This window comes from Eutrigla gurnardus (genome assembly GCF_963514095.1).
Source record: "Eutrigla gurnardus genome assembly, chromosome: 1".
NCBI classification, from domain to species: Eukaryota; Metazoa; Chordata; class Actinopteri; order Perciformes; family Triglidae; genus Eutrigla; species Eutrigla gurnardus.
Genome location: NC_139915.1, coordinates 23,626,175 through 23,698,263, shown reverse-complemented (window position 1 = coordinate 23,698,263; position 72,089 = coordinate 23,626,175). Strand labels below are relative to the sequence as shown.

At 40.2% G+C, this 72,089-nt stretch overlaps 4 protein-coding genes across 6 annotated transcripts in view; 1 reads left to right on the top strand and 3 right to left on the bottom strand.

Moving 5' to 3' along the window:
* sppl2a (signal peptide peptidase like 2A) overlaps positions 1 to 8,430 on the bottom strand; it is an 11,995-nt gene extending 3,565 nt beyond the window's left edge. For 2 of the 3 annotated variants that reach the window (XM_084016073.1, XM_084016074.1), the window contains exons 1-12: positions 8,218 to 8,430; positions 6,337 to 6,447; positions 5,975 to 6,157; positions 5,462 to 5,551; positions 5,227 to 5,360; positions 3,285 to 3,439; positions 3,098 to 3,194; positions 2,670 to 2,771; positions 2,428 to 2,509; positions 2,056 to 2,130; positions 1,628 to 1,684; positions 1,055 to 1,108 (exon numbers count right to left, since the gene is read on the bottom strand). In XM_084016073.1, coding sequence (XP_083872199.1) covers positions 1,055 to 1,108; positions 1,628 to 1,684; positions 2,056 to 2,130; positions 2,428 to 2,509; positions 2,670 to 2,771; positions 3,098 to 3,194; positions 3,285 to 3,439; positions 5,227 to 5,360; positions 5,462 to 5,551; positions 5,975 to 6,157; positions 6,337 to 6,447; positions 8,218 to 8,271 — 1,194 coding nt within the window. In that variant the 5' untranslated portion in view covers positions 8,272 to 8,430. The remainder of the gene's footprint in view (positions 1 to 1,054; positions 1,109 to 1,627; positions 1,685 to 2,055; positions 2,131 to 2,427; positions 2,510 to 2,669; positions 2,772 to 3,097; positions 3,195 to 3,284; positions 3,440 to 5,226; positions 5,361 to 5,461; positions 5,552 to 5,974; positions 6,158 to 6,336; positions 6,448 to 8,217) is intronic. The other variant, XM_084016075.1, reaches the window with a different exon arrangement.
* Positions 8,431 to 15,354: 6,924 nt separating this feature from the next.
* Positions 15,355 to 18,523, top strand: LOC311019312 (putative gonadotropin-releasing hormone II receptor; the record flags this gene model as incomplete). The annotated part of the gene is given in 4 exon segments (XM_084018636.1): positions 15,355 to 15,384; positions 15,387 to 15,947; positions 17,001 to 17,205; positions 17,938 to 18,523. Coding segments are annotated over 4 exon segments (1,260 nt in total). The 3' UTR covers positions 18,402 to 18,523.
* A 1,462-nt stretch (positions 18,524 to 19,985) lies between these two features.
* On the bottom strand, positions 19,986 to 22,453 carry wdr93 (WD repeat domain 93; the record flags this gene model as incomplete). Its single annotated transcript, XM_084012215.1, has 4 exons — positions 19,986 to 20,028; positions 20,136 to 20,283; positions 20,559 to 20,629; positions 22,449 to 22,453. 4 exons carry the CDS (start codon positions 22,451 to 22,453, stop codon positions 19,986 to 19,988), a joined length of 267 nt encoding a protein of 88 aa, XP_083868341.1.
* Positions 22,454 to 23,459: 1,006 nt separating this feature from the next.
* Positions 23,460 to 48,642, bottom strand: LOC311018094 (RNA polymerase II elongation factor ELL2-like). The gene is made up of 12 exons (XM_084016871.1): positions 48,497 to 48,642; positions 47,839 to 47,886; positions 35,789 to 35,916; positions 34,515 to 34,678; positions 32,288 to 32,532; positions 30,996 to 31,120; positions 30,468 to 30,582; positions 28,740 to 29,223; positions 27,976 to 28,027; positions 27,426 to 27,597; positions 27,262 to 27,306; positions 23,460 to 26,198 (listed from the first exon to the last, which is right to left on the bottom strand). Exons 1-12 carry the CDS (start codon positions 48,632 to 48,634, stop codon positions 26,088 to 26,090), a joined length of 1,827 nt encoding a protein of 608 aa, XP_083872997.1. The 5' UTR covers positions 48,635 to 48,642; the 3' UTR covers positions 23,460 to 26,087.
* Positions 48,643 to 72,089: the final 23,447 nt, after the last annotated feature.

Here is a 72,089-nt window from a genome sequence, read left to right as displayed (position 1 = left end):
ATTGCTGTGCATTGCATTAAACAAAATAAATCTAACTTTTGGTTTATACTGCTGTAGAATCAGTAACAGTATTTTCTCTTTCCTCCCGGAGAAAACGTTGTAAAAGCCCAATTTTGGCTCTGGCACATCTAATGTCACTATTCTATCATATACACTGATGTTCATTTTTTGTTATTTTTTCTTTACAGGGGTATGCTTTTTGTTTAACTCACATCTAAAACATCAACAAACTACTGTTTCCACATTTGCTCACATGCAAAATGTGACAGTAACCCGCTGAAGACAAATTTCCTGTGAGTACACAGGTGTCTGCTTCAAGAGTAAATTTTCCCAAGGAAAAAAAAATCCAAGAAGATAAGCTCTGCTGCAGGAGGAATCGTGGGAGAAACGCTGCTTCGGGTACCCAGCATGGCTTAACATTCCTTACTGAAACCTCTAACCCAAAAACACTAGTCATGCTGAAACAATGTTTTACTTAAGTGGAATATAAATGCAGAGAATTTTCTATAAAACAAAAAAAAAAACATGAAAACACTGCTCACAAAGTGATTCAGCTTGATTCGGGAGCTGAATCACTGATTTGCTACAGTAAAACTGCTGTGTTTGAAATACAAACTTAAGTGACTTATCAATGTGTACCACCTGACAATCATGTGAGAGTCGACATGTGTGTTTCTTTCCCTTGCTTCACATTTCACTTCTGTGAAGGGCTTAGGTAAAAGCGTTATGCATATCCTTAGTACCTTGTTTTCATATGGGGGCTAAGGGCCATAGAAAAAAGAATGTACTTAATAATGGCTACATATTATTATGCTTGGGTGGTATCTATTTTTCATACCGACTCTTCGGGAGGCCGGCGATATACAAAACAAAAGAAAGGCGCGATACAAAGCTTTCCCCATCATAATCCCATCACATAGTTGGACCTACCTACATACCTTTATAAATGTGCGGCTCCTGGGACCAAACATCTACAACCCCAATCCCCTCCCACCCACCCACCTCAGGATGTAATATTAAAGAAGGAGTGGGTGGTTAACATGTCAAGCCTTACTTTCTCAGAGGGAGCCTGGGGTTCCGCGGGGACCTCCACCATGTTACCTTGGGTCTATGACAGAGCCCACCCAACCCCAACGCACAGTTAGTCAATCAGTCTATCATGCCCCTCAGGGTATAAACAAGAAGCAAGGCGGATCAGCCAGGATGTTAATAAAGCCAGTATAAAGTTGAAGGGGAATTCCACCAAGCTTAACTTTCAGATTGTTGTCCAGGACGGGTAATGAAACTCCTGCACACTGCTCTTATTTAACACAAATGTACCCATCCAATTAAATGTATTACAGTTTATTTAGTCTCTAAATTAAGTAAACAATGTTGGGCTATTACCATTATAAACAATCCTAGGACGGTATGAGGTGCCTGAGTTGGTTTAAGAAAATGGTCCTCAAATATAAAGCATAAATATCTTTCTGCTATCATTTGAGATATGAATACTAATGGGAAAAAATTGGCTGTTCATTTATGTTTGTTCTCGTCCTTTCAAAACATTAAAACTCATTAAGAGAATAAAGTAAAACAATTTGATGAAGTTCCCCTTCAAGGTAGGGACTAATGCAGGGGGATTTACCTTCTCTCCAGATGCATCCGGGCCCAGGGCAACCTGCACCATAATGCTGACTCCATTCTGTTGATACAGAAAGAGATGCCAAGCATTCATATGATGTTACTCGTCTATTTACAAACCAACCATGTACCATAAAGAAAGACCTGAGCTGCAAAAAGTCTCCTATTCAATTATATAAGGTGTCTGTATGTAGTTGTGTGAATGGTTCGCTTTACAAAGCAGCTTCTTCCCTTAAATATAGTGTTTGAGCATCAGTAAAAATATGTTAACTGGATGTCAAACACTTTGGGACAACAAAGGGCTAAACATAAAAGCAGGAAATACTGAGGAAAGCCACGGCAGCAAAAAAGTGAAATCAGTAGCAGTCAAGTATGTGAAAAAACCTACTCCTCCAGCCCTGCGAAAAACAAAATAAATACATATATTCATACCTTGGTGAAGAAGGGAGTGATGAAAACGAAGAAGACATCATACACGAGCAGGAGGCTCAGCAGAATCACACAGATCTATGTCATAATGGGGAAAATGTTTCAAAAATGTATTCAAGAGCTGATAAAAAAATGTTCAATATTATTTTAACAATTCAAAACTGCTTAATCAGGATTGCATTAATTACCATTCAAACTATGAGCGACTTCATTATGAATGGAATCCAGTGACAAATCTACAAACTGTCTAACTTTCTTCATATCAGTGCTCCAATGATGTGGGGAAGCTTCAACCAACCATTATGCTCAACAACATCCTAGATGAAGAACGATGACATAAGCGAGTGTGATTCATGTGATTCTGTTAAGCAGTACCTTGAAATTGGACAGTGAAATGGTCTTCATGAAGTTGAGGCAGAAAGCAATGCCAAGGAGGTCCTGCAAGATCCAGATCCATCTACAAAGGACACAAAGAGCTCTTTCAACTTGCATTTTAACCTTAGCGTTTAGGTTTTTAACTTTAAAAAGAACATTAAAGCTCTACTTCAGGAAACAATGCAAAAAGGAAATGCATATAGTCATACCTTATTACAAATGACAACATTGTGCACATGTACCTGTCTTCATTCCTGTAGACTCCCCAAACCACAGCAATGCTAATGCACACAGCAGCCAGTATGAGAGACCTCACTGAGAATTTCCAATTTCGGATTGAGAAGCTAGAAAAAGACACAGAAAAAACAAATACACAAAGAGTTTCAGCTGCTGAGAATGTCTGCCAGGGTGCTATTTAGAGAAAGACATGTTAAGACACACAATGTCTGTCTTGTTTAGTGGACATAAACGTTACTGTATTCATGGAGGAACCAGGGAAAGCAGTAGAACATTCACTTATACTTATACACATATTTTTGGGCTGCAATTGTTATTTCTAAGTAATTCACCGATGTGCCAGTCTTATATGATACATTTATCTATTTTATATGTTACCAATACTAGTGGAATGTGTGTGTATCATCTTTTTTTGAAACGGTGATGCTCATACCTCCCAGTTCCACAACCAATTATTTCCATCACTGCATCTAGACAGCTGAACAGTGCAGAGGCAGACGCCAGGCAGAATATAGCAATAATGACATAGACTGGGGAGAAAGGAAAAATCACATAAACACACCTCCAGATATAAGTACTCCTTCATAGTACACAAGAGCTATTTACCACCCCCCACTTACCAAGGATGTTGTAGAAGAAGTACATGAGGACTAGCATCCCACACATCAGTGCAACAAAGAAGACCACTTTGAGAGGAGAGTACAAGAAAAGCTCTCCACTGTCTGCTTTGCTCTCTGCCCCTCCTCCCCCTGCAACACAACCACTCAGCCGGTCTCTGCCACAAACAGAAAAACATTTGATATATTTACAATATTACAGGATTATTTTCTAAGAATGGGTTTCTTTGGGGGAAAAAGACCAGGCAGCATCCAATACTCACACACAGAAGGTGGACCGTACAATTGAATAAATAAATAAATATGATTTTGGGAAAATATATAGCTTTTTGACTATACCATCTACTTTATGTTCAACATTTCAGTATACAACACATTCACATTGACACTCAATTAGATTGTGACTCTATGCTAACCAGTGTTTCCCATACAGACTTGTTATGGGAATTTTGGATGTTTGTAATTTATAATCAGAATCTTAGTCAGGTCAAACATTGATCCGCATCTCCTCTTCTCAACTGTTATGCCATGACTAAAATGAATGCCTGTGTGTAGGTAATACGAGCATGAGTGCCACAGGACATAAGATAATTTCAGAGGACATTATGGCATCTGGGTCATTCCTTGTCATTTCATCAAATTTCTGAAAATCTTCCCACCTGACCATCTCAGAATGTCCTGAAAAAATCCAAGTACAAAGACACACTTGTTAATAGGACAAATCCAAAATATTAGGTCTCTACTGTCAACAGTTTTCTCATGAAACATCACTGAATGAAAACTATCCCACCTCGGCTAAATTTATCAGTAGCATTTAGTCACATGTAAGTCTTTGGTAAATGGTAAGAAACACAATTGAATTGCCCTGCTGTGATGTTTACTAGTAGGCTGTTAGGACATGCAGTACCAGAACCGGCCACAAAAACCCCACCAATATCAGGATTTTCAAACATCACTGCGACAAATTGAGGCAAAACACCCTCCCGATTTTTTAATATGATTTTAACAAGAATATGATCTTTCAAAAAAAGTAAGTTTGGTCCTGATACTTGTCAGTTTTTTGGAATATGACTCTGAAGTTGGGGAAAGATGTGTTTACTTCCATTTTTGAGCCTTAATATCTGTGAAACTAATCATCTGAGAGAAACCATATTTTGTAGAATGTTTAAGCTAACACCAGAGATAGAGGCAGACATGATAGAAGTCTTTTATCTGCAAAAATGGGAGCTCAGCCACTCTTCAAATGTACTACTTTATTTCAACAAGCCACATTTTAAGTATCTACCATACTAAGTTACCATTGAGCTACACCCCTGATATTTCATGTCTGGAGGCTATTAGTAACAGATATACACTGTAGAAATTTTGAAGGCCACAGGTGAGATAGTTTTCCAGATATTGCCGTTTAAAAATGGCTTTTCAGAGCATGATGCCAAAAACCGTCTAAACTACCCTTCATTCAATGATGTTTCATGAGAAAACTGTTGACAGTAGAGACCTAATATTTTGGATTTGTCCTATAAACAAGTGTGTCTTTGTAATTAAATTTTTTCAGGACATTCTGAGATGGTCAGGTGGGAGGCATTTGAATAAATGACACGGAATGACCCATCTGTGTTTTGTAAATCTTGTCTTTGTCTGTACATCTTGTCTTTGTAAGATAGGACATGAACCGTCTTTTGTCTACGGTATGATTCCTCCTCCTCCTGACACTGAACCTTTGCATCAGAAGGCAGGGGAGAACATTATTTTCCTCTGCAGACGAAAATAGTTTGTCCAATAAACCTCGGAGAAAAAGCTGATCCTGGTTGTTGATCTTAATTGGGCAGATTCATTATTCCACAACAGACTTCACTTGGGTTGGCCGCCCAAAGTAAATTTGGTGACCCATTTAAAAAATATATATTTTTAGTTGTTGTTGTTTCTTTAATCTGCAATGTCTTACCTCTCACATGCCCCGCTCCAAAAACCACCCAGGGCGACCGTGACAATGGCAATCAGTAACATGACTGCAATGCTTGCATCAATCTTTGAGTGAGGCGGAGCATAGAGCTTCACCTGCATTCCTTCACTAAACACCTGAGGACATACACAAAGATTACACTTAAAAGGAGACACTTAAAGAGAAACTTTGCCTCCAGTTTGTCCTTCTTCATCAATTCAGTAGCATTAAGACTGACCTGCTGTGCTTCAAGGAAGTCCCTGTATCTCATGAGAGCCAGAGGAATACGGATCTTTGCATATTCTGAGTTATTGGCTGATGGAGTGATCTGAAGAGTACAAAAGAGATTTTTATAAATGCAGTTGATCAGAGTTTCTTATCTAGCCTCTGCTGAGTCATTTAATGCACTGTATGTTGTCAAACAACATCAAGTATGGAAAAGATGACACAGTAAACCAATCATGATGCCAGGAAACAAGACACATTTGTTCTACATAGAGAATGGAAATCCCCAACTCCTCACCACTGGTATCATGTCACTTCCTTAAATCTGAATCACTTCTGCATGTCATTGTTACATTTGTACATTAGTTTTATAATCACATACAGACATGAGAAAGAACAAGATCATGGGTCCTCCAGTAAGTTTATAATTAAATCACCTGAAATCTTAAAGTAAATGTCAAATTGCATGACCATGCAATTAGTCCAGTGACAAAATACGAATTGATGTAATGTATTGATGTCCTACCAATACTTTGTTGCTGGCAATGAGCAAAGTTTTGGCTCCGAGGCTCTGAGCAACAAGAGCTTTCTGGCTGAAATCACAGTCCCCCCTCATCACCACCAAAGCCTTGTCCTTTACCACATCTGGACTGACCCCAGAGGCATTACACAGCACAGTGGAGGTCATATTCACCAGTGGATACTGCAACTGAAAAAGGTGAAGACAGGTAGTTATTTATCAATTTTGATAGGTGGAAAGTTTCCTATAATTTTCCAATATATTTTGAAAAAAAGACAAATAGAACAAATGGCTAAAGCAGTCAATAAAGGTGCTAATAGTAAAAACAAATAATAGAGTAGTGCTTTAAAAGTTTTGGAAAAACTTACAGCAGCATCAAGGGTTTCTGACAGCGGGGTCCAGGATTGATTGTAAACAATGCAGTACTCCCTATCTGTACTTCCTTCTGAAATGTGCAAGATTGCCTCCTGGCAATTTATCTGTTGGGAAAGAAATATCACACAAAATTAAAATATTCACGAAAAAAGTCAGTGGTGGAGAGTATATTTACTCAAGTACATATCCAGAGGATTTGTACTTAACTTGAGTGTTAGATTTCTTTTGTACTTATTACTCTTACTTGAATACATTTCCAAGACAAATCATTTTACTTTTACTCAAGTTAATTTCTAGAAAGGCTGAAAAGTACTTGTTACTTTCAGGTCTGGTCTTTTTTTTTTTTCCTTTCTTTTTTTTTTTTTAAGTACAATTGGACACAAGCTGTGTTTGTCAAAGAAGGAAACCTATCACAGTGCACGCTCTCCACTGGGATCTACGTAAAAGCGGAAATACGTAATCCCTCCCAATAAGAATACATGGGGAGACAGAGTTTGTTGTGTTCCTATATTGTCCTTCCTGTAAAGACAAGTGACTTCAACATTGAGTTATTGAAAGCAGAGATGTAGTTTTTTGTAAAACAGTGATTCTCAACCAGTGGTGTGGGGACAACATTGGTCTTTGAGGGGGTTCCAGTTCCCAATGATAGAGCATTAGTTGGACGGTGCAGGTTCATTTGGTTACAATTTCAATGATTGGTAATAAACATCTGCATCTGCAACATGTGCTGTAGTCCTGTGAGCCCATTCATTTTATTTGAAATTTACTCTTACTCTTACTTAAAGTAAATTTAAAAGCATGTACTTTTGGATACTTAAGTACCTTTAAAAGCAAGTACTTTTTTACTCTTACTCGAGCACCATGTGGACTGAGCTACTTTTACTTGTAACGGAGTAAATTTTGACCAGTAGTATTTGTACTCTTACTCAAGTACTGGGGTCGAGTACTCTGTCCATCTCTGAAAACAGTTATGTTTGCCTTCAAAAAGCAATCCATGTCTGTCCAAAATGTCATCATTTTTATACTATTAGACATTCGTGTGAAATTGTCATAATTAGCATGGGAATTCTTGAGTAAAAAATGTGATTTGTGAAGTCATATTGACCCAATTCTAATCAGGTCATCCTTGAGTGCAAGTGAGAGGTTAATGCCACATTTGAAGAAATTCCCTCACAGTGTCCCTGAGATGATAGCTGTGAGACATAAATACAAACATGAACAGCTTACAACTCCACAATGCCACAAGTGTGATGGTGTGTAACAAATGCACATTGCTTATATTTTAAAGGAGTTGGGAATCACATTTAATGTACAGTCAGGACCTGCCCCACAATGAAATAGTCAATAAATCCATGCCTACTAAAATGCAGTGACACGTCCATACAAGGTCACACAGATCCATTTATTGCCATTGAACTGTACTGTGATCATAAAGTGCCACGGTGATCAATACAGCTTCCTGGTTGGTGACGTTGGAGAGGAAGTCGTGTTAATCACTCCGTCAAACCCTCAAATTTTATCACGGTATTAATGAGACTTTAACGACGGGTCGTCTTTTCGTTTAGTTGCTTTAACTCTTGTTTTGGAAAATGTAACATACATTAATGTCTTCCCCATCACGTAACCTTAACGCACCACAACAACTCCCGTTTTCAACTAGCCGAGGCTAACTGACCGAAGCTAGCGCTGACGTTAGATCGTCGGTTGTTCGTCTCGTGTAATGTCACTGGACAACATGGTACCTCTGGTACACGTTAGCACGGTGCGTTGACTTATGGTTTAAACGGTCAACAGTCGTCGTAACCGACGATGTTTTTCGAAGATAGCTACGAGGCCCGTCAGTTGCTACATCCACGTTACTGTCACCAGCTTACCTTCGAGACCAAGAAAATGACCGACAAAACGATGAATCTGACAGCTCTTTCCATTTTGGCAACATCCGTTTTCTTTATGGAGTCCGGTGGGGGCCACAGCAATTCACTTATCGATGACACGGAGACACTTTTTAGTCGCTAAGTTACTCGTATCTTCATTGCGTTTGTTTAGCTTGCCAGCAAGCGGCCAGGTACTTCCTGTATCGGCTCGTGAGCGACATGTGACCACATGACACGCTAACCCACTGGTTTCTCTTTCACCTCAAAGCGTCTCGACAACAGACACCCACTCATGTATGAAAATAATAGTAAAAGCAGCAATACCACAAGTGATCCATTATAAGTTAGACAAAAATGTAAAAGTAGGCCATTTTTTTGGGATAGCCTTCTGTATTGTCAATTTGAAAAACCCTACTTTGATGGATTCATGTCTTTATTCCAAATATTAAACTATTACTTATTATTTATACTACAAGTACTATACTAAACTATTGACTTAGCATATCAAAATATTGAGTAAGTATCTCAAGTTTAGCATTATTTTGAGATAGTAAGTCAATATTTTAAGAACGTTTCTCATTATTTTCAGATACTAAGTCATTGGCTTCCATACTTTCCTGCTCTTATCTCATCCACATTCTCTTTGCTCGAAGCTAACAACATGCTATCTAACAACAAAGCTAAGCTAACTTTTGACATTTTTTTCCTGCTGGTTGGCCTACATATCATTTTCCTCTATTACATTACCAATGCTAGTTTCACTATAAAATAGTGTCTTTCCTGAAACAGCAAGCCAGGGAGCAAGAATAACATTTCAATTTGCGAGTTATTTTTGGTTTGTATGAGAGAGGCTCTGATGTGGAATATGATTGTATCATATGCATCACTTGATTGTTTGCATTATGGTGTATTTATTCTTAATCTTTGTATAACTTGTTATTCCCACTGTACACTTGTCACTTTTTATGTTCGCTTACTGAATATGCTTCTCCGTATTCTGCCCTTTGTCCTTGTAGCTCAGCGTATAGCCTTGACTCATGCAAATCACCCATTCAGTTTAACGTGGACCATGGGCGAGGATGCAACAAAGATTATATTGGTGATCCTCTGTCACCCCCTATACTCTTCAGTTACAGCCAGTCCGCTCGTTTGTCCAAGATGCTGTTATGGGAATTTTGGATATTTGTAATTTATAATCAGAATCTTTGTCAGGCCAGACGTTGATCCGCATCTCCTCTTCTCAACTGTTATGCTATGACTAAAATTAATGCCTGTGTGTAGGTGATACGAGCAGTGTTCTGTAAATCTTGTCTTTGTCTGTACATCTTGTCTTTGTAAGATAGGACATGAACCATCTTTTGTCTAGGGTATGATTCCTCCTCCTTAAAAGGGAGATTGCTGTTAGACTCAGGGTCGTTCCTGCTGACTCTGAACCTTTGCATCAGAAGGCAGGGGTGAACATTATTTTCCTCTGCAGACGAAAATACTTCGTCGAATAAACCTCGGAGAAAAAGCTGATCCTGGTTGTTGATCTTTATTGGGCAGAATAATTTTTCCACAACAATGCAATGACATGCTGAATATTTAAAATTCATCAGTTTTACAAAAAAAAAACAACAGAAAACAGTTTTCAATGATTGGCTCAATAGCAGATCATTTTGACCATTACTGGTAGTGCTGCAAGATTCTGTAAGAGGAGCCCATTTAGCTCAGGATATACATTGGGTTAAGTAGGAAGTAGTGTGTATGCTCCCATATTGTGTGTACTGCACAAAAAAAAAAAAAAAAAAACATATTCAGTGTTGATTACACACATTAATGGAAGCAATAAAATAATTAGTGAGCAATATGTCATCTGTAAAGGATTATTATTAATGTGTCACTGAATGGTTGCAATGCTAAAATTAACCATATGGTGATGGATTTTCAAGCATACGTGCACACTTCACCCCCGGAAGCACCACAGCACCAAGACTTGAGATAAACAGCAACACGGGGCTCTTGGATATGCCCTTGGGCTTTTTTGCTTTAAATGTGTCACTTTCAAAATTGCCGTCTCACTGAAGCTGTCAAGGCACACCCTAATGGCATGGCAACTGCTGCTTTGGATGATGACAGTCATGTTGCGCTTTCAATGCATTTCATATTTCATACTTAGTCACCAAACATGAATATTGACTGGTTTATGAATAGATATTTCACCGGAATCTATTATCGGTAAAGTCTGATGTAAATTGTGCATTTCACGTGTATACAAATCTGTGTTTTACAAATGATGGGCCTCCCTTTCAGAACAGGAATTCATACACTTAATGGATTGCTAAACCAAACCAAAGTATAGACGTCTCACACACACACACACAAACACACACACACACACACACACACACACACACACACACACACACACACACACACACACACACACACACACACACACACACACATATTCACAGATTGATTTATGCTAAATCCCTCTGGGTGCAGCTTCAGAGTGTCTAAAAATATATTCTACTGAAGAAAATGGGGATTTAAGTGCAATAACGAACACACCATCTTTTTCAACATATATTAAGCAGTGAAACGTAGTTACAAATGAAATTTACTTGACATTTCAGGAAATATACTTCTTTGCTGACAAGCTCACTACTGACACATTTGTTTAATCTCTACCAAAATCAGTGTAAAGGTTCAGTGATGAAGTCCACCCTTTTATAGGCTAACACACACAGAAAGTATTATGTCCCTAGTGGTCAAGAGTTAATGCCTGCTGAGCTTTCTCCTTTGTGTCAAACTCTGCTGAGAGAAAACTGAATAAATGGTCAAATCATTTCCTGCCATGTGCTTTTCCACTTAATAAGAAAGGACAGGAATTTCAAGCTGAGGGGACTGTGATGAAGGCTTTACCTCCAGTGAGAGAAATTACAGGTTGTCATTAAAACTGTTAAGCGTCAGCTTGCCAGTGCACAGCAGGGCGTTCGATACTGTGCACATGCAATGTGTTGATTGGCCCTTTAATGGCAAAATCAGTGAAATCGAGCTGTTTACATGCAACGGAGAGGACTCTATTTACCCTCTCATTTGTATGTATGTATAATCACGTTCATGATATCATTCTTTACACATTTTTGGTAAAATGTAATAAAATATAGAATAATAATCCTACGTAAAATGACAATGTATTCAGTCTTGAAATGCAGACCACAAGGGAGGCCTCTCAACAATGGTAATATGATCATATCAGAAAATATGCATCTTCTCGTGACAAATGACCATTTAACATCAGTTTATTGAATGCATATAACGATGCATGCATAATAAAGAGGTCAATGGCTCTCCCTGAAGCTTAATAACACAAGTGAATATGAAGTGATAGTGTTGACTTGTGTTGTGTGACACGACTTCCCTTCAAGGGCTTGGATGAATGAAGCCGGAAGACCGTGGTGACAAAATAACAATGTGTTTTGGGACACCGTGTTCCCTTCCTTCCTGGCTGTGAGTTGAACACTACATAACTAGCTTTTGTAAATTGAAACCAAGGAAATTAATTTATCTCAATAAGTCATAACAAACCCTTCTACATGCAAACAAGGACAACCCAAAGGAAGGGGACCATCTACTGATTTGCCAGTCCCTTGTTGGTAGATTAATTCATTCTTTGTTGTTTTCTATGCATCTATAAATTAATACATAAGGTTACATGTCATTAACTAGATTTAGTAGAAAAAATACATGCAATGCAATAAAAAAGGTAGGTTTATTTTCTCAATTCCTAACCTAATCTCTTAAGTGATCATAACAGCATTTGTAAACCTCATATTTAATCGCTTGATTGATTGATTGCATATCAATCAGTAATAACAACACAGACACTTATTTGCTTAAAGAAATGTGGTTTATTGCAATTTCATATTTTTTACAGATGTATAATTGCTATCATCAAATATACATTTTTATATGTAAAAAAAAAGAAAAAAACACTGTTCATTTTAAGGAAATCATCAAACCATACCAGAGAAGAGAGCTAATTTGTCACATTTGCAAGGCCATTAATTTCTCACACAGCACTGTGTCAGCACCTGGACCGAGTGTAATTAACGCCTGCATGGTGGTGGATTTCAAACCAGAATATAATGAGGAATCTGCTGTAGGAAGTTGTAAGACTGCTTTAATTAATCCCTGTCATCTCCCTTCCTTGCTTTGACCTGTGTTCAGCTTTCAGCAAGAGATTACCATGGGAAACAGAGCCAATTGTTATTGTTACCATTATCTTAGACGATAGTGGATAGCTCTCAGAGGGCAAACTGCTGTTAGCTGAACATACTTGTAAATACATGATCCATTAAGATATTACATTTTTGTACTTACAGTGAATTCCTTATTTATTGTTGTCAACTTGTTTTATATGAGGTTTAAATAATAATGTTACAATGAGCAGTGTCTATTAGCCTTCATGGCTGCCACTCCTACGCTCTACACCAAGAATAACTGAGCTACAGTCACCACATTCTTGACTGGACCAGATATGAGGAATGATTGTAATTTGTATAATTATACAAGTATGATTGAATGACTGATATATTGTACACATAAATGATATATCCAGTTAATGTTAAGAACAACAAGAAAAACAAAAGGTGTCATACAGAAAACAAAATATTACACTACTATAAACATAAAGATAAATGAAAACCTTTTTCTGTTTTTCTTTTTTTGACATGTCCAAAAAGGAGTGGGAAGAAGTATACACTTATTAAATCCCACCCCTTCTCCATAATTCATATCCTCAGTCATGTTTATTTTATTAACATTATTTTTTTCTAATTTTACTTAAAGCTCTAGTCTATGATTTGAAAGGTTTGAAAAAAGCATCCCCCCCCCCCCCCCCCCCCTCTGTGCTCCTCCGAGCTCGTATCGTTCTCCCCTCGCAGCCTCCCACCTCCCTCTTATTTTACGAAAATAGTTCACCGAAATGTGTTCCTGAAAACATTTTAGGCGAGAAATAAGCTATGCATTTGCTGAATCTGTCTTTGTTTTAGATCGACAATGGTCAGTTTAAAAGATCTTCGAGTGCTTGCAGGCGGCGGCGCCGCTGTAATAGTGTTTATTACGGCCAACGGCAACGGGTGCCGGTCGGATTTCTCTCACCCCGACTGTTCGCCACAATCCCCATCCCCCCCTCCCCGCTGACGCCGCAGCCTCAGCCATATGGACCGCAGCCATGTGGACCGCATGGCTACTATTGGCTAAATTTTGGCTCGTAGACTACAGCTTTAACAAGTATGTTACAATTTTTAAATATGTCATTAGGGTTGAGAGGAATGTATACAATAATGAAAAAAACATCATATGCGCATAATTCCTTCATAAAGAAACTAGCCACCTTCAGAATTCAGAAATGTATCATCACAATCATGCCAAGAAGCAGAATTTACCCACAGACGTGAGACTTGTTTCATTTAACTCTGGGAGTAAATTTCCCCAAATGTCAAACTCTTCTTTTAAATACAATCAGAGGCCTTGCCTCCTGACCAGTTTGAGAGGTAAATAAACCCCACTCACTTCTGATGGTGATTCTCACTTCTGTATGGTCTTTTTCCTGTTTCCATGGTCAAAGAGCCTGTGTATCGTGTGTAGCTTTTAATGACAACACATGCACATGATTTTATTCTTATTAATATGATGGTTATTATTTATTTTGATTTTTTTCCAATCATAGTTTATTCATACATTTACATGGAGTTGAATATGGAGTTGGGGTCAGGCCACGCCCCCATGAGCACTGCACGGTTGTGATTGGGTTAGATGGATGACGGTGGAGCGGCTGAAAGCGCACTGGACATGCTGGGCATACACTCCTGGTTAGCAGAGGAGCTGGACAGCTGCTGTTGGCACCGCTGCTTTGCAAAAAAAACTTCCAGCAGCCTCCGTCCTGCTGGGTTTTTAAGATACTGGGAGCTCCAGAGGTGCAAACAGACTGAAGCCACAGTTGCTGCACACGAACGTAAGTTTATCTTTTCGCATGCAAAGCTTCCTGAAGTTTGAGGTTACACATGATACTGCAGACACGTTCTACTTCTTTGTGTTTTGGGGGGTTTACTTAGTGTCAAATGTGGATAAAATCAAATACGGTGTCTTTTTTGTTGTTGTTGCTTTTTTGCTATGTGTGTAACTTATTTGAAATGATTGAAGGTAGGACTGTGGGAACCGGTTTACATGGTCGGGATATTCAGTATGATCTGGTTTTAATTTAGATTCCTGTCTGACATCAATTATCCACATTTATGATACCTGAAAGTCTGTATGAGTGGTACACTAATACGTTTACATGAACATTATTTACATGAGGGTGTGTGTAATTATACCACTTAAAGAAGGACTTCCCGAAAATGAACATCAGGGAAAAAATATAAAAATAGTAAACATCTGAGTGACACATTGCTGTGAAATCAAGGCAATCTGACTCGCGCGTGTGTGTGTGCGTGTGTGTGTGTATGTGTGTGTGTGTGTGTGTGTGTGTGTGTGTGTGTGTGTGTGTGTGTGTGTGTGTGTGTGTGTGTGTGTGTGCGTAAAATCACAAGTCAAATGCTTAAAGATGTTTTTACTGTTGCAGTTTAATGGGGAAAATGTGCAAAACAAGGATAAATTACACGTTGACCCCCATGTTTTACTCTTGGCATTTATGATTGACAAAACAAATGTTGTTGGTATATGAATAACCTTTATGTATTAGGCTACTATTCTTTTAATAAATCCCTGTTCCCATATTATTATTACTAAGTAATGAATCTAGAACAGCATGTCATTTGTATATTGTAGTTGCAAATGAGTAAAATCGCATGCAAGTTTATACTGTAATAATACCTAATCACTGTTTTCACAATTTCCATGTTGATCACAGCTTGTGAGTTTCATCTTTACACTTCATTTATTTGCAGTGCTATGCTAATGACGCGTATTACTTCTTCATGCTGAGAGATACATGTATTATTCATCTGTGCATGTATGTGTTTCTTTCTTAACACAAATGTGTTTGGATGACTTGCACCCACTTCATGGCCTGTGACTCACCCATCTTCAATGATCTCGTGCTGATATGCTCCTTTTGCTTTACTCTTGTTACCAGCACTTATCTTCATGGTGGATGAGCAGAATGCTGCCTCCTCTGCGAGCTTCAGAAAATGAACGCCACTCCGTTTGACTCTGCAGCGCCCATGTATCGTCTGACAGCAGAGCGTCACCTGAACGCCAGCTGCAACTGCTCCTTGTCCTCTCCCGACTGGACAGTGGGGAACGATGCCCTGCTACTCCCCACATTCACCACTGCAGCCAAAGTCAGAGTGATTATCACCTTCATCCTCTGTGGGGTGTCGGCCTTTTGCAACCTGGCTGTGCTGTGGGCGGCATGCAGCGACGGGAAGCGTAAATCTCACGTCAGGGTGCTGATAATCAACCTGACGGTGGCTGATCTGCTGGTGACCTTCATTGTGATGCCCGTGGACGCCGTGTGGAACATCACTGTCCAGTGGTTTGCCGGGGACTTTGCTTGCAGGCTACTGATGTTTCTTAAGCTGCAGGCGATGTACTCCTGCGCCTTTGTCACCATGGTGATCAGTCTGGATAGGCAGTCAGCTATCCTCAACCCTCTGGCTATCAGTAAAGCCAGGAGGAGGAACAGAGTCATGCTGATGGTGGCATGGGGCATGAGTGTCGTGCTGTCAGTCCCTCAGGTAAGGTCAGGGGTCGCAGCCGACGACACTGGTCACAGGTCAGGACTGGTTTCCATTCAACCTGTCCTTCACAGACAAACATGGGCACTTTCTATATTCTGATATATTTCTTTCTTTGGTTTAAGTCGTAGATTTTTATATCCAGTGAGTTACAATTTTCTCCATAAATAATCCTCAAACTATTGGAGACGTGTGCCTTTTGAAAATCCTTGAACGCTTTTATAGGAGGCAACTGGATTTGCTTTAGATTTTTGAAAACGTTTCGCCTCTCACCCAAGAGGCTTCTACCTGAACTTCAAAAACCCAAAGCAAGTCCAGGTGCCTAGAATTAAGCTTTCAAGGGTTATGTGGAAGAAAAACTCTTCAGGTCCAATTCTGTGGCTGGTTCAGATGAGGTTTAATCACTGACAGTGGAGAAAGGAAAATACCGCGTTGCGACACAGTCCATTCTCAATAGTGTGGGGCAAGGGAGAGCTTTATACACAGAACCAAAGGGGGGAGGTCTAAACAGTGGATTTGCATAGATTCAACACATGTATCTCCCAAGAGGAAGAAACGTCCTGAGACAACAGAAAGGTGGGTTCTTTCTACATAATGTCACAATAGGGGCCATTCATGAAGGCCTTGATCAAGTATGTGAGATAAAGGTGTTTCGGAGACGGTCCAGGAAGGGGGACAGATCAAAGCGTCTTTTCTTCAAGATGGCAAGGGTTAAGCACAATGAAAAAAGCTCATCAGGACATTTGATGTTCCGAGAGAAAGGAATATTAGTATGAGATACAAATAAGAATTGTAAGGTAACACATTTTCTTCTACAGTTACCATGACCTGAATGACTGAGAACCTTCACAGACAATCTCAAAAAGACAGAACTTGGGCACATAAAACTAAACTTTCAGCATGTGTATAAAGGACCTACCTAAGTGAGAAGATATGTTTGTCAACCCGGAACATAGGAAGTTACTGAATGACGATGTGGCTACCAAACACACGGGAGGAGCCACAGATCTCATCTTCATCCCTGTCTTCATTATCGCTCCTTTCCCTCCTCAGATGTTCCTTTTTCACAACGTGACCATCGTCCATCCCGAGGACTTCACTCAGTGTACCACGCGTGGAAGCTTCAGCACTCAATGGCACGAAACGGCCTACAACATGTTCACTTTTTCCTGCCTGTTCCTGCTGCCTCTGGTCATCATGATCACCTGCTACACCAGGATCTTCTGTGAAATCTCCAAACGACTGCAAAGGGACAACCGTGAGTTCAAATGGAATCTGAAAACTCTGTGCAGGCACGTGCACACATAGATACAATCAGGGCTTGAGCCCCCGCCCTTTGCTCTTGTGGAGAGTGCAAGTTCTTGTATCACATCACATCATCTGCTGAATTTAAGAACGGTCCCATGTCTTCAGCAGGGAAGATAAATGCCTTTTTTATTATGAATTTAAGCCTCTGCCCCTCCACCATCCTCTGCACGTGCCTGACTCTGTGGATCAGTTTGCTTCAGCGATACGCTCTTAGATTTTAGTGACACCTGTCGGGTGAATTTACATTACATTTGGTGCAGGTTCCCATGGTGGTCATATGGAGGGATTTTAATGACTGAGAGTGTGCTAGCATGCTGACATCAGCATTTTCTTTCTGAAAATGAAGCTAGTGTGACTGTAGAATTAAATGTAATTTTTCAGTACTGTGAGAAAAAAAATCAGCGACAGAAATGTGGCCAAATAAAACTAAAACTATCTGCATTTTAAGCTAGATATTTAGTATGTAACATAAAATAAATGACAAAGCTGTAATTTTGCTGTTCATACACCAAATGATTTAGCTGTACAAAAACCTTCCACTGTCTTTTCTCTACCATGTGCACCACTGCTAATCCTGAGAAATGTTAATCTCTTAGACTAAATATAATGTTAAATAATATAGGCTATGAAACGTTTGTTGCATTCACTCCTTTTATAATGTGTCCTATGTTGTGTATGCCAGTGCCCCCCAATGAAGCACGTTTGCGGTGTTCGAAGAATAACATCCCCAGAGCCCGGATGAGAACTCTAAAGATGAGTATTGTGATCGTCTCGTCTTTCATCATCTGCTGGACTCCCTACTACCTGCTGGGCCTGTGGTACTGGTTCCTCCCCACCAGCCTGGAGGGAAAGGTCTCCCGCTCACTGACCCACATCCTGTTCATCTTTGGGCTCGTCAACGCCTGCCTGGACCCCCTCATCTACGGCCTGTTCACCATACACTTCCGAAAGGGGCTGCGGAGGTTTTACTGCCGTGCCGCCGCCGCAGCAGCCGACCCGGACAACAACACGGTTTTAACTGGATCCTTCACTTGCGCTGCCAACTCTTTGCCACTGAAAAGAGAAGTGACCCCTGCCAGCAAGGAGGCGTTCATGCTGTGCAGTTATAACCATAGTAAAGCAGAGTCAAAATCAGAGGCTTTTTAACAGCAGACAATGATGCAGAGAGAGATCCACACCAGTCCAGTCCAGAGAGCATCATTGGGGGAGCGTACAGGGGGGAGTCTCCCGGACAACTGTCTTTCTGTGTTATTTATTCTTATTTATTCAATGTCTGACTTTCTAACGTTTCATTAAATGTGATCTGTCATTTTGGTTTACTTCACAAATCGTAAGATGCTGCTGTATAGCTCCTGTTAATTAGGAACGTTTAGTGCTCTGTACATTGAAACGTGTGGTCTTGAATTAAATGTATATGGAGTTTGCATCGTGAATCCATTGCTGTTGGAAATGTTGCATATTTTCAGAGATAAAATTACAACAAGCCATCTCAAATATGGCTGAAATTGTTAACACGCAAATTCCTTTTGCACAGCAATGCCATTGGGCCAATTTCTGAAAATCTCTTTTGCAAACACATGTGATGTGTAAAAGTATGCTCCCTGAGGGGACGGCTGACACTAATCTGTGATGAGTCTTATGCCAGTTGGAAAGGCCATTGTGTTCCTTAAATTGTGACAAATTGATACACAGCAGAATCCTGGGTGTTTAGAACATAGAATGATGTGGCACAAGGAGGTCCAGGTGCAGTGACTCACCTGACCTTATAAACACATAAATACAGTGTGCCACCAGGATCAGGAAAATGGTCGTAATTTTAAATATGACCTTTGAAACCTCATATATAGATACTTCATATACCCCAACAGCCTAACTCTCAGCACAAAGTCAAAAAACGCATTTTTCACAAGATGTCCAACTATTCCAATCAACTTCATTTCAGCATTTATGAAACTTTATGTAACAAAATAAGCTTTTGTCACTTTCAACTGTTCAATATGTTGTCATTTAGCTTCAAAGGTAGACAACTTTCTGACAAACGAATCCCTGCTACTGTCATTTATGCTGTATTGTAACTTAGCTTTTGCTAATGAGTGTTTTTGCCAGGGATACAATAAATGTATAAAAAGGCTATTGTAAGAGCCATTTTCCTGCTTTCCATTTATGTTGTAATGTCTCATTTTGTCCACTGAGTGCCACTGCCCTATTGTGGGCACAGGTATAAAGGGGTGTAATTTGGTGTTAGCTTTGTTGTTTGACCCTGGAAGGGCATACGTTTTTTGACCGCTGTAGTGTCAACCCCGAAGTGTAAACAGTTGTTATTAATGTCACAGAGGATCTATCTGGATGTACTCACATGTCATTGGTGTCATGATATCATGCAATAAACAGGTTGCAACAGGAGACGAGCACACGGATCAGTCGTTATTTAATACAGCTGTACGGACAAGTTTGGGTTAACATCGAGTCAAATCAAGGATCATTCGTATTGGACTTAGCTCCTATAGCTATTATTGAATTTACCTGGATACCTCTGGGAGATGAGAAACATTTTTAATCCTCATCCTATCAACTGGGGCCCCTGCAGACCCAAAGGTATAGGCTTTTTGTCAGCTTTTCAAACCGCTTTAATTAACCACTGCTTAAAAAAAAAAGACAACATGAATTTGTCTGTCATCTCCAACTATACCAATCTCCAACCTGTCTTTTATGGGTAACACATGTTTTTGATTACTTTCTCTTGCGGACACTGAGACAACGGATAATGGGGACCCTGAAGGGAAGACAGGAGAATGAGAATCAAACAGGCCATAACCTTGTTTACACTACAAACCTCTAACAAACACACATGTCTGTTAGCTGGGCAATAGCACACCTCGCCATAAGGTTTGCTTACAAGACTGCCTGTCCCAGACACACACCAAAGCATCATCAAGCCCAGGAGCTACGTAATGAGTGCATCTACTAACAGCAGAGCAGAGAACTTCCGTTTCATTTGGCCACAGCAGATCTGGCATGTGGTCCGCATCTGCTTCAAAAAGAAAAGGATCAAAACCAGAATTCTATGCCTATATTCCCTCTCTAGTACAAAGACAGCGGATCAGATAAATATCCCACCTGGTTTGGTCTTTTTGGCTGAAGAAGATTATGGCTGCCACTCCAAAGTTGACGGTTGGAGCCACTATGGACTTGAAAATGCCTCGTTTGAATGAATATGAGGGATGACATTTTTCGTGGGAAGGGCTGAAAAGTAGCCACATATTTACATATTCAACATTCAAATTTCAGAAATCAATTACAAACCCGGCTGAGACATTGCTTTATTGTCACCAGGAATCTGACCACAAGGGAGAAGAAAGAGCTGGGTGCAACATCTGAAAAAGAGTCCATGCAATTGATATGAGACAAAGAAGAAGGCTGAGCGTCTGCCGATTTATGATTTACATGATTCACAGGCAATATTACCAATGGCCCAAGTTTGGTTTCAGAAGTGGGGATGGAGTCGAAATGTAAAAAAAAACTCCTCATAAAAAGACTTCAGTCAATGACCATGTAAGTATTACATGTATTAAATCTACAACAGAGCAATCAAAGCAGCTCAGCATTTGTGTAGACTCTACCTTACCTTGAGCTTTCATTGGTTTCCCTTGTTTTTCCTTCATCGCTGTCCAAAGCCTGTTGCTCCCACAGATATATATATATATATATATATATATATATATATATATATATATATATATATAACTGAGACACATAAAGGCACACACACCTCTCCATCTACACCATCACTTCCATTATCCACACCCAAAAACACACAACATTAATGTGTGTTGTGTTAAACTTGACCATACTATAGTTGGAATACATTGTGGTTCTAGATACAATACCTGCTGAAATTTTGGCTGGCTTGATTTTAATCACAACTGCAACTGGAGACCATTTCACAGCCACATCTTCAGATGAATTCCTGAGGATAAAAAGAAAAATCCAACTGCTTAGATGTTGATGTGAACTTGAAATTCAATGACATAGTACCTGGCAGTAAACAGGCACTCTATTTCAAATGAGGAATGTCCAAAAAAGATTGGCTTCCCAGCCGTGTCTGTACTTGTAGAAGGATCTGAAGAAAGGAGGGGGAAATATATTACCATGTATTATGCTAAATATGTGCACAAAGATTAAGAGCATAAAAGGACTGGCAGCCACTTGCTACAGGTTTCAAAGTTATCGTTCTTCCTCAGGCAGCATTGAGTCTAAGCCTTTTGATTTCTTTATGCCATCGTGGGCCTGAGTTTGTACACATAATCAAGAACTAGTTCAAATTCAAATGATAATTGACAATCAAATTTCACAGTACCTGTGATAGTGCCCTCTCTAACTCATTCAGCCATGCTTCTAAAGGTAATTGATAGACCTCAAGCCAGGCAGCACTATTACCCGACAGAAATGTCAAATGTATGAATGGATATATGAATGTGAAGTGTTACATTAAATTCATGTGATAAAAATAGCTCAAAAATAGAAAGTCAAGTCTTTACTTACAGCTGATGGACACAGCTCCACATTTTCTCCCCCTTTAGACATGTCAAATGTCAAGCAGATGATCCTTTTGTTAATATTTTCCTGATGATGAAAGGATTTTCTTTTTCTCTTCCTAAAAGGAATTTCATACATTTAATAAAAATGTAAAGAACATACCTATAAATATACATAACCTTTTACAAAACCATCAAAAAATGCATTTCAGAGTGAAATGCAAAGGCTCTGGCAACACCTGCAGTGGAAGATGAAAGCAGCTGATGTAAGTATGATGATACTATGTTTTAACCTTTATTTCCTCTAGTTCAGAGGTGTTTTTCAGTTGCAGTACAGCAACAAGGCTCAAGCTGTTAAAGTGTACAAATAAATGGCAATCTGTATTTGTTCATTTGACTATGTACACACATTATATATATATATATATATAGTCACATTACCTTTGGGATATCTTTATTTTCACTCAAAAGCAAGGGCTTTTGTGTGTCCATAGAGCATTTTGAACGTAGCTGTTACTGGGGTACACAAATCACCTTGATTGTATTTATTCAATATAACACAGAGTTGAGAAATAGTTTTGTGAAGGCGTTTGCCAAGTAGTAAATATTTAACATATCTTTCACAAATTAATTTCCAGATATCACCCAATGACTTTACCTCATGTATACCGGCGTTGCAGCAGACAGTTCCAATGGTTTCTCTCCAGATGTCTGCTTCAACTTCTGAGTCTGGGGTAGGTCTACCGTCTCTTGTGTACATCCACATCCTGTGAATAATAATGAAAAAAAAAAGTGTAAATAAAAAATGTTGTTTTCTGTAACCTGATGAATTTAGAATTGGTAGGCAAGAGAGTTTGGTAATCTACAGTAGATATCGTTAATCCTATACACCCCCCCCCCCCTCCCCCCACGCTCACATTCACACCTAATGGGAATTTAGAGTAATCAATTAACCTATCCCCATCCTGCCACTGCATATATGTCTGCATGTTAAGACACTTTGGATAAGGGGGGGGGGGGGGGGGTCTGTCTCTACATGTCTGCGATGGACTGGCATCCTGTCCAGGGTGTACCCTGCCTTCGCCCAATGACAGCTGGGATCGGCTCCAGCACCCACGTGACCCTGAATACAGGATAAGGATGGATGGATGGGTTTGGGGCAATGCATATCCAATACAGTGTTGTTGGACCTCTGACAGCTGTGTGGAATTGAGGAAAAACAGTATAATATTGCACCTTTAAATAACTTGCCATCAGATGTTTTTTTAGTTTTTACAACATGGCAATCCAATATTTGTGTCATAAGAGAACCATAAGGCATTCATAAATGATCCACCTTTATAAAAGTAAATAAATATCAACTTATTAGAAAGCAGTACCATTGTGTAAACATTTGGTTCAGTTTGATATAGTTCATGTTATTTTGTGTCTGTAACTGAGTTTTGGGGTCTCATAATTATATGAGCTACTTTGTGAGACTAAAATTATTAATATAAGAGTCAATGAAGACAAACATCAAAGTCCAGTAGATTTGTGGATGAATGCACAGGCACAGCTGGACAATGTTGTGATTAAAGAAAACATGAATATGATGATCAATGCATGATGCACATTACCTGCAGAGAAAACTGCTTCACTTCAAAAGAGCAGGGCTCGAAACACAAGGAAATCACTTTGATGTTTTTATTCTTTTGAACTTTGCACAACAGGAAAAGAGAAAGTATACATTTATAAAATTCAGTTCATAATGCATACGCTGTTCTCTGACTCATCTGTGACAAAGAGGGGGCTTTCCCTTCAGTAGGTATGTAGTACATAAAAAAAAAACCTACTGCGTGGTACACACTGGTGCCTTGTAAATATTCAGCACCAGTTTAAAATAAACAAACAACAATAAGAACAAAAACACTTTATGAACTTTATGTAGCTTGTGATTAAGACTTGCACGGAAAAATAAAATCCATTTAGTGATTTTGGAAGAAATATTCCTTCTTCAAGAACAGTGACTCAGTCATCATACTCAATAATCCACAGATAATTATGGTCTCCATCAAACTCAATAACCCACAGATAATTATTCTCTTCAATCAACCATGCAACACTATTATACCTGCCACCTTCTAATGATTACCACCCACTACCTGAAAGTGAGTGAGTGCTTTTAAAAAAAAATGTTTGTGCTTGAAATATAGCAGAAATCACTGTAGACAGTCCAATCAAACTTCTCCATCAAAGCTGAGTTGGATGGGATGTCATTAGGAATATCAGCAGCAGTGTAAACCAAAGTGGTATTCCTAATGATAAAATACCTGACCATACATCTCAATGATGATTATGAAAAGTACCAGAAGGATTACAAATGCAACCAATGAGTGAGCTATGCAATCATAACCAATCAAATTAGGCATTAAACATTTCTGTACATTACGTTACAAAAGGTTTTCTTCAGAAAGTAAAATTCAAATATGTGTGAATGCTGCTGTTGGTGTTCGTTTGAGCAGTGAAATGGCTAAAAACAGGTGTAAATGTAACAGCTAACAGTAATATAAGGCAGATAACAGACGTGTGTGGATAATGACCATGTTCATATTGGCAGTTTGAAGATTTGTGTCCTAAAAAAGTGTACTCTTAAGGCTTGCGAGACATTAATTGCATGATAACATTCAGTACAAAAAAAAAAAAACTGTTACCACAAAGAACAATGACAATCAGCATGGAAATTTTACTACCCTTTTGTCCTACTTTCAGACTGGGTTTAGTGCAAAAAAAGAAAGAAAGAAAAAAAAAAAGATTATTAACTGGAAACTAAAGGATATAAACCCTCCAGATGAGTGTTTGAAATAGTACCACAATTGGTTGAGACGATCACATTCACTCTCCACAACCGGGTCAGACAGCGACAAAGCGGGTTAAGTGAATGTTTGATCTGCTCACAGTCTCTCTGAGCTGCTTGGACCAATCACACAAGACCAGACGCTTCAAGCTGAGGAGACCGACGACACGGCAGGAGGAGGAGGAGGAAGAAGAAGCGGGAGGAATGTGGCTTTAAAATAAATACATCAGTAGTTCTAAGAAAGAAAAGGGGGATAAAGACACTTCTTTCCAGTGGGTTAGAATACTTTAAACTAGATGTTGGGCCTGATTAATCAGTAATGGCTTTTGGGGAGGAATATCGTCCTTCCTCACCAAGTTATTGCAACAGCCGTCAAGGCCGAGCATTTTGGTCCCTTTCCCAGTTACTCCAAAAGAAAAAGGGATGTGGTGAATAAATACTTTAAACACAAGTGCATTTGGGATACAGCATATACCTTAATCTCAGCATGTTAAAACCTTTTGAATATTTTCATTTTTTTCCCATTGGAATCAGCTGCTTTCAAAATGTATTTGAATAATTTAAATGTAGTGTGCAATATGTCAGGACCATATGCTCCATTCATGAGCTCATCAGATGAATCCAAGGGAACAGCATGACCCCGCGGCTGTATTGCAAAAATATCTTCATTTTAATACATCACTTTATATATAATCTAAAATATTTTCTGTCAAAGGGTGAGGTTATTTCACTTGTTTCTTATACAAAATCAACTTCTTTTTAAGATTTGATTAAAAACCAGGTTTCAATATCTTGATGCCAATGCAGCAACTGCTTTAAAATAGTCTCTCTTCCAAATCAATGACTGGACTAAAAAGGGACAAGTGGAATGATCTCACACCATTAACATAAGAGATGAAGGCTGAATCTGAGATATAATGACTTCAAGCATTTCAGTTTCTTTGCAGTTACACTTCAACTGTGTATCATCAACGAGGCCACTTTAATAGGGAATTGGAAAGTACACTGCTTATTGAAGTCTTTAAATGTATAAAGAATGGAGCAATGTTTGACTAAACAGGTGTCAAAAAAGAAAGTGAATAAGTTAAAGTCGTACTTGCTACCTTTGACATATTCCCATTTCTTACCGGTTTTAACAACCTTGTAAAAAAACATTAGGGCAATTGTCTTTCATGGCAATTTGAGGTGCATATATGCTTTCCAAGATCTAATTTGTTGCCTCTCCCTCAGACATTTCAAATCAATAAGACATCTCTTAAGAAAGGAAATCTTCAAAACAAATAGTTACAAATACCAGAGTGAAATCTGCTACTGATTTAGATCATTGGTGCTCGTGGCACCATCCGTCTTCAGTTCCATTCAAAACCTTTTATATCACTCTCAAGTAAAAACCTACGTTTTTTATGCAAAGATCGGGGTTCAATATAAAAAAGGAAAAAAATGGATAAAAGGGCAGAGTCAGTGCTATGAGGAAGCCTGAGAGACATCATAGTCTATGATGAGCTGTTTGATGTAAGATAGTTTCTCATGGAGATATTCGCAGCGTTTCTTCTCTTCCCGGTAGCCTGGGAACTTCTACGGAGACAAGAGAAAGCTTTTTAAAAACACTTTTTCACACAAATTGGGATATTCCCTTATTCTCAACATGCAAATATACAGTTTGCCAAGTGAGGAATAGTGCAGGGCAATTGCAGAACTTCTCTTTACTGCTTTCAAAAGCATTTTAAACTAAAAGACCATCTTATGGTGGGATCACACCAGCCGCATTGGAAATCGTGATTATGACCTCAACGCACACCTGCACAGCTTCATGGCTGCATCTTAGATGGTTGCGATGTTATCAATACAGAAATATTAACGCCCGGCGAAAAACTCAAACGCAGCTCTGTCGTACATCCTGCTACAGCAGGTGCGTCTCCAGTACGGCATTTACCCTCGATGACTCACTCACAAGCTCTCAAGTTGTAAACAATACCAGCGTTGCTATTGCGGCGGGTAATTAAGAATACTTTAGGCTTCAATTCACTATTGACATTTTCCACCAGTCATAATCACCCACATATTCTGTCTTCACACTTTTAACAAGCTCATTTTTGAATCGTTTAATATAATTGCAGTTAAATAAGACTTCTTTACATAAAACTATCTTTCTGGCAGCTCACTGATGATGGGAGCAGATCTATGTGAGGGTTCAGCTATATGGCAACATGAAAAAGAAAGCCTACACTATTCAGATCTCTGTGTTCTCCAAGATCATGATGTATAGGACATGTTAAAACAAAGATTTTTATTTTTGTAATGCAGTGTACTGGGCACTGCCAGTTTAGACTCAAACAAACTGTCATGCTTCTGCCAAGTAGTCCTTGAGCAATATGTCTGGCATTTCAAGCAGCTGACAAGGACCGATTAAAAAGAACAGCTGTGTCAGCAGATGATTGGCGCTGTATACAGATATGCTTTGGCTTGTCTATATTTGGGATCTTGCTGAAAGTAATCATGGTTCCTGCTTCACTAACATGTAGGTCTCTAAACATCTTATGTTTTCCAGCACAGATGACTGCATAAAAAAAGAAAGAGAGAAAGGAGACAAAAAAAACCTGGAATAAAATAACTTTAACCATTTAAATGTTGGACCTACCTTTCGATACTTGTTGTACTTTTCTAGTATTTGGTCTTCCATTATCTAAATGGAACAAAACACATATAATTAAATTAAACCCTCCCACAAAAAAACATTAATTTAGCTTAGCATTCACTGCACACATGACATGTATGAGATCAGATCTGGTTGTGTTTATGTACCTTATACTCTTGCGTGCCTGGGGACAAGCTTTTGATCTTGGATCCTAGCTGAACAAACATGTGAGTTATTGTGGCGATCCGGGAGTGGAGGTCTTTGTATTCATCATACTCCGCAGAAAAATCCACCTGGTACTTCTCACGTTGCTCCAAACTCACAATGCTGCCGTATGTGCTACAAGAAGAAACAGACGATTACATTTGAACATTGTTTTGTTTCTTTTCTAAAAGAGGCTCAAACATTTCTCCTGTGCAGTACATCTTTTAGACACAAGATGGCAGCATAAGCATACAAATACAGGGGTACCCCATTCATTGCCATAGGAGACAATACTTTATTGTCTTGGATTTATGTTTCAGTAGAACAAGTTTAATAAGAAAGAAATTAATTCCCTTTTGTGGAAAAAAAGTGTTAAAAATGGGATGGTGCCGATTGTTACATGTTAGCACCCACTGCTTGTTATCTGGAGTAACAGGGTCATGACATTCCTGTTCATATAAATAAATAGCACTACAGGTAAATAAAGTATGTATATAACTTATTTCCACTCACAGTACATAATCTGGCTTCTCCTCAGAGGCCACAGCATTTATGATGTCAGGATCTGAAATAAAGGCACAGGATGAGTCAATTCAGTCATCTACCAGGTATTTTGCCACTGTCTGAATGTTAAGCCATGTGTTTTTGTTTTGCAAAACGCAGCATGAGTGTGTGTGTGTGTGTGTGTGTGTGTGTGTGTGTGTGTGTGTGTGTGTTTGTGTGTTCCCGCCTCTGTGCAGACTAGCTAAGAGCTTGTGGGTATCAGGAGAGCAGTCAGCTTAGAGACCCAAAGCATTGCCCAGGCTGTTGTTGAGTCAATCAGCCACAGAACACACTGAGGACCCAAGAGAATGAGCTTAAGGGAGCAGACACAGTCATCCTTATGAGATAATACTGTGTAAATGCACCAGTGGACCGTCGGGCAAACGGTCGCTCAGAGAGAGACCTCTGGTCATCAACTTAAAAGTCTGTGTGATTAACCTGTTATCTTTTAGGCAAATATAGAGGAGAGACAGCAGTGATTTTGTGTTTTTGCTGAAGATGTAATATTCAACAAACATAGTCGTAGAATTAAGTGATGTCGCTGAAATCTCCTCAAAGTCAGAATGCCAAAGTCAAAATAGAGGAAAGAGCTTGTCATGAAATATAAAATGTGGATAAAATCTATCAACACTCCTCTTTGTCACTGTGCTGGGTTTCAGCATGTAATCAAACTCAATAAGAGAAATGGTAATATCAGTCACACAAAAAGTCTACATAAAAAAAAAGAGCCTTACTGTCAAGTTTGTCCGGGTTCTGCTTGAGATCAGGACTTGTCTCCAACCATTCACTGCTCTTGTTGTCTTTTAACCTCTCTCGCTCCTTGTCTTTGTGCTTTTTAGATTTCTTCTTCTTGTGCTGGCTGCTGGTGAGCTGCTGGTGAGCGCAGTCTGAGTCACCCAGTGGTGACTGGTGGCTGCTTACTTTGGGTTCTTGCTCTCTGCCCTCTGAGACAAGCGTGTCAGAGATTCTAGACAGTTTGTCCATCAAAGGAAAGCCCTCGTGGCCCCCTGGTAAGCCATCTTGGTTACCAGTTTGGTTACTTGTCCGTTGAAACTCAGTCTTTGTGTGGAAACTGGGGTTGAGGGGAGGAGCTGCAATGTTGTGTCCCTTATTGTTTAAGAGTCCGTTAATCGTGGGCTGCTGTTGCAACCTCTGATCTGCAAGTCTTTGTCTCTTCACAGCTAGCCTTTCCAATGAGTCCAAAGGCACGGGCCGTTTCTGGAAGAAGGAAAAAGACAGAAAATCAACCTTAATATTTACTTACATACCGTAGATGACCATTTAGTAGCCCGGGCGTTTAATATGCTAAATCGACTTGGAGCCCAGGCGTTTATAAGAACCAGGCGCGTATTTGCAACAGGCTACAATTTATTTTTGCAATGAGCAGCACCAGACCATCATGCAAAGAACAAGGAGCTCACCATAGCACCATAGCACCACTGGAACAAAACTACTTTTTCCCCCCGACGCATCTTTATTGACATCAGACAATAAATACAAAGACAGTTTGTCTGTGTTACCGCGACACAGGGAGCTGATCAGAGCAGTGTTATGAATGATAACGGAAGGGGGGGTCGATCGCGGTAATTTCAACACTGTACATTAGCGCATTTATCTATATCCCTATATCCCTCAGTCTAGCGCGCCTGTGTTTGTGTGTCTGTGTGTGCGCGCGCCTGCATGCAAGAGAGAGAGCGAGAGGAGGGGCTGACTGACAGAAGAGGTGAGAGCCGGTGAAGTGCTGTTAAAAAAAAAAAACTTTTGTTTTCTGTGCAAGACTATGGTAAACACTTAATCGCCCGGGCGTTTAATTGAACCGGCGTTTATTATGCCAAATGAGGTCGGACCCCGGCGGCTATTAGAGCACAGGCGCGTATTTGCACGCGGGCGATTATTTGGTCATCTACGGTAACCAAAGAAACAACCAAGCTTGCGCAACCTTTACGAACTGATTCCACCTGTAGAATGTAAAAATCAGCAGTCATCAAGCTAAAGACAATGTATAATATATACTTATACTAACATAGAGTATCATACAAACACTGCTAAAACAGAATGGTCATTTTTACCTTATGTATCACTGTGTACTTCTGTGAAAAGTTGATGCGACTAAAGATCATTCCTTGACCAGTACATATACAATTTTGTCAACTAATCAATTAGTCGATTTAATCAGCACATCTGTAAAACCGAGTTCATCCACAAAGAATCACACAAAAGCACCACCAGAGATGTGCCAGTAACTCAACTAAAGAAATCTCAGTCAACTAAGAACAAAGTGGCCAATTAGTAACTGATCGACTAAGAGGGTTCAGCCAGCGGCTACACTAATCAATAATGTGTCTGGACATTATGCTGGAAAGCTTCTGTGTTATGGAAAGGTAAACTGATGAATGGCAAACAAACAGGTCACTTTCACATCTTTAAAGTTTACTGGAAAATACATTATAAGGGCCATTTACCACTGCAGGGTTTTTGGCTGTGCTGTGCTGTATTGGCGTATTCTCTGAGGTCTTCAGCATTGACACATTTGCTGGAAGATTCCTAGACTGGTGGCTGAAGTGAGGTTGCAACTTCCTGTCAAACAGAAAGAAACAATAAGACAATTTGCAGGTGAGACAAAAATAATATTTAGACTTTATATTGTTACTGTCGTCACTTCAAAGTTATGTGGATTTACAGGAGAACGAACAACGTTGAGCTTGAACATTCTTGGTTTCCATTTGTCGATCAGCAATTGTATAGAAATGTGTGGGACTGAGAGAAGAAGATGTGGCAAAATATGACAGATAACAAATGAGTGACACTGCTTGTGTACAGAAGCTGTTGTTTTTATGTCCAATATTACTTTGTTTGTTGACAACAAGCAACGCCTAGCCCCCTCCTGGACATAATGAAAATTGAAGAGCCACTTGTTTGTACGCCTCAAGTCACAGACTAGACTGTACAATGTTTGTTGTAACAGCAGAGATGGCGTGCCTCTGACCCACCTGGCCAGCAGCCTGCTGATCAGCTGCCTCTCCTCATCGCTGTAGCCCGGCCAGTCCCTCTGCACATGCTTGTAGAAGTCATCCCTCAGCAGGTAGCTGCTGTCCTTGGGATTCACTTTTGCCACCTAAAATACAACAAAGCGCACACTGTTACTTTCAACTCCCATTAAAGTCTTTCATTTATTTGTTTAACTACATTTCTTAAAACATTACTCTGTTGCTTTGATGGTATCTTATATTAAGTTAATTAATGTCCAGGGATGTGTTACAGGTGATTAAGAATCCAGTCCAGAATTTAAAACATACATGGCATCAAAATGTCTTGATTTAAATGTCTAATAATATTCACATTTTTATTAGTCCAACTTGTCACCCATCACATCTGGGCCGGTTCCAAATCAGGATAATTCAACTATCACTATTACCAGAAACTATATTTATGTCTGTAAGTGAATCAGTAACATGGTCACTAGCTGGCTCATCCACATTCCTGAAAAGCAAAACGCCTTTTCTGAGATTCTGTTCCCAACTGAGAGTCTCGGGCTTTAACCTCCCCTATAATCTCATCAGACTTTCTCAGAGGACATCTATCTTTCTGGGGGCCTGACAGAGCAGCCCGCCCCGCTGCAAACACAATCTCTGCAGAGACAATTACAGCATCGACCTAATTACACACATGCACGGACGCGAAACACCACATGCATGCACGCACATCAACAGTAAAAAACACACGCACAAACCGATGCTGGCAGAACAAACACACAAACATCATTTAGTCAAAAATGTACACAGGAAAGTCACAAAGTAAACGTTTCTAAATTGGATCAACAACGAATGGACAGCTGTCAAAATGCCAAAATGCAGTATTATTTTTATGTTTGGAAAATGGAAAGGGTGATTTAAATTATATTAAATGTTGTTGTTGTTTTTTTTTTACAAAGTGTTAATGACTGGCTGCTATTTATATACATGTAGGCAGTTTGCAAATGTGTGAGTCAAATGTGTCCACAATGTTTTCTTAGATGTGTACAAGACTGTAAAATTGTTCAAACCTCTGTGTGCAAACCAATTATGTATGCATTTCAGTGTGTACACACACACACACACACACACACACACACACACACACACACACACACACACACACACACACACACACACACACACACACACACACACACACACACACACACACACACACACACACACACACACACACACACACACACACACACACACACACACACACACACACACACACACACACACACACACACACACTTTCTGCGTACCTCCTCTAGTAAAGCACCCAGCTCGGCCTTGTCCTTGGGGCCGGCTCTTTCTCTTTCCAGCCACAGCAGCAGCTCTGGTTTTCTGTAGGGTTTGAGAGCTAAGAGGTGGATGATGCGCTCCCTCAAGGGCTTCTGGGTAGGCGTGGTCACACCGCTATTTCTACGGTTGTTAGCAGACTGCTTATGTAAGCTGCTGTCTGATGCAGACAGAGGAGTTGGCCTCTTGTGGATCTTCACACATTTACCTGAACAAGAGAAAAAGACATATTTATGAGTGACAGACATACAGTGCAATCCTAAGTCACATCTGTCTTACATCACCCCCCCATGTCCTACACAAAACCAGCGGGATAAAAAACACTATTTGTTGCTATGCCACAAAAAATCTTTGCCTTCAAAATTGTCTCAGTAAATCATAAGAAAAATGATCTCAGGAATGTCCTGCCATTTAAAGACACTTAAGCCCAAGTTCATAGGAACTGACGTGTATGCCCAGAGCAAGGAAACTCTGCAAAAGGACCTCAATGAAACGTGTCATGCAAGCTTTAATAAATAAAGCATTTCAAGGAGGTCAAACAAAAGCAGAGATTTAACAGATGAGAGTTAAAGGCAGCCAGATTTTGCAACTCTTACCACTGCTTCTTCCAAGTGTGAACGGACTCTCAATTGGTTGGCTTGACTAATGGGGTTACATTTATTAAAATGTCCTCTGCTAATCTTGATCTCTCTAGTTTCGCACGTGCATACTGTCCGGCGGTTATTTGTCTTCAGGCGTAAATACCCCATTGATCATTGCTGACGTCTCTGCTGCAGACAGACGGGGCAGTGAAAGCTATCTCTCTGTGCTAATCCCATTACAGGTTAATCTGTGCTTGGAAGGTCAGAGTGGGGTAGAGCTACAGGGAAAGAAGGCTTTCCTTTGAACAGCAAAAGTATGTCCTGCCAGGTGATAATAACTCATGGCCACCACTCTACTAGCAGCCATTAATCCTGATAAAACGACACTGAATTATGTGATGATTATGTATGTATGCTCTACAGGTTTTGGCATGGCCGATAATATGCAGTGTCTGTGAGCACCTCTTGAGGCTGAAAGAGGACCATAGACTGCAGTTATTAAATGTTTCCCTATGACCGTTTATGTTGCCAAGTGATCTTCGCCTGATGTTGCACAACACTCACAGTCTAAATTTGGTCTAAACCACCCAGAGTTTCATCTTCCCGGAGCTCCTGCACTGACACGTGGGTCCAGAATCATGCCAAGAAGCAATATTGCATAACAACGGCAAAGGTTGGGGAACAGAAAAAAAAGAGGAAAAAAAAAGCAACATGCCAGTTCATGTCTCTAACCTCATATTATTAATGATTAAGATCTAAGGAAACACACACATAAACACGCACACTGTGTGAAATGAATTATCAGCCATAATTCAAATTGTCACCTGTGAATTTCGGCTTTGCAGTTTCATGGCAACCATCTAGGTAACCTTTTTTTTTAATTCAAAGGTTTTGATACGTTTGCAACAACGGGGAGACATTTCTGTTGAGGGTGTGGCACCACACTGCAGGAGAGTTGTGTTGTTGCTAAAGGAAATAAAATAGTTACAACCCTATGGAGCCAATAAAGCCAAGTTTTTAAAAGATGCACCCCACATGACTTCTTCTTCTTAAAAAAAAAATGCACTTATCATTAACTGGAATAATCTGGCTTTGAATCTTTAAACTTCTACATCTGAAATGATGGTTGAATTTAGATGCTACTGACTTTTTCCAGTACAAAACGTACATTTTGCCAACATTCTTCAAAGCCAGATGTAGAGGTGACGCTAAAAAGGACTTAACTACAACTGACAATCAAAGGTTAGAAAAATGGTACAAAATAATAAATATAAGAGACAAACATTGGCATTTAGTCGTATTTGTATAACCGAAAAATATGGCCTGCACATCTGGTTTCACTGCACATCAAAATAGGAAAATATCTGGTTTTCAGCTTAAAGCGATGAATACGGAACCATTCTCTCATGTGAAGCACATATTCTGATGTTATTATTGGTGCTTTTAAAATGTCTATTTTTGTTTTTGTATGACATCACTATATCCACATTCCATTTGCTGATCCGTCTCCAAGCTCAAAGCTGTTTGGCCTCTTGCCATGGAAATCTGCAGATGTATCATCCTCTGATCTATTGTTTTTGCTCCGCAGAGACCTCGGGTCTATTCTTACTAGGATGTGTGGCTCCGGGTTTGATCTCAATGGCAGAGCGGCTCCAGCTGTCCTTCTCCACCTGAGACATCCTCTCACGGGTCATCTGGTAGGAGTCGTCGGTGGCACACACTGTGATCTTGTCCTGGATGATGCCTTGACCTTCCAGTTGCTCACGCCCCTCACTGCAAAACAAAAAATAAAAACGGAGCCATTGGACCACAGGGCTTCCTGCTGGCAGTACAGTAAACACTGTAACGACATAGGCCTATAAGCTATCTTGGAACTGCATACCAACGTGGACCCAATGCAGAATAAAGTGGCTTTGTGGTGAGAGCTGGCCATGACAGGTCTGTGGTTATGTATGTTATGTCACACACTAGATATAGCTCTGCAGTCCGCTTCATGTGAGAAAGCCAGATATCCTGGTTCAAAGCAGGACAGAGCCTGTGGAAAACCACCAGGATTAGCTCAGCTCCTGCCAGCTTGCAAAACAAAGATCATCTTGGACAAAAGTAAAAAAGTTACTCAATCCATGAACCTGGCCTGGATTATTGCTGTAAATGTAACAAAGGATTTACTGTAATGCCAAATTCATTTTTTTCCATATTTAAAAAAACAGGAGCCGTACCCATTTAATCCCATATTCATTTTCACAATGGATTTTAAAAGTGACCGACCATGGATAATTTCTCCTCTTTATCCTCTAAATATTAAAAAGCATATGTGAGGGCCGAGCGAGCAGGACCTTGCCCTCATACTGTTACGCTGTTTGTCTTGGCTCCAGCAGCTGACTGGAGCCACAATGACTTTTGAGTTCAGACCACAGTTAGCCGTCTGGCAGCAGGAGGCAGCAACAGAGCATAACCCTCACTTTCCAAGCGTATCTGCTCCATAAACAAGGCAGCACAGGTCTCAGTAATGAAAGGGTCAGCCCAGAAATATACAGGAAATTACAATTGCCCTATCCTGTGTACAGCAAGCAGTGAGCAAACTGTCTCTCATGAAGCCCTCAAAGACGTGAGAACGCGGCGAGCAGAAAGACGGACGACCTATGGAGATGACAAAATAGATTTTGTCTGTGGTCACACAAATCTAAAATTGTTGCAGAAAAAAATTTGCCTCTGCCGATCTATGTGTAAAAAAAAAAAGAGACTCCGGCGGAGTTTCTCCTGGAGCTTAAGACAGGATGGTGAATCAGAATGAAAGTACAGTTTATGGATAAACAAAGAAGAAGTCAATTAAAATGTACTTCATTTGCACTTTAGTGCAAGGACATTAAGTATTCTGCATACCTTGAAACGTATTGATGGATGCAGTCAAAGCTTGCTTGAGGTTGGTCTTTGCTGTCGCTGGATAAGTAGAAGGAAAAGACACGAGGAGCAGAAGGTGACTCTGGTGTGGGAGCTGGGATCTTGATGTACTGTGTGGAGAAGAACAGAAGACTTTTAGATGAAGTCAGATTCAAGTAAAACCAAACAGGCCAACAAACAACAAATAAAACATACAAAACAGCCGTCACTTGTGTGGCAGATCTTCCTGTCTGTTTTTATGAGGCTTTTATCTATATAAACGGGTTACGTGTATATATGTGTCCACAATAAAAAAATAACTGAAGAGAAGGGTTATATTGTTGCAAAAGTCTGATACAAGCCAGTCATTTTAACTGGCCAGTGTTTTCCTAAGACTTGAGTTCATGCATCTTTTGTTATCTTTTAATCTGTCAACTTATTGTAGGGAAAAGCAATTATCTACTCAGCAGCATTGCGGGGACAAACTCTGCTGCCAAATGCATTGTAGCCAAGAGCACAGTGCCGTCCAAATGCAAGGTTTTTGCAATCAACATAAATCAATAAAGTTTTCTCTTTTTACAACTTAACAGCCCACTGCAAAGACTAGACTCTGACAAATGTAGCTAAAAGGGTTGTGAAGAAATAGTTCTCCATAAAATAACACTAAATCTAAAATCCTGCTGGCATTAACTAGATGCTGCTCTGGTGAATGGAACAAACAGCCCTCAGTAGTGGGTCTACACTATAATACACAATACACACTTAGCTTGTAAGAAAGGGTCACATGGCCTTTCAAATTTAACCAATTCATCCTCTCAGGAGCATGAATGTACTTAAAAAATTGAATTGCAATTAGATTATGATTATATATTGTGTGCCCATCTTATATTCTGGCAAGTTTGCAAAAAACATGTTTCTAAAATGCAAAAGGATTCATCCTCTGGGGAACATGGATGTGGGAAGAAAGAACATGCACAACCTGATCACACACACACACACACACACACACACACACACACACACACACACACACACACACACACACACACACACACACACACACACACACACACACACACACACACACACACACACACACACACACACACACACACACACACACACACACACAGATCTAGAGTGAGACTTTGTGCCGCTCTGTAACTTTAAATAAATCTCCTTGGGTAAACAGTGTTTTTAAGAGTCCGCTCCACTGAGGCGTCCATGAGGTCTCCTGGCAGACTCAGTGGAGCGCAGCAGAGCCAAGGCTGCAACCTCCAGGGCAGACAAATGCACACACGAACACGCAGAGACATATAATAACAGTTCAGGCAAAACGAGGATCAGAAAAAAAAAAAGTACGAATCTACACTGATTTGACCACTGAAAAAAAAGCAAGATGTAATTGCACGTTTGTGAAAGTGAATTCTGAAATACTTCCCGACTTCACTGGTATTTTCATTTAGCTTTATGGGAGAATGTGCAATACACTAAAGCGGCACTACGGGAGTTTTAGGGGGCACATGAGTATGAGAGAAACGGACAGAGAGACTCCGGCTTGTCAGGAACTACAGTAAATATTGTAAGTTAAATCTCAGGGTGAAAGGGCCTCATGCAGAGGAGATCCACACTGTATTCTTCAGGTCAGGAGTTACCCAGCAATCCCATTCTTCATGCTGCAGGCAGCTGTGCCATCTTTTATGAGGAGTGGGAAGCAGCGTTAAAGGTCTCATGGGGGATTTCTTTCTCCTGTTGTATCCCTCTGTTCCTACATGATGCCAACTCACACAGTCAACCATGTCACCTGTGTCCTGGGACACTGGCAGAAGCTACAGGGGCTGGGCAGTATGAGCTCAAATTTACTGTATACAGTATTCAATTTGACTGTATACAGTATTCAATATTCAACATTGAAGAGTAAAAATATCTCACAGTTTTTTTGAAGACATCAAACACTCATGTTATTTTTGTAATTTATAGCAACACCTGTTGCCATGCGCAGTCTGCAGATAATTGTGTTGTGTGTGACATCTGAACCAAACGCTGTCGAAACCATGGATGAAGGGACGTCTAACATCGTTTACTAGCACGCAAATGTGATTTTTCTCAGTATAGTGAGGCTCAAGCATTTTTCTGGGCCCGTCACTGACAATTCACATTTGTACTGTTTAACCTGCAGCCAGTTGCAGTGATGCTGGTGTTCATTTTGATCCTTTTCTCTGAATTCATATCATGTACTGTACTGCGTCTCTACCGGTGTATCAGTGTCCAGGTGTAAACATATCCCAACAGGAAACAATTCTCAGCCTGTTCCATTCAAGTGATTACAGTCATTTTTAATTTCATTTACATTTAATTTTTGAGAAATGTCATCACTCATGATGAATCTGATTTTTTTTTTTAAAACTGGCAATTAAGGAATAAAAAAAAAAGAAAAAAGATTTTGGTGTGTCAAATTTGCATTAGATTCAGTGTTTAACTTCACGTATTAGAAATCGTCGGGTAAATGGGTTGCCATTCAATTACTACTTATAAAAAGGTAACATACACTAAACACGGCGATATGAGGCAACAATGTTTTAAAAACAAAGTAGTGAACTCAATATGAACTAATGAGTTTGCAAATGCGGCACGGCCCACATTTAGCAGGGAGGCCCTTTGCTTCTGTGTTGTCCTTAAAAGTCGCATCAGATGTTTGGACATAAGTGTGCAACAAATCAACACAGACGTTGGTGCTATGCTCTTATCAGCCCTCTGCATGTGTCTATACACGCAGGCTTTCACCACAGGAATTTATACAAACGATGCACGGCTGAGTCCCGATAGCACTGGAAGATACAGACCAGCTTGCTCATAGGGTGTGTGGCGTTACTTAGCTCGGGATTTTGCAATATTTCCCTGCGTATCCCTTCAAGGGTGCACGCTTACAGCCTGTAGGCTAATGTTGATTGTTTGTAAGAGATAGAGGTCTGATAACATGTGATAACTCACCAGAGGGATTATTTCTCACCATTTTTGTTAACATTTCACAAGATGAAAAAAGGACTTAATGACCATCTGGCCATGCCCATTCATTACATAGTAATAAAGCTGAAAGGCTTACTATTTAAACAACCAATGTGGTGCCACAAATAAAGATGGTGGCTTATATACAAATGTCACAGTGTAATTCCTTCATCTTTGGCAGTCCATTTTACAGCTAACTTGAGCCGCCAGATGGTTTGTTTTGCACAGAACCATCCGTAAAGCCGCCATTGGCAACAGGTGATTGGGTAATCCAGTCATCAGTATAGGATATGATAACCCATTCCACTGCAGCATCTTCCCTAACCTCTTTGAGAGCCATTATTGTTGTTTTTAATGAGCAATCGCTTCTGTGTGTCATCTCGCACACACCTAATCCAGTAGCGCCTAACAGTAGGCTGATTGGGCCTTGCTCCGGCATACCGCACACAAGCGCATTATTTGAAGCCTGACAAGGTGAATTTTTTCATGTCATACGTGATCTCTGATCTTGTGACACGGCGAGATCTCACTGCCTTGCAAAGTAACCTTAGACCTACAAACGATATCTCTCTTCTCCGATTGTGACACTAGTTGTGAAACCGGGTAAACAGCTGGTAGTCAGAGCTTGAGACACCCCCTGTACGCATGCAGGTACACAGGTATAAATTAGCGACTTGCTTGTAAACATAGCGGAGGATTAAGCGAGGATGTGTCCATGTGGAGGCCCACTGTTTGCCAAATGGCATTGCCTTGAATACAGCTTGTTTCGCTGGCCCCAAGTAGGACAAAAGAAATTATGCATGTTTCAATTATTTATGAGGCAAAAATGCCAAATCATCACTCACTCCAACTTCTGAATTGAAAAGAGAATTTATTGCCTTTCAAAAACATTTGTTATGTAATTTTAAGGTAGGTAGGCAGGGCTCCAGACTAACTTTTTCCTTGGGTGCACTGGTGCGCCTAACTTTTTAATTTGGGTGCACCAGCACATATTTTAGGTGCACCCAAATTACAATATTACATTTTCAGCGTCAGTTCACATTGTTGAGGGTATTTTGGGCCATCTCTGTGTCTGAGGACATGTCCACGGTAGGTGGTAGGCCTACATCGGAATTAGGAGCGGGGGCAGGTGTAGCTACAGAAGCCAATGCTGTGGGGTCTTCGCCGTGCAATTCATCGCCGAGGACAGGAGCAGGTGCAAGGGGCACCGCAGCATTTTTTTTCACGAAAAATGAATCGATTGATCTCCGCATTGTGTAGGACAGACTATAGCTTATTTTGGCTATCCTCTTTTTTTTTTTTTTTTACAAAAAGGCTTGCTTAAAAGGAATGTGGTGAAGGTTTAGCATATACATATAAAGAAAGGGGTATAGCGGCTACACAGCGGGGTCTCCCGTCTTCACTCTTTGCGCATAGGTTCGTTAAGCATGCCTGTCTGAATTTGTACATAAAAACATGCCACAAGCTGACAAATAATAATAATAATAATAATAATCATTTTCATGTTGGGCAAATGGCCAAAAAAAAAAATATTTTTTTTTTTAAGTGGGCGCACCAGTGCGCCCACGTAAAATATCTGGTCGCACTACCCCGATTTCTGGGCGCACGTGCGCCCAAATTAGGCGCACTCTGGAGCCCTGGTAGGTCTAGGTTATGATGTGCTGGTCATTCACACAAGAAATTAAAAGAGGTCAAATTGACCATCGGATCAGTAGTTGCTTATCTCCATAACAACCGAAGAGGAACATATCTAAGGCTGAGGTCGGTGTCTATGTGGCTGTTGTATTGAGAAAGTACAATTTCCGAAAATTAAAAGGTTAACTGTCTACCTGGCAAATGCTGCTGATGTGGAATACTACAGACAGACGTTGAAGAGCCATGCTGCTCGTTTTGAATTCCACTTCAAGTGAGATCCAACTTTCAACATTAAGTTTGTTTCCTGGGAGGTATTTGCAACAGTAGAAAGGTTACGTGTGGCTGAGTAATCTCGACACTTGGCATTTCACAGGAAATGAGTACGGGGCCAATCTGTAAAAATGTAAGAACTCAACAAAAGTTCTTTTAAGCTGCATTATTTTTTGTCGGAGCTGGAAATCCTGTGAGATCACACATCCCTATTTGAGGATGCCTGGAAGAGATGCAGATGTAAAGCACTTCAAGGCGAAAATTAATGTTAATGTTTGTTGAAGCAAAATCCAAAGTGCCACGAGGAGATCCTCCTCCACAGTAACAATCATTTCTGGACTGTGTTCACTGGATTCATACATCACATCCAGGAGCACTGGCTGGCATTAATACAGTGGTGGCTGCTCGTATGACTCTCTGCGGGCAGACTTAAAGACCCCTGCTATGCAAACTACGAGGAGGACTCTCGTTCCCAGCTGCTGGGGCCCGCACCAAAGCCTGGTGCATTCTCCCGAGAGGCACACATGGCAATTCAAACACACAGAGAGGCACATTACAAAAGACTTGGCACTTAAAGACTCCAACTGACCATGAATAATTAAATATTTATTGTCTTCCTTTCAAGTAAAAATATTCAGGGAATCTGTGGCTTGCTTCTGATCTTTGCATTAAGCAAAAAAAAAAGAAGAAAAAGAAAAGAGGAGCAACAAAACAAGCATAAAAGAAGTTACCAAGATGGGTAAGTTCAAACAAACTTGCTAGCAGTTTAAAAAAATGAATATAAACCCAAAAATATTGCCCCACGGTGACTTATGACCTCAGTAATGCTCAGTGACACAGAGAGGCCAAATAGCAAACCTTCGAGAAGTGTGTTTCGACATATAATATATTCTTTTAACCCAAATCATGGCTCAAATCATTGACCCCAAGGCCAACCGGTCTTATTCCCGGACTTACCTCCGTCACTCTTCACATTTCCCCATTCTCATTCTAATCAACTAGGACAGTGTTGTCCTGTGCACCCTTTTCAACATTTCCTCCTCTGCCTTTGTCAACAGAAAATACCAAACCTTTCCCATTTTTGTTCTACGCCCCATTCTGTGCCATCAATCTCTCTTGAAGGCGTTCCTCTTGGCGTACTCCCGTGTGTCCATCTGTTTTCAAGCTTTCACAACTTTTTTTGCTCCGATTCACCCGTTTGACTGGTTTCTGTGTGTCGGACAGAATTTCCGCCAACATCAGTCTTAAGAGCGAGGAAACTGACCTGAAGGCTTATTCTACGTTCAGATATCAGCGCTGCGCATAAACATACAAGAAAATCCAATAGAGGTAATGAAATGTTGGTGTCATCAAGTTTACAGGAGAGAGATGTCAATCAAACACAGGACTGTGAGCCTTATTGAGTCTATACTGACTGAACTGAAGACGACACTCCCTCCATTTCACACGCGTACAAATCAGCACACGTTCATTACCCTAGGCCTCTGACAATTTTGGTCATGTTCTTGTTACATTAATCATGCTGGAAAACAGGAACAAATGTGAGGAAATGTAAACTCTTCACCGCGTCAGCGAGAATGCAGCAGCAGTTTACACATTTGGTGAGTCTGGCTGCGCTTAAACCAGATCTACTAGTATGTACGGTGATATCTGCGATTGTGTGTACTTACACTTAATTCTGCAACTGTGTGCAGGCATATGGGTGTGTGTTTCCATGGATTTCTGAAAGACTGCAGTATTCGTAACACAAAATTGGAATCTTTTCTATCTGAATTTATTGAAAGTACTGAGATTACAAATAGTATGTTTTCATCTTAATCCTTGGACACATTAGTGATTCCATTTCCCCCCTGACCTCCCCAATAATTCAAGATTACGCTAGTTTTATGAAGGCTGAGTGGTAACCTACAGGAAACATCAGCATATAAATATAAAAACAGAAACTCAGTTGTCTTTGATGTTTATCCAATTTAAAAAAATGTATACCATTACTAACAACTTCTTTGTATTTGCCTCACTCTGACCTCTGACATTTAATTAAAGCACCAGAAAGCAGTCTCAACATGCCACAATAAATAGAGGTTGCCGATTGCAACCAACTGAATCTTACTCAACAGTAAGTCCGTACGATTCATTTTATATATCATCTCATATTACACATTCATCATTTATTATTCTTCTGTTAATATTTTGGTAAGTTGTTTGTCTTCTGATCTTTCTCTTTCTCATTGCTGTTTTAGGGACGTGCATGCCTGCTGTGATAACTCACGACTTTCGGTAGTCTATAATAATAATAATATGATAAAATAATACGCATCAGATTTTAAATTAAAAAAACAAACAAACAAATATCTTACGTTTTGACACAATAACAAGTATGTAGGGCGACAGTATCTCAATGAGCTTCAGTTCACTGTCGCCCGCCATAAATGTCTCCACACGCTGAAGACGCAGGACGGGAGAGGCTCATTTTCCTGTCTTTATCAAACTATAAAGTCGATTGGACAAAAACTGTGAGAGACTGCTGTCGGTGCACAGGGCTTATGTTTCCTGCTAGCTTTTGGTTGAATGTGGGGTCTGGGTGTAGATCTCATGCAGCCTATTGTTTCCACATCCTCTGCAGCCTGAGTAATGGCCTTCTGAAAACAGGCTGTCTTTTGTTCTGGCCTCCTCGGCTCCAGAGTGGGATGCCATGGCACTGCTTCCCCTTTCTGGTTGATAGGAGGAGAGGGAGGAGGTGCAGGAGGAGGAGGAGGGAGTGAAACCTGTCGCCACCACCTCTGTCTGTTATCAGCAGGAGGCAAGTTACTCTGGGGCCTGGTGCTAATGCAAACTCTCTGCATGTGTGTGTGTGAGTGTGTTAATCCGGCGTGAGCAAAGAAGGGCTCAGCTCCAGCTCCTCTCACCAGGGTGTAATCAGCATTACTGCCACTCATAAGGCCGAGGAGGGAGAAAAAGGCCAAAGTCTAGCTATCAGCCAAACATCTCCGCCACTGGAGACGCACACAATGAGAGACACACGCTCAGACAGTCGGCCAGCCACCACCCTCATCTTCACTAAACACTACATCTCATCATCTCATCACAAACAAAGGGGACGAATTATTCCCAGGGCCACAAGTTGACACACGCCATTTAAAAGAAGGGTCCCCTCCACAATGGAGGGCAGCGATACAAAACACAATGTGTGTCTGTGTGTCTCTGGCTGGGTGGGTGAGCAAGGGACTGAAGGGGGGGGGGGGGAGCAGCAGCGAAGGAGAAGGATATACAAAGAGTGGAACTCAAGATTTTGCATGTTTTCATGTGTGTTTGTGATCCCCACAGTCAGTGATCGAGTCAATGCATCGGAGCTACGTCGTGCATTCTCTCTAGCTGTGTGCCACATGCTGGCACTGGGTGATTAATGTGGCTGCCTTTAGTGGGAGACAGTGCATGTAATCAAGCCCCAGCCTGTAATCGCCTTCCACTCCTTTTCATTCGCAATTTCACAGAGGGACAGAGCTACTGCCATAACTGGAAGCTCCAGTGTTTTGGGGGGAGAGAAGGTTGGGAATGAAGGAGGAGGAGGTGGAGGATAGGGGTGCTGTGCTACAAGCATCCCCCGAGGTTTCCCCCTCCGATGCCAAGAACGATACGTCTCTGGCAGGTGCCTGAGGGCCAAACTGTCAACTTCAACAAATTGTGGGTCACTGTGTCTGACGATAGACCCCTCCTTCTCTCCTCCCAAGCTAGTTGGGTTCTTCCACAAATCGCAGGGTTTCCACACATACAGGGGCATACCATGACACATATGTGTGTGTGTGTGTGTGGGGGGGGGGGGGGGGGGGGGGGGGGGGTGGACAAGTGCCCTTTTATGCCTCATTAGCTCACGGTGTAGATTTTCACATCAGGGAATTAGACGGGACACGTTCCTCAGCTAGCCTAGATGTGCTCCGTATCTCCAATCTGCTACATCGGACAGAGAGCACATTTTCCGAGAGCTGCTGCTGGATCTCAGAGGGCTGCTTGTCTGTGCCTTACGCACACACACACGTTCGCTAAATAAATATGTAATCCAGTCGGTGCACAAGTTTTTCATTCTTGGCTTTTTAGAGAGAGTAGCGAGCTATAACTACCAGTGTTTACACCATCATAATCGCTCAAAAATTGCCCGCTTTGTTGGCGCACGCAGATTAACCTGATCTCATTTATATCAAGTGACACAACAAGTCCAGTATACAGAAGAGATTACTGAAATGCAGTGACAGCTCTTCTGCAATAGGAACATGCTTAAATTACCAACATTTAATCCATATGTGTACGTAAAATTTTATGTCTAAATAATTTACCCAAGTCATGCAGCATTTTTACAGTCATATTTTTACAGCGTCATATTGTAGACAAGTAGATAAGTCATTTCTACTGCAATGTATACAGTAACAATGGGTAACAGTGTTTCCTATCTTTGAAAAAACCCACATATGTCAGATTACAGTCTAGACTTCAAACTTTGGTCATGGGTAAATGACTGAATGTTTTATGATGGAAGATGTTTTCAGTGGTCTCCATTTTAGTCTCCGCTCCATTAGCTCCACAGCAGGGGGGTTTCTATCGTGTTGGGCACAAACAAACCCTGAGGGCAGGCCACAACACATCTGGGCTGACTGTACTCGATTCAATTTGGGTGATCCAAATAGGGTGACAACACGCAGCCTGCATTCCCCCGCTCATTGTTATTCAAATCAGAGGAGACAACACACAATCAGAGGGGGACTCTGGGGATCTCAGCATAGGCAGCGTACACACACACACACACACACACACACACACACACACACACACACACACACACACACACACACACACACACACACACACACACACACACACACACAAGGCCACTACACTCAAAAACAGGCACATTAAAAAGCAAGTGCCAAAAATGCCCTCTCTCTTTCATACACACAGACAAACCAAACAAACAAACACACCACACACACAGAGGGTGCTCAGGGGATCCACTCGCTCCTGCCAGGCTAAAGACTGCTGCACAATGGCCAGAGGGGGCAGGACAGGAAAAGAGGAGGTGGGACATGAATAAATCATGCCTTTAGGCCACACAGGGCACAGCGTAAACACACACATAAAAAAAAAACAACCAGCCACACCAACGTCATAGCAAACAAATGCAAGCATTTAATGCATATAAATCCACGCACGCATGTGCAGTATGCAGTACGTCATTCACACACCACTGCGGTGTGCTCTCTCTCTCTTTCATTATACACACATACACAGAAAACCTGGGACTCCAACCTGGGAATGGGCTGCGGAAATTAGCAGGGCAGAGTTCATGTCATCTGCCGAGCTATTACTAAATCAAAAAACTGTGCCGACGCAAAACACATTCATACCAAAAAAAAAACACATTCATGAGTGTCTGAGTCACAGACACGGAAAGCTAATGCAAACTGAAGTCATGATGCCTCACGCTGTAATCAAGAGCATTATGGCTCCTGTAATTACCTCTAAACATTCATTTGGCTCATAACTTTAGCGCTCAGTGCCAAATACAGGGAGCGGTGTGAAATTCTCTCAGCCATTACAGTGACAGCAGTGTTGGAAAGATGGACTGTCGTGGTGTCAAACCTCAGATACGGGCCCAGGTCTCACTCCGGTCACCAAACACGTATCCATACAGTGCTACAAATGATCTCACTAGCATGAAACCTTGTCGGGCAATAAAATACCATGTAATCAATGTAAACTAGATTGACGTGTGTCCATTTAATCCTTCATTCAATCATTTCTCTAATAAATTGGGAATAAACGCAATCATAAAGTCAAGTTTTATGTCCGACTACGTTGCAACACAGACTTAGTGCCGCAGCTTAGTGTGTGAGCCGTGAAGCCGTGGATTGGATTTGCAGCTTTTCTTCTAATTTAATGACAAATATTCCTGTCAGGGCCCCGTGCCTTTCCAGTTTGAAACTACAGAGTTAGAAAGAAAAAAAATAGCAGCTGACCAACTGACCTCTGACCTCCACCCTGAGCAAAGACGATGATAGTGTGGCAGCTTCTGCAGAAGCCACTTTGGAGACAGAAACTCCCCAGATTAATTAGAAAGCCCCACCCACCAGATGATAATAATAGTAACCATCATTACTACACATCATTACAGGAAGTAAAAATGAATTTGACTTTCCTCAATCCCTCAAGGAAGGAATAAAGATTTCTGTGAAACCATCATTTTGGTCAAACTGCTTCAAATTCAGCGGGAGCAACACACACTTTGAGACCACAAACACCACTTACAGGTTTAATCCAGTCTGTTAGCCACACAAGACCCCTTACAAAACTCACCAACTCATTTTGCCATGACAGGAAGGGGGTTGCAACCCTTTTCAACCAGCCCGTGCAATTAGAAATGACTTAAAAGTAGAGTGTTCCCCAAGGACACAGCTGCTCCTGACTTTAGTCAAAACACCATAGTTCAGGCTAGATACTGCAGATTATTAATCTGTTTCAAGAGCACGACAGTATTATGCGATTGTCTCAAGTGTGTTTCAGCGCATACACCATACGAAGTGCATTTCCAAAATTGAGGACAAGGTGGTACAAAAAGTTAATCCCCGTCACTGAAGGCTCCTCATTTGATTTACGATAACTCCACTGCAGACACTGCAGACTCTGACTCCCTCTGAGTGTGTGCACACGTCGTCATCGTCGTCCCCCCACCCCATATCCCCATTCACCACCACCACCACCGTCCCATCCTTTTCCCAGTACCGCTCACTGACCTAACAAAGCCTCTCCACAGTCACCAGCCTGACCCAGTAACCTGCATGCCTCCTATCTGCTGGAGACGTGCAGCAATAAGCTCCCATCTGAGCGCTTCCACTAATGCAGTGTGGTGGGCCGAGTGAGTCAACATCAATGTGTGACGAACAAAAGCCCCTTTGAGGCTGTAGAATTTAAGAAAATATTAGGCACACGTTCTTGTTAATGTCACAGTGATATATAGCCATCCATTTAAATAGAAGAATATGGCTTGGTTTAAAAAGTGACGTGCAATTGTAATTGCTTGCTTTTTATTACCAAGATCACTTTGTAAAATAATAATAATAATAATAATAATAATAATAATAATAATAACAACTTACCCCTTGGTTTCCTTTGAAGCAAATTGATGGTTCACTTGGTAAAGAGATCTGAAAGACAGAAGCATTTATTGTGACATAGTTGCACACATTCAGAGAGCTCTGTGATCTAAAATTAGCCCAGTAAACAAAACTCATGCTGCGCGTTTATGGATATGTTAATTAAAGTTACACAATCAAAAAAAGAGAGAATGTCAGTGTGCTGTTAATGGTAACCACTGGAGCTAATTATGAGCTTATCCAACTTGTCAATTAACTTGGCAGACTTCGGGGCTCGCCGCTTTACTTTGAAGCACAAGGAAGGTTTCCCAGCAAACAGCTGACGGGCTCGTCTTTCCCGACAATCACAGGGTTCAGAGCTGGTATGCTACTCAGCGATGGAGCCAACTGATTCGGAGGTGACTGTGAACTAGTTTCTCAATTATTTATTTATAGCCAAACAAAATACCTCAATTAAAAAAATAAATAGAAGAAGATAGCCTATTAAAAAACAAGCAATTCAATAAAACACGACAGTGAAACAATTTAAAAACAAAACAAAAAGCTCAGCTCAACTTTAGTAAGAGTGAATTCATCTCCAGACACGCGCGCACTAAACAAACACCGTACGCGCGCGCGCATACACAGACACACGCAGAGAGAGATGAGAGAAAAGGTATACCTTGAGTTTTTGGTAAGCCTCCAGCGCTCTGATAGCCGTGTCCGTGAGCTTGACATGGTACAGCGTGCTGTTGGTGCTGTTTTTGTTAGTTTTTCCACAGGAGAGCCCGTATTGCTGCTCCTGCCTGAGCGAAGCCATCGCTGGCTTTTCTCTCTGCCCCGCAATTAAAGCTGCTTTTCCTCTTGGGCTCGACACTCTCCCTGCAACGTCACAATGTGGGCGGGGCCACGGCGACGACGGCACCGTGAACTGTGCTGTGTTATGTTCACATTTGTTTCTTGGTTTGTCCCAACACAAATTATAAGATTTTATTTATTATCATTAGGTTTCAATAAATAGGCTACCAGAGGTCAAATGACTTTGTGTTATGTCGAAAAAGCTGAAGACAAACCCCATTGTGCTGTTCCTCTGAGCTCTGCAGAGCATTTTAGCATCACTCAACTCATTCGAGTGTTTAGGCTCATCTCACTAATGTTATCAGCTTCATTTCCAGCAGCAGTTTTCAATGAAAAAAGTGCTAAAAGCAGGCAGACAAATTTAATGTTAAAGTGAAGTAGCATTTAGAAGCTAAATAAATTTTTCTCAGGGGAGACCAAAACATAGCTGAAGTTACATTTGTCAGGTAGATGGAGGCCTGCCATGTATCTGAATCTCCTGAATGCAATGTGATGCAAGTAAACACAAGCATGCTGAGAAATGTGTCACCGCATTGTGCAGGCTCTATTACATAATGACAAGCCAACTAGGTTAGGAATTACCCAGCAAGCTGATCAACATTTTTTAATAAATAGCCGTGTATGGTAAATGTGCCAGTCACAATAAATGTGCCAGCTTGTGTGTTTAATGATAAGCCAACACATAATTGGATCATGATTTATTAAGGAAACAAGACGAGGCTTGGCAAGCTCTGTCAGCCTAAAATGTTGCCTGTTAGTGAGATACTTTATATCTTACCTAATTCACAGCACAAGAGTAACACTGCTCGCTGTGAATATTACTCTCTCAAGTATGATGGGATTATTTTTTCACATTAACTAAATTAAAATGATAAAAACTGTAGGTTGGGCAGGTTTACGTGCTAACCATTTTTAATACACTGTGGATCCATGATCAGTAAAAGTAATTAAATGAAGATTAAAAAAAATGTATTCTGCAGAAAGCGATATAGCTTAATATGTGTGCTGTGCCAAGACATCTATCCAATTCATAAAACAGTGTGCATTAGCTGAATTGAAAATCAAAAAGCTTATATTTGGGAAACATCTTCTCTGGACGCCTGCAACATTTTTATCGGATGTTGAAGAAGTTTCTTAGTAGATTTTAAAGTGTCCAATGAATCGCTTTGAGCTTTGTTTGTCACTCAGTCAAGGATATTTACTGCCACAGGCCACACTGCCTGTAAACCTTATAAAATGGTGCCTTCGGGGGAAAAGAAAGACATTATTAAAACGTAGTTTTAACAGTGTTAGAAGTCTCATTGGGTACACTAAATGTCAAAGGTCAAAGTTCATTGTGTAGGACTGGCGATGATACAAGCATCCTTGTAGTTAGTGCTTATGGGAGCAGCCATAATGTGAATATTTAAATAAACATATAATTACTACTAATGTCTATTGTGTTGGGACTTTTTGAATCAAGTACTAAAGTGTGTGGCAAACCACAAGAGGCACTAAAAAAAAGACAAAAGGAAAAAGAAAACCAAGTGACACTTGTGGGTCCGTTTGCAAATAATCCTTAACGCCAAAGATGCTTATCCTGAGGAGTTAATGGGCTTAGTATCGTCATTTTTGACAGTCTGTCCAACCTTCATTTCACTGGTTGGTTGAGGCCCAACAGTAAGCCAAGTGACCTAAAATTAACATTAAATCCATCTGTTATCTCTTAAGAAAACCCAGGTGTCTCACTCAGCCCGGCAAACATGACCAAGCGGAATGACGGCAAATCTGCACCGGTTAAGTGTTTGCATAACGCAGAAAAAGCGTACGAGCGATGGTGGAGGTTGGCAAAGCAGATGCATCTGACATGTAAGCCTATTTAGGTAAATTGGTAAGCTACTCCCTGAATGAAAGTACATAACAGGGGGGAAGGGGGGAGGGGCTACTGGAGGTCAACAGAGAACAGGTGGTGCTGGATCTTAACATACACTTCTATGAATCTGCGATATGGGGTAAAAACCTGTGTAGCTGCTGACCACACAGTAATGATCTGCAATCCAATAAATCTTGTTTTTCGAACAAATATGTAAGAAATTCAGCTCCAGAATTCACTGCAGACTGTGAACTTAAATACAGCAGTCCTTCCCCCCATCGAAGCATGCAGGTTCGAAAGTGTTCCTCCAACAGCCAAGCGGTGAGATTAACCCACGTCAGCCCCTCCCTCTTCTTTACCTGGTCGTCTGTCTCATCCACTCATTGTCTGAGGCTTGCCATCTGCTTCATGGGAAACCACTAATGCACACCGATCCCCTGGGAGTGACGTTTCAACACCTGAGGTCAGCGACTCCCAGGACACCTGCAACTAGTAAGAAGCAGCTTGTTCACACAGCATTATTGTCCCTCGTGTTTCCCCTTTCTTTAGTGCGGAGCAGTGTGTGTTAAAAATAACTGTTACTAATCGTAACACTAGGCTGAAATACTAGGCTGAAATAAACAGATTACATCACAAACTCTTGGACAAAACATAATGGTCTATGAAACATGATATGTACATACATGTCTACATATGGCTTTGTTGTGAAAGGGAGAAGAAGAGACAGAACAGGACATTCTGTCTGCATAAGGCGGTGCATGTGAATGGAGAAACATGTTTTGAGAAGAGAACATGTAGAACCCCTTATCTATTACTTCATTGGGGTATTAATTTTGGCTGTGCATCATTGACATCCAAAAGAGAAGAATTGAGTATAAATCTAAGAGTTATTCTAAGGGAGTTCAGTATGAGTTTTAACTACTTCTGTGTACTTAATGAAAATAAATTCGATTAAATAAGTTGCGGTTTGTTGCAACATTAAATCCATTATGTGTAGGAGGTGAGTACAGCATCCGTCCAATTGAATTGATCGTTGATGAAACTATCCTTTTCTTTAATCGGTGGTTTTAGTCTTAATAACATTTATATTACTAATATTTCTTTAGTCAATCATTTGTTTTGTTTTTAAAGGTTTTTTTTTTCATGTTGAATGACTTATTTCCGAGAAACGTATGAGTTGAGAACATTTCTGGTACAGAAAATAAGAAGTGTTAAGTGTAAATGCCTGCAGAGTATTAGGCACTATTTTACTCCTCCGCCGGTGTAGCATTGCACTCCAGTAACAATGCTGGATGCACGATGGAGAGTTTAAAGAAAGAATCTCATCTTTTATTGTGTTCTTTTATTCCACAATGCATCGTGTCCAGTGATAGCTTGGTTATATACTGTATTTTGGCGAGTTATGCTGGTAGTGGCTAATGTAGTCTCAAGGCTCTAGTCTCAAATAAAGGAGGAGTAACAGAGGTGTGGTGAGCTGACTTCTTTCTAAATCCACACCCAGACCAAACATCACTGTCTCTAGTTGAGACAATTTAACAGACTCCGGGTGACATAGGGCTTGGACCAACTTTTTTGCAGAAGCACCACACATGCAGAAGTATAGTCCTAATCTGTACACAAACTTTGATGTGTAACTCCCCATTAAAAAGCACAATCTACATGTTAGTCGTCCAACTGTAATGCATCTGCAGATCTTTATCTACAATATGTCTATCCCACTATGACTGGTACGGAGTTCTTTGCCAACAAAGTGAAGCAATGACGACACAGAATACGGTTAAGTCTTTGAAGTTGTTAAACACACAGTGAAAATATGTAATGTGCATGCAGATTTATAGTTTAAATGATAAAAGGCATTGGCAGCCAGACGGGTGTGACTCGACAAACCTAATCAGCTTTTCTCATTAGCAGACTGTGGCGAGCACACAGTGAATGTGCTGTTCCCATCTCTCTCCACTAAATGCATATAAGAATAGTGTATTAATTAAAACCATCACAGATTCCAGCTTTAAAGTCTTCTATATCTAGATCACTTTCTGTGTCATTGAGAGCAAGTACCCTTTTTCTACTTGAAGTGTACATTTATATTATATTATATATACACACGTATACCACATATGTAATCGTAAATTACATGTTTTTCTGCATTCAATGATACACACAAAAAGTATGCACACACAGGATGCATGGAATAAGCATCACTGCACATTTCACTATGAAAACTGTTACATTTTCACAAAGACAGTGCAAATGACTCAAAGGCTTAGAGAGGGTGTGCCGCATGCATGTGCGTGCATAAACACACACACACACTGGCTATTTTGGATGGCTGAGATGGTGTATTTGGCAGTGAGAACGTGCTCATGAATTTGGGAAAGGTATCAGGTTAGACACACTAACGCGTTTTGTGTGAGACTGACGCTTTGTCTGGTGTCAAACCTTCACAGGGATTTCTATTTTTATTTTTTTTTTGCAGCTGTTACATTTAGGATCACAATTCATTAGTAGCTTACTGATTCTCAGCATTAACAAATATTTAATCCTATGAAGAATTAATTCATTTTAACAACCTCCTAAACGTTGATGTACAGAGGCAGCAAAAAGCTAGTGTGTTCTTTCATTAAATCAACCTGTTGTTTAGACACTTTGTCAAATGATGCCCAATGTTGCTTGTTCTCCCTCGTTACAAAGGAGGCTTAGCTGTAATAGAGAACAGCTAAATTACATTACACAGCAGCACATGTGTGCAAATGCGCATGATTTCTGAACGATATACATCATCCTGCACTCTGATATTTCAAAAGACATATAAATGTGTCCTCACTTGACTTGTTTTGCATATCTGACTATCAACATGAACTGCTAAAATGTTGTCTAACTAAATAAGCTGACTCACGTTATCAAATGATTCAAGACACACGGCACACCCATTTGTGTCCAGTGTATTAACACCACATTTTATAAAGGACAAGATAATATATTCAGCTAATGTCTCCATTAAAACCAGTTGTATAATTCAAGTTTGCCACCATTGTTAATTTTTTTTTATCTATTTGGACTCAACTTGAGATTAAAAAGTAATTTTTCTACATTATAAACGAAGACAATGTGGCACAGGTCCAATGCATTAAGGTGTAAGATGTGAGGAAAATGTAATTAAAATATTTGCTGATAACTGAAATTAAATGGTGAGTTTGGTTTCGAAATAATATCCTTCATCAACTATACCACTGAGTACTTGGTTAAACAGTCTTATTGTATTTCTACAGTATTTCTACAGGACGTATAGTATATGTTAAAATAATGTTTGTATGAATGGGTTTGTGCAGTAGCATCTACTCATGAGACTACTCATGAGAACGCTGTTGGTTGACTCTTCATGACCCCATTCACAGGAATGTGCCCTCAAAAGATGAAACCCAAAGTGAAAGTTTGGTTTAAGATAAAAAAAAAAAACATAGATCAATATTTTAATTTTTTGCTCAAAAAGTAAAAAAAAGTGACTTATTAACTATATTAGATGCATATTTGTAATACTTGTTTATCTGAGTAAAGTCTGAGAGTTAAAATCAGTCAGGAATCCTAACATTGTTGCATAAAGCCACACTTGTCTGTGTTTCAGAGGTGGAGGAATTTCAATGCTGTGTGTTACTTGCAAGGCATGTTGGGAGGAGACTGGCAACGTGACCTTTCCGTGTCACACTAAAAGCTGTTTTAAATATGTGTGTGTTTTTACTGTGCAATCTGTAAAGCGCAAAGAACAAATGTGGGAAAAAATTTAGTTCATCAATATTTTATCATTTGAAAGAATATTTTAAAATGTTGCAAAAACATGTGAGAGGGGAAGTGATATCACACTCATGTCTATACATGAAGCCAGTTAACTTAATTAACGCAGACACTGGAAATGGGGAAACAGCTCGTCTGGCTACAATCCGCCGATTGGCACCTTTAAATGTCACTATTGGATAATGCTACTTTTAAAAGAAACTTCATACATTACAACATTACTACCATTAAAAATCACGTTGGTTATATTGTCCAGAGGACGTGTAGCATAATCTATTCCTACCTTTGAGTCTACTGCCTCATTTACGTCAGTAGTTTCCAAACATCTTCACATCAAGGACCCCTAAACTGACACATATTAGACCGGAGTTTTGCATTTAAATATTTCGTTTTAGAAAGTGTATGGAATCCATGACCAAAGTAGTCATACATTCTGTCATTGTGTTACTTATGGATAGAATTATAGTGGAAATATATGATTCCCCTTTTGCTGAGGACCCCCTAGATCCCCTTCAAAGGCCCCCGGTGGGAATCACTGGTCTACAGCATCTGTAACTCTGCCGCAGTAATGATACGCAATATCCCCTTTACTGCTCTTTTTTGTATCATGGTAGCTGCAAATCTTTTTTTTCTGTCGGGCACTGTTCCTTCCATGTTACACGGCACAGGATTTTACTGTAAAAACAACAATTTCCATTTTGCAGGCTACCTGTTTCCCCCCCCCATTTCCTGTCTTTAAGCTACGCTAAGCTAACTAGCAGTTTGCTCCAGCTTTATAAATATTGCACAGGAAGTTGTGTTGATCCTATCAATCCAATTCAGGCCAAGAATGGGAATACGTGTATTCACCCCAAATGTTAAAACTACTCCTTAAGGAATGTGACGAGACCGGATGAGACCTTATCTTTTACTCTGTCAAGCATAACAAAGTCTGTATCATGTTTTCTTCAACGTGGGTCCAAGGCTGTAGCTTTACTCAACAAAGTCTTGAGATTATGGTCCTATCTGAGATTTGCACATTTATTTTCAATGTCTTCAAAGTAGAGGTATGTGCAAATGTTCCCACACAGCTTTTCAGGTTTTCACACTGAATGTGTGTGTGTGTGTCTTTGCCATCACTCACACACACACGCATAGCCTACATACCCAGGTGTTTGGTGTTTTTATAGAGATCCTTTACTGCACCACTTTTACTGTGACTGTACAGGTGTGACTGATCATTCCTCGCATGAAAGGAGACAGCAGTCAAACAAGAAATGCCCCGTGTCAGAAAACATCCTGCAGAGCCTTTGGGACTCCACTTAGTCAAAGCGTTTCAGTATTCAGACAGTTGTTGGCATTAAGGTGTTAATTGATTGTTTTGGTTTGGTCAATGATAAAAAGATATAAAGACTCTACCCATCCATGCTTTTCTGTTTTTTCAAGCGCTCCAGCAGTGAATACCAACCACACGTTGCTAATTAGTGGCAGTACGGTTTATGTCTGAATCTTTACAGCACAATTGACATAATTGGACAATTTCAGATTAAAATATTAGTCTGGTCTGGCTTAACCAGCTCTCCGTCACCACACACAATAGACAACAACGAATGGCGCCCGCCACTGGAACAACATTGGGTAATTGTGTGCAGGAGCCGATTTCCCATAACCACAGGGGCACAGTGACAGAGCGATCCAATAAAAGTCAAACACCAGACTACTGAAGCATTTATGCTGTATCAAGGGACCAGGAAGGGGCTGACTTTGAAACCATGTTGTGATGGAGCAGGGTAATGTAGTGACCAGACTTTTACACTCTGGTGAATCTAATACCTTTAAAATCCCAATAGGATGTTGGCTGTAACGTGAAAATGAATCCGTAATATATTTTTGAGGGAATTTATTGGGAATTACTAATGAACTCGTTCAATCAGGCAATAGCTGAGACTAAAAAGTTAGTCATATTTGAATTTGAGATCTAATATTCGTCAGGCTATACCTTGAGCAAGATCCTTGTGGTAGCATGTTAAGTAGCTCACAATGACAATGCTAACATGCAGATGTTTAATGTATTCCATGGTCCCCAGCTTAGTTTAGTGTAAGTAAAACTTATGAGCAAAGCCTTCTGGCTGACTCACATTCATTTGTTGTTCAGAACAAGAAAAAAAACAGATCAGTGTGTTCTTTGTGTGTCAGTGTGTGTTCATGTGTGTGTATCCACCGCATGACGCTGTTCCCTTTGAAGCTTGATTAAAGTCCTCGCCTTGTCAAGGGCTGTTTTTTTGTATTCTGACCAGGTAATCACACTTGAAAGTCAAAGGACTAGAATCATACAATAGTATGAGAGTCTTATCTCAGTGTTTAATACTACCTTGTGTTGTTCAGCTGGAGCTGCCTCATCCCAGGCTTCATAGGGGAGGGGGGTGTTGCCGGGATGGAAGGCTACAGTCACTCTGCTCGCTATAGTTTCCCCCGCAGCTCTTTAGGGTGTCGATGACTCACTCAGGCCACAGACGTCATCTTATTCAGGGCAGGTGCCTTCGTATTGCCCCAGCTGCAAGTCACTTCCACAGAGGAGAGAGAGAGAGAGAGAGAGAGAGAGAGCAATGAGTGATGTGCAAAACAGAACAAGACATAGAAAGATTAACTTCCAGACTGATTTTTGGCAAATAAATCATTTTGAGGTAAAGATAAAGGGTTTTGGTGGATTTCGGAGACTGGATGGAGCACACATAATCCTGCCCAGGGACAAGCTCTTCTAGTCTCCTCTAGTCAGGCTGGGACCCAAATGAGCAGAATACGTTATGATTAACGTGTTTGGTATCTGAGTCACAGTTTCATATTGGCATGAAGATGAAGACAGTTAATGGTAATGTCAAGAACCAGCTTCAAAAAAACACATCTTGACATATTTTAACGGATTAACAGTATATTAACAGTTAATATAGCGACAAACAGATTATTATCACTCTGCTCGTGATGCTAATAATCAAGTATTTATCTGTTGGTCTGGTTTGTATGCAAACATTTTGTGTAAACAGGGACCAGGCAAGAACTTGAATTAACTTGAATCTCACCCCCCCCCCCCCCCCCCCCCAGTCCGTCCAGATGAACCGAATTACAATAATGATTTAGAGTTCACCACACAAATAACTAACTACCACACAACATAGACTTAGGGTTAAGTAGCCATCCCCTATGACATCTATACTCTTATAGCTGAAGAGCCCCGGCAGTGGAATCAAGACTAACAGGAGCAAGCTACATCTAATTTCACCCTTCATAATATTTGTCTCCTCATGTCCTCTTAGGGAAAAGGCACCTTGTTACTCCTCCGACCAACAATAATGGGCTTTACTTTACAGAGGCAGTCTGGCGTACTCACTTCCCTCTGCTCTGGCCTCATGAGCCCTCTCTCCTGAGATGGGTAAGGGTTCCCATGTGTCCTGCCACTCAGCTAATTGAGGCCTGGTAAAGGCAAGTTGCCATGGAGGAGACTCCCACATGTGGGATGCTACTTTTAGTCTCGCTCTTTTGGGAACAAAGTAAGTTCATGCTTAACATTTTAATGTATATTTTTGCGCAGAGTAAAAGTAGAAACCTTCCATTTCTTGTCTGAATTATGTCGTATATTAATCACACTTTTTCACAGTAATAACAAAGAAAGGCATTAAAGTTAAGACAAAATATGGATTTAAATACAACTCTTTGTCTAAAGACAAGATTGATATTCAAAATCAGAATCGCTATCATGCTGAATCCAACTATTTCTGTAACGTCCACAAAGTGATTGACCAGATGTGTGGATGTGAAAAAGTAAGCAGGGTTTTAACTTCTCTCTTAAGGTCTTTTTCATTCTTTACACTTCAATCACTTTTCCACACACTGCATGAGAATTATGTCAATAGCCACATATTAAAATAATCATTGTATCTTGCAAGGTAATGCGGTGAAAATATTCTAAATATAGCATATCTTTAAACTGATGTTTTCTTTAAGTGGGCCTTTCTTTTAGGTCGCTAAAATACGTTTAATCAGTACATCTGCTCCAATGCTGTCCTCCTGTCTGTTTCTCCAAACTTAGGGCACAGGATCTCTTTCCTGCCCCAGTGCAATAACCTGCTACAACATCTCACCTCTGTCTAACAGAGAACTCCCAGATGTACAGTTTTAGTTCTGCTCCATCTATAACCTGCATATGGTGAATTTACACATTGTTATATTAGCACAATACCTCATTTAATTTAAAACAAAAACAGCAGCAAATTGCACACTTTTGATTAATGTATATAGTAGGGCTGGGTTCAAATAATCGATTTTCTGATTAAAATCGATCTTCATTTGGCTATTCTGATATAATTTCATAAAATCCCAGGATCGATCTTTTAATATAGTGTAATTAACAGGCACACTGCTTCATACAGTGTCTCTCCTCTGTTTGTTTCACACGCATACACACACACACACACACACACACACGCACACACGCACACGCACGCACACACACACACACACGCACACACACACACTCACACACACACACGCACATGCACACACACGCACGCACACACACACACACACACACACACACACACACACACACAGATCGATAGTCATGTCGAAGACGTTTATTCTAACTTTTTAACATACAACTTTTCAATAAGGGTCGAGTCATTACCCACAAGAATCCTAAAGAACTGAATCACAACTGAAAGTTAGACTCGGTGAAAGTCAGGGGTGGGGTAGGGGGTTAAAAAGTGGCTGGTGTATTGCGATTCCTCCATAAATGATTGCACATACACTTGCATATTTATGCACATGTGTATGGTCTCTGAATGACAAGGAATTAGAATTAGAACTACTAGAATGTTTCTTCAGTAAATTTCTTAATTTTGATTAATCAAGCACATGATTAGACATAATTTGATGGGAAAAATGCTATAAAATTGTAAAACATAGAATTTAGAAAAATTCAAATGGAAAACACGGAATTTGGAAAAAAAACTAATGGAATCTGGAAAAAATTCAGATTTCATAGGGCCCTAACCACTAGTACCAAAACATGGCAAAACATTTGTTAACCTATTGAAGGTTGTTCTCTCTCTATCCCAGGGTGCTGCTCAGACCTGTTGAGATTTTGTCATGCACTTTCACTACATTCCCTGTTGCAGTTACAGTACTTACTTGACTTCTGTACAGATACAAATAAGATATAATGTAAGCCTGACAGGCTGTTCATGTTTAATAAAAAGTACATTCATGTTACTGCTACTGATGTAAACATTAATATTTATAATAATGCACCAGGTTAGAGGGTTCCTTGTACAATTTACAGCAGTATTTCTATGAGAATCTATTTCATATCCAAGCAAAATTGGTATAATTAACTGAAATATCCCTAACCGAATCGATATTGAATCGAATCGAATCGAATAGGAGATTGAATCGAATCCGGACCTTGTGAATCGTAATCAAATCGATTCGGGAAATCAGTGGCGATACCCAGCCCTAGTATATCGTATGTTATATTCTTATATTTTATACTGTAGTTCTTGTTGTGCGGTATAATTATAGTGTATTCTAATATATTCTTTATATTGTGTTTTCCATAGATATATCTAGTGCTGATATGTAGATTCGGCTGCTGTAACACAATAATTTCTCTATTTGGGATTAATAAAGTACATCTATCTAATCCCTTGTTTTCTACTTTAATTTGAGCTGCTCAGTACAGCCTGTGAGTAGCAATATATATTGCATTGAACATATTTTATTGTCTTCTTATAAGTATATAATATTACATTCTGTCACTTCACATCCTCCTAGTATGTGTACAATATGTGCTGAAAATTGGCCATGAAAATTATTTTTGAGGGATGCACTGATGAGTTTAATCTCATGCATACAGAAGAGCATTTTCAGTGAGTAGTCTCATCCTCTATACTTCACAAAGATGGAATAATTGTCAGTACTTTACATGCAGAGTGAGAGCCGTCAGTCAGATCGTCTGCCGCTGGAACCAAACAGGATGAGTCAGCCTGGAGACAGTGGTGAGCTCATGCACAGCAGGGAGACGAAGAGCCGGAGATGACAACGGACATCTTAAGCTGAGAATGTAAGCAAATATTTTTGCACAAACAAATAAAAGCAGATTGACAATTGAAGATGTTTGCGTGTGTCTACGTTTGTTTTCACAGTAGTTTTGTTGCAATTATCCCATTTCCCAAATCAATTTCACGTTGGACCCGGCAACCTTGTCAGAGGCACTTGGTATGATCCAACACACCAGCCACTGTTATCTAGTCATCCCTATATTCTGGACGTCATGCATTAGCAAATAAATGGCTGTTACTGTGGCAACCGTTTGAAAACACATCATCTGGACAATGTCATGATTTCATTTCATTATCGTAATGAGACCAGTCTTGGCGTGAGTCCATTTTCACAACATGGGCAGTGAAAATCCTTAAAAGAGCATTATGGATTTGTTCCTTTTAGTCAAATCCTTTAGATATTGTAGAGAATCAAAGCAGGAATGTCGAGGACTCTTTAACAGCCTGACGCTTTTAGCCCACACCTTAATTTAGGGCTGTTACTTAAACCAGCAGACAAACACAAGACAAACATGGAAGCAGACAGAATGTATGTCTGGTTTAAATTTAGAACAATAAAGCCATAATTTCCTCCATGGATGACTGCTATTTTTCCGTGCCAAGCGAAGGAACATTCAATCAAGCTGTATCTGAGGATGGGTTGTCACGCTGAGCTGCACACACTGCAACATAGCTGTTCAAAATCTGATGTTTACATGAGGAGAGATGAATTGTGAAACAGCAGATCAAAATGAAAAATATTTTCCTGTTAATCTCACAATGTTCACTTGGTGTCACAGATGAGAAAAGGGTATGTGAAATAATAAGAATATCTGAATCTTCAATCAAAATACTGATGATGTGGCGCACTGCACATTAGGGCACAATTCATGTGTGCAAGACTCTTGCTTGTTGCCAAAGCCCATATCACACATTTTCTTTGTTCTCGTGCACCTGACTGACATTTTCTCTTTGCTTTCAGTAAATTACATCCATAGTTCTGTCAGTGAAATTCAATCCAGCCTAATCTCCAAACCTGCTGGCTTGTGTTTAGTGTTTCCACAGCACAGGGTCAACCAGTGCAACATCTGCACTCCAGGAGAAATTACCTTGACACTCACGTGTCTTCTTTTGTCCCCAAATAACTTTTGATCAAGTAGACTATTTCCCCTCAGGCAAGGCTGTTAGACCTCAGATAAAAGGTGAAACAATGAGTCTACTGAAAAGGCTTCTATGGTAAATAAGGAGTGAAAATACTACAGACGAATGGGAGAAGGTCACTTTGTCTGGCTCCAAAACAGCAAAACCTCCCCCTTCTCCACCTCCCTTTTTAATCAGAGCAAGAAACAGATGGACTCTAAAGCTTCTTTGGGCATTTGAATCACCAACGTTGTAGTTTAAATGAATATTTTAATCTCAATAACAGTGATTTTTCAGTTATGTCTTAGATGTAAAAAGGAAAGGACTCTGTCTTGAGGTAAAAGCCTCAACAATGTAACACATAACCCCACTTTAAGGTTCTCTTCCATAATGTCAACCTTGTTTATATTGTTAAAAGCTTTTTGTTCATTGCTAAGGAGGCCTAAGGTACAGCTGAAATGAATCCCTGCATTACATAATATAGAGGGTGATACCCATGAGAGAGATTTTTCTGGCCTCAGGAAACAGCGAGTTTGAAAACTTCTTTGCAGTGGTTGAACTCAGAATATGTTGTATGTTCATGTGTTATTTTGTAAACTATGTGCACATCTACAGCTATATTACTGAGAGAGAGAAAGCTAATAAAATAACTGACCTATACCTGATCTATATAATGATTGACATATTGTGATTAATCCTTATGTGCAACTTTGAAAAATGAACAGTCCTTAGTTCTTTGGTTAGCATGATGCAAACTCAACCGAACATAACAGCTCCTTTTGTGGTTGTGAAGTTGACTCAATATCTGTCAGCACTGCCAACTACTGTTAGCGGCCAATTTTTAGCCGTGCTGGTGGTATGGCTCGAGGAACGGCACTCCAGTCCAACACTTTGGTGCAGACTGAATTAAGTACTGAATGGAATGCTATAAAGTCTTAAAAAGATTCACGTCCCCTTCAGGAGGAATTATACTTTGCTGATCCTGTGTTAAACAATTCAGATTTTGTTCAATGACATTAGCAAATGTTTGCATGCTAACACGCTACATTATACCCATCAACAGGTTAGCATTATCATTGTGAGAATTTAAGCCCACTGATCACAGAAAAACAGAGGTTCTCCGTCAAGAAAGAAGAATACATGTACAGTAGTTTGCAATACACTACGGACAACATAATAATTTCACAGGCGCTTGTTAAAATTAGCTCCAACAATCAGGACACGGGGGACATTAAGGCGATGCAGAAGACGGGATCAGCAAGTCCCATCAATCATTCATGACAGCAGGCAGGACTCTGCCAGCGTTGATGGATGGCAGCGGTGAAATGAGACAGAGGGGAATGCACCATACGTCCAGCTTGTCACACACTATACCGCCACACATCAGTGACTCCACCACTTCATGATCAGCGCCAGCACGGACCGCTCACAACAGCGTCGCCTGTTCATGAAGATCGTGCAATCAAATGTTGGTGGAGAAATTAATGGTGGTTGTCCTGTCCTCACATCATATGTACCACACGACTCCATGATTTATTTCATTAATCATCCATCTCCTGTTTGAACTGAAGAAAAACATTCGGCAGTCCAAACACAATAACCACAAAAACAAATCCCTTTGCTGTTGAATCAGTATTATGACATAATTATCCCACGGCACACACTTAATAGTCAAACATGCAAACACGTGTAGGCCCAAACTGAACAGTTTACTTATATGAGGTCATGTGACTGGCTGTCAGTAGTCAGTATGGGTGCTGGAGGTAATAAGTGGGCAAAGACTCTTACTGTTAATATAACCCCCCTCCCCCTGTTATATTTGGTATGAAAGTTTTTCCTCCCCATCATCTCCATTTGATTAAATTGCAGACATGACAACTGGCAACTGAGCTGCAGCTGCAGCAGCAGCAGTCACACAAGGGCAGCATTAACATTTAGAGGCTTTGTAAAAGCTGAAGCAGTCAACATTGACAAAATTACCAGGTGGTGATAATTGCGCTGGGAGACAAAAATAGTTGTTTTAAGCAGGGAGCTGTCACTGAAAGCAGCTGTGGGGGGAAAACAAGTCAAAGGCAGACATCCTGGGCCGCCCTGTGTCGCCAGCAGCCCAATAAACTGACCACAGTGTTCGACATGCTGTTCTACACACTGTTAAAGTCTTCATGCTCCAGCACGCAAGTGGCAGGAAAAAGCCATTGCTCTGTATCCACTCAATCCTCTGTCAGTTTACTTTTTTCTGTTAGATTCACAAGTTAGGATTTAGCTGACCAGTTATGAGGGACTGAAGCTAGATATGGAATAACACGTCTATTTCATCTGTGTATAAACAGAAATAGATCCTTGGTGAAGTTTTGCTCTCAATCCTTGGAGAAACGTCAAATAAACCAAATGAAATGGTATGTAAGTATATAAAAACTACTGTATATGCGTAAGGTAAAAATCAGAGCAATCTGTAGGGATTTTGCTACAAATGTTAGTAGACATATTATGTGTTTTCTAATTTTTACGTACACGTGGTGTTGGTCGGTTGGTCCACCACTTTAGTTCAGACAGAAATTCATTCATTCATGATCTCCAGGATGAATCCTAACGACTTTATCAACCTCATGAATTTTCCTTGCGCGCCATCAGCCGGTCAAAGTTTTCACTTGCCCAGTAAATATATCCCAACATCAGTCGTATGGATTGGCAACATTTACGATTCCTTCAGGATAAATTGTAACAATTTAAAGGAGCAGTATATCTGATTAAGTGGCATCTAAATTGCAGATTGCATCAATCTGAATACCCCCTCTGCTCACCTGCTACCGAAGTAGATATAAATGGCTACAAAAACAACGAATAGATTAGACTAGATTTGACACACTGTTCCTTTCACTCAACTTTTCATATAACATCAGGCCAATTGATGAGAAGCATAACAAAAAGTGTCTGGGCATTATGTTTATCAATTGAAGTGTGATTTTAGCTCATCCACCAAAGAATAATATCCAGAGGGCTGCAGCAGACCATGAACAAACTTACAGCATATAATTAAATTCAAAGAGGACCTTATTCTTCACATACAGTTACAATCATAGCTCTGGTTTGATGGCTCATTGTATACAAACAGTAATTATGTCCTTAAAATACAGTAGGCTACTCATCTTTCACCATGAAACAAAGACCTGTTTTCATTCTCCTCCTCGCTTCCACCAATATGAACCTGTTTTAAGATTTCTATTCCAGATGAAATATGCAGACTAGTTATCATCTCAACAACCGTGAACTTAAGTTTCCTATTTGTTGTAATACTTATTCCTGACCATTTTTCGAAAAATATCTTGTTTTCAGACTTGTCATGTGATTTAACTAAATAGCTGCTGACAATCAGAAGTTTTACACTCACAGATGAAACTTGTGCAACACCCCTGATGCGGTTGTTGGACTGTACCGTGGCCTAGTGCGTTAGGCACATGCAGGTTCAACCGCATGCAATCAGTTGTCTTCTATTCATAGTTTCAGCGTCTGGGTAAAAGTTCAGTCTTGAGCAGACATGACTCAGTCACTTTGCTTATTTAATTGCCAGACAGTCCATAAAATCTTCCTACAAAAACTGCAAGGAAGACATCATGCGGTTCTTACTGTAGAACAGAAATAAAACTATGAACAAAATTACATTTCACACTTTAACACAGAACTCAATAATTCCATATTACCAGTGGAATCATACTTGTGGTGATTTAATCATATTGTCATACAAATGAATGTTGCTTTATTTAAGCAATTTGTATTTTACAGTAACAGAATCTGTAACTCTGGTGTTTGTTTTACATGTGTGACTTTTGTCTGGTGTAACACACAACACTGGAACACACTTGATTACGCTGATTCTCAACTGAAGTATTTAACATGTGTTTTATTTAAGTATTTCACTTTAAAGATATACTTTTGAAATTATTTCTAACTCCTGTTCGTCAAGAATGGTAACTCGATGGCAGTATGAGTGGGTGCATTTACTTTAGTGTAGTCTGCCACCTGCTGGCTCTTTTGTAGTAATCTTTCAAGGGGGTCATTCCGTGTCATTTCATCAAATGCCTCCCACCTGACCATCTCAGACTGTCCTGAAAAAATTAAAGTAGAAAGACACACTTGTTAATAGGACAAATATAAAATATTAGTTCTCTACTGTCAACAGTTTTCTCATGAAACATCATTGAATGAAGGGTAGTTTAGACGGTTTTTGGCATCATGCTCTGAAAAGCCATCTTTAAACAGCAATATCTGGAAAACTATCTCACTTGTGGCCTTCAAAATTTCGACAGTGTATATCTGTTACTAATCGCCTCCAGACATGAAATATCAGGGGTGTAGCTCAATGATAACCTAGTATGGTAGGTACTTAAAATGTGGCTTGTTGAAATAATTTTTGCAGCTAAAAGACTTCTATCACTTCTGCATTTATATAGCGCTTTTGTCCAAAGTGCTTTACAGTAATGACTGACATTCACCCATTCATACACACATTCACACACCGACGGCAGAGTCAACCACGCAGGGCGACAGCCAGCTTGTCAGGAGCAATTGGGGTGAGGTGTCTTGCTCAGGGACACCAGGCAGTCAGCTAGGAGGAGCCGGGGATCGAACCGGCAATCTTGAGCTAATACCTCCTGAGCTAATCCCCCCCAGTGATGGCATACATGCGCCCCGTTTCTGTAGAGGGAACGTCAATCCTTGAAACATCTCTGATCCTTCCTATCCACCATTTCTGATCATACACACAACTCACGTATTGTCTCATAGTGAGCATACACTCTTAGAAATAAAAGTGCTAAGTAGAACCATATAAGGTTCTTCGGCTTGTCCTCATAGGAGAACCCTTTTTGGCTCCAGGTAGAACCTTTTATAAAGGTTCCACCTGGAACCCTTTTGGAAGGTTCTACCGAGAACCCCACATAAAGGGTTATACCTAGAACTGTGTGTGTAAGGTTCCACCCAGAACCCCTCATGAGAGGTTCTACAAAGAACCCACGCAGGGAGTTCCAATAAGAACCCTTTCATTTTTCAAGGGTTACGTCTAGAACCCACACAGGGAGTTCCACTAAGAACCCTTTCATATTTCAAGGGTTTCATCTAGAACCTGCACAGGGAGTTCCACTAAGAACCCTTTCATTTTTCAAGGGTTACGTCTAGAACCCACACAGGGAGTTCCACTAAGAACCCTTTCATATTTCAAGGGTTTCATCTAGAACCTGCACAGGGAGTTCCACTAAGAACCCTTTCATTTTTCAAGGGTTACGTCTAGAACCCACACAGGGAGTTCCAATAAGAACCCTTTCATATTTCAAGGGTTTCATCTAGAACCTGCACAGGGAGTTCCACTAAGAACCCTTTCATTTTTCAAGGGTTACGTCTATAACCCACACAGGGAGTTCCACTAAGAACCCTTTCATTTTTCAAAGGTTTTATCTAGAACCCACACAGGGAGTTCCACTAAGAACCCTTTCGCTTTTCAAGGGTTTCATCTAGAACCTACAAAAGGAGTTCCACCAAGAACCCTTTCATGTTTCAAGGGTTTCATCTAGACCTCACACAGGGGGTTCTAAAAACATCCCTTTTCAAAGGTTTTCACAAATAACCGTCTTCTGAGGGTTCTATACAGATCAGTTTAGTTCATATTATATTGTGGTCATTTATCATGTTGACATTGAACAAACATTCAAAACATTTTAATGAGAAAAACATTTATTTAAAGATAGTCCAACAGAACAGGCTGTGTAGGTCCCAGGGGAGAACAGGTCAAAAGTCAGCACAGGTCCAGTGGAATCAGCAACATGACAGGCCAGACACATCATGCTGTCCTCAGTCGTGGATTTGTGTAATCTCCAGCAATGGTGACATGGCAGAAAGGGGAGACAAAAAAGAGTTTGAGTTCCATCAATCCAAGGTGCACTTACTGTAAGCTATCTACAAACAATAAAATAATGCATGGTCCAATGAAAGGAATCAGAGTACATACTGTACGTAGTAATTGTGACAGTGGAACAGAATCATGAGAAAGTGAGGGAACCCCACAAAGTTTTCACATTGATTTAAATAATGTTGAAATACTTTTCAGTGTTATGTAACAAGTACTCAAAATGTTACGTATTATAACAATAATGGAAATCTCAGCAAAACCCTCTTTTTCAAGCCAATTCGGCTTCGGCTTTCGTCCAAGCTGTGTAAGTAATTCTACAAGAAAACAAACAAGCAAGCAAATGAACAAAACATAACAAGAAACAAATGCTTAGTCCACCTTTCACCATAAAAGTCCTCAGCTAGGGTCAAGCATGCTGAAATAAGATATTATATTTAGCTCACCTTGATTCTCTGAAGTTTCTTCTGTTCTCTCTCTCTTCTGTTCTTCTTTGTTCTGTTCGCAGTAATCACTATTGGTATGTCACACCTGGTTTGTAGAGGGGGAAGACCAGACTATATGGTGCAATCCATGGGGCAACCAGCTCTTAAGTCACACATGACAGCCACCATTGGGCCAGCTCGCAGGCCCAACACACCAAACCTCTCCCTTTCCCCTGGGAGATCAAGGTTCAATTCCCGGGATCAAGAAACCCTGATGCGTAGCCCCAAAGTCAGCATTACTATATGATTTTTGCATCAGTTAAGGCTTGGCCTCTGACATCAAAGACCTTCCTTTATCACTGAACTTATGTGCAGCTTCACAACTTGACTAAGCCAGTCAGCAGGGTACAGCAGCCATGGGATGAGGCCGATCATGGAAAAGTATGAGGAGAAGACAAATACATGAGTAAAATTGTCTGTAAAATAAGTGTTTAATATTTTTCAAATTGTCTGTCACTAATCCACACATCACCTCAGTAGGCATTAACATGGTCACTCTGCATCAACCAGGCCTTGACTCACAACTTCAAACTGTATCTCTAGATCACCTGACTTGTAACAAACTTTCAAAAGCCTTTGTCCAGTGAGTAGTATAGCTCACTTAGACGCCACAGAAAGAGGGGTTATATCCTTGCTGTAGGGACCCAGGGTTCAATTCCCCTTGCTGCTTCTTTGCTCTGTGTCATTTCCTCCTAAAGAAGGGAGTAGTGTAACTAAACTTTTAAAAAATAAACACAATTACAGCAATGGGTCGGGTCCGGACTATTTTTGGCAACTTTAGGCAATTCTGAGCAACAAACAGGAGAATAGGAAGGCAAGACAGTTGACATTGTAATGTTGCACATTTTGCACCAGTTGAGGCTGAAATCCACAATTTCTGGAACCAAAGACCATTGTCTATCGCACTGACCTAATTGGTAAGTGGCAACTCAACTGTGGCTTCACAAATTGACTAAGCCATTCACAGTCAAAAATCAGTGTTTGGGGTAAAATTCTGATATGTTTTTGTCAAACATCATCTACCATGACTCTAAAATGTTGTACATTTGTTTCACAAAAACTACTAGGTATTTTGATGAATTGCAACTATCACCCTTGCTGGGGCTTGAACACACATTGTCTGGCACCAAGAACCAGCTCCTAGCCAACTGAGCTAATTGTCTGGAATGGCAACCAGCAAGGTATGATATCTGTCAACATGGGAATTGATACTGTGACCTAAAAGCAGAAGTCACAGTTTGTACAGACAGAGCTAAACAGACACATGACAACAGACACACGATCAGCTCCCTCTGTCTGACCACTGACATGAAGGAGCTGTAAACCTGGCTGTGTGAGTGAGTGTGGCGAGTCAGAGGAGGCCCTGATCTACACATTCTGCTGGATAGCTCAGTGGGTAATGGTACAGACTTTAGATTTGGAGGGTGGGGGTTAAAATCCCAGTCACAGCTAATCTTTGCCTGGGTCAACAAGATTTGCTGATGAAGGTCTTGCGTTCTTATAATTAATGGTTGTGAAAATCAATTGGTAACATTTCAGTTTCATTATTTGTATGTCTGATCAGAAGGTGTAAGGTAATAGACTAGTATGGTGGACCTGATGACTCCACCCAGCTAGCAGGTTAGCTCAGTCACTACGGCCAGTGACTTTAGACTGGGTGGCAGGTGTTCAAATCCCAAGATCGGCAATTATGTTACAGTTTGATCAACAGGATCTGGAGAAGAAGAAATAAACAAATAAACAAAAAATGGATATGAAAATTATTTGTATCAGTAGTCACAAGGAATTGTATAACCATTATTGGTAAGTGTTATCAGGAATTTCCCTGGTGACACAGGATATTATACACCCATGCTTTCAACAATCCCTGAAGAACTCTTTCTTCCAAAAACGGTTCTCTGGATCAAAATAGTTCTTACTGGAACCCTTAGCATTACCAATAACCCTTTTAAAACCCTTTATTCAGGAAAGGGGTTTTAAAGGGTTCTCTCGATCAAAATGGTTCTTACTGGAACCATTAGTGTTACCAAGAACCCTTGAAAAACCCTTTCTTCGGGAAAGGGTTTTTCAGAAGCAAATGGTTCCAGGTAGAACCTCAGCCCTTGTAGAAGAACCCTATTGGAACCCTTATTTCTAAGAGTGTAGAGACAAACTGTTATTCAATATCAGACTTTTCTACTGTAATGTAAAATCTTTATGCGCAAATTAAGATTATTATTTGATTTGGTTGTGTAATTTACATACTTAAAGTATGACAAAAAGTACAGTCTCTCATGTTTGTTCATGGTTTAAGACATTAAAAGCTGCTTTCAGCATGTTTAACTCACATCCAAGGACTTATTCCCTCTGTAACTACAACTGTGCTACATTTTAATGTTTTCGTAAGGCTAAATTTATCAGTAGCATTTAGACACATGTAAGTCTTTGGTAAAAGGTAAAAAACACAATTGAATTGCCCTGCTGTGATGTTTAGTAGAATATTAGGACATGCAGTACCAAAAACGGCCACGAAAACCCCACCAATATCAGGATTTTAAAAAAATCACTGCGACAAAATGAGGCAAAACACCCTCCCGATTTTTTAATATGATTTTAACAAGAATATGATCTTTCAAAAAAAGTAAGTTTGGACCTGATACTTGTTGTCAGTTTTTTGGAATATGGCTGTGAAGTTGGGCAAAGATGTGTTTACTTCCATTTATGAGCCTTAATATCTGCGAAACTAATCATCTGAGAGAAACCATGTTTTGTAGAATGTTTAAGCTAACACCAGAGATAGAGGCAGAAGTGATAGAAGTCTTTTATCTGCAAAAATGGGAGCTCAGCCACTCTTCAAATGTACTACTTTATTTCAACAAGCCACATTTTAAGTACCTACAATACTAGGTTATCATTGAGCTACACCCCTGATATTCCATGTCTGGAGACTATTAGTAACATATATACACTGTAGAAAATTTAAAGGCCACAGGTGAGATAGTTTTCCAGATATTGCTGTTTAAAAATTGCTTTTCAGAGCATGATGCCAAAAACCGTCTAAACTGTATACCCTTCATTCAATGATGTTTCATGAGAAAACTATTGACCATAAAGACCTAATATTTTGGATTTGTCCTATTAACAAGTGTGTCTTTGTACTTGAATTTTTTCAGGACATTTTGAGATGGTCAGGTGGGAAGATTTTCAGAAATTTGATGAAATGACACAGAATGACCCAAGGAGATAGCTGTGGTTTGTGATTAATGTATCATTGCATTGAGTTTATTGAATTACAAATATACACATGTAACACTTGTTTCTATTTTTTAGCTCTTACTTTATCGGCAATGATATGTTGTGGTTTCTTTGTTTCTTTCTTTTGACAAATGTACTTATTGTAAGTCGCTTTGGTCAAAAGCGTCTGCTAAATGACCTAAATGTAAATGTATGTCAGAAACTAAAGAGACAGCCATAGACATGTAATATGCATGAAGCTCTACAAACTGAATACAAATCAAATTAATGTAAAGTACATTTTTTACATTTGATTTAAAGCATCTGTGTACAAAGACATATCAGCCTCTGTGCCTCTCTGTACATGAGTCTCCCATCCTGGTGTTTGTGGCCAAGGATGACAGGAGAGAAGAAAAACCACACTAGGTCCACACTTCAATCCTTCAACTCACAGGTTTTTTAGTGTGCAGGATTTAGTGGCATCTAGAGGTGTGCTTGCAGACCGCATCCAACTGAGCAGCCCTCCGCTCACCCTACACTTTCCAAGCGTGCAGAGAACAACGGTGGGCTTCAGGTTACGTAAAAATGTGAAAGCCCGGGTCAATCCCAATGTCCTCCCGACTTTAACACGTCAACGATTTGTAGGTAATTCACTGACCCAATCTCAATGTCCACACTCACAGACTTGCAGACTTTAATGCATGTTTGAGTTAAGTCCTTGAGGGCTTAGGGATGTCCGACTGTCAAATCCTTAGGTGCATGAGGGCTCGCTCGTGGACTTTCTGAGTACCTTTATGCCAACTTTCCATTGGTAAGCATTGATGCAGACTTTGCCTGAGGGAATTACCCACAGTGCATAGCCTTGTGATGTGAAACACGGGGAAGCCCAGGAGGAATTTCAAAAAAGGTAAACAAAGACGACGGCACATGAGTGACATCTTACATTTACTCAGAAAATTTGACATTAAAGA

What these genes read in the sequence shown, in the direction of transcription:
- LOC311018094 (XM_084016871.1), bottom strand. Translation starts at nt 48,634, where the DNA reads ATGGCTTCGCTCAGGCAGGAGCAGCAATACGGGCTCTCCTGTGGAAAA. An exon ending in CAGCCAAAAACCCTGCAGTG is followed by an intron (nt 29,224 to 30,467) that starts GTAAATGGCCCT and finishes TCCTTCTTCCAG; the next exon opens with AAACGGCCCGTGCCTTTGGA. An exon ending in AGTACAACAAGTATCGAAAG is followed by an intron (nt 26,199 to 27,261) that starts GTAGGTCCAACA and finishes TTGTCTCCGTAG; the next exon opens with AAGTTCCCAGGCTACCGGGA.